The sequence below is a fragment of the Carassius carassius genome, chromosome 16, assembly GCF_963082965.1.
Source record: "Carassius carassius chromosome 16, fCarCar2.1, whole genome shotgun sequence".
In the NCBI taxonomy this organism is placed as follows: Eukaryota; Metazoa; Chordata; class Actinopteri; order Cypriniformes; family Cyprinidae; genus Carassius; species Carassius carassius.
This window is the reverse complement of record NC_081770.1, coordinates 32,111,182-32,171,404: the sequence shown is the minus strand read 5'-3', so window position 1 is coordinate 32,171,404 and position 60,223 is coordinate 32,111,182. Positions and strand designations below refer to the sequence as shown.

Sequence of the window (60,223 nt, the reverse complement as noted above, 5' to 3'; positions counted from 1 at the left end):
TCTTCGCCCAAACAAGAGACGCAAAGAGTGTGTTTGTCATCGGGTGTCAGATAACGCTGACACGGATGCACACACTGTCTAAACGCCTTGCTAGTGGAAGCCATGGTGATAACAATAATAGATCGCTCTTACCGTTTCTTAGATGCACGCTTCAAACAAAACAGTCAATGAAGACGAAGAAGATAAAGTGACGGGTCCTACAGGGGCGTATTCATAGTCGCGCCGGTAGCGACGTCAGACGCTGTCGCCGGCCAACACGTTTGGTGTTTTTCAAAGTATGCTTCAGACAAGGGTCACGACGAGGTGTTATAGTGTCCCCTCAGAGGACGCAGTTTGAAGTTCCCTTGATAGGGAACTATGTAGATCACTGGCCCTCCAGCATAAATTGAATGAGTTGTTGAGTTAATGAGTTATTGATAAATAAATCAATGCAGTTGTTATTGCTTTATCTCCACCTACTGTACAATATGGTAAATTCAAAAGGAATCAACAGTGTTCTTTGTGTGCAATGAGTAATCAATATGTGCATATTTAATTATTACATCCGTGTATACCATATAAAGTCTGCCCTCACTCCTTAACTGGACCCCTTCCAGGTTACATATCGGTCCAACCGCTTGACCGATGACGTCATCGCCACTGCCCTCCACTCAGCACTCACACATCTAGACAAAAAAAGATTTGTCAGAAAGCTGTTCATAGACTTCAGTTCAGCATTCAACACAATCATCCCAGCTCCTTTACAAACTGGTCCACCTGGGGCTCAACACTTCGCTGTTGGACTTTCTGACTGGAAGACCTCAGGTAGTACGGGTCAGCAGCAACACATCCAGCACCATCACACTGAACACTGGGGCCCCCCAAGGATTTGTGCTGAGCCCCCTCCACTTCCCTATGCTGACCAATGACTGCACTCCTTCACACAACTCCAACCTCTTTATTAAGTTTGCAGATGACACAACTAGTGGGTCTCATTAGCAACAGAGAGAGCAACAGACAAACTACAGGAACGAGGTGACCCACTAATGTACCCTGTTCCTCTTGTACTGTCACTGTTTTTCTTCTCAGGTACACACAATTGCACTTTATGTAGTCTTGTGAAGTCAGTGTTTAAATGTTAATTTTTTCTGATTGCCCCCCCCCCCCTAGGTCTAGTTTATCTTTTGTTTTAGTCTATTTAATATAATTAAAATTATGTACATTTTGATTTTGTGATCCTTGTTGTGTCCTGTATTATGCAGCACCATGTTTCACTGTGTAAAGGCAGCATAGAGCTGAATTGACATTTCAAGGATCAGGACACATTAGTAAAAGGATCTTCCCTGGTCAGAGGTTTAGTCACAAATACTACGATATCTATAACTCAGTGAAAATGTCATTTGTGCCATTTCATTTGCTACAAGCTCTGAGTAATATTATACAGTAAGAAAATGATTATCCTTAACCAGGAATTTAACGTTCTTAGAATTGACAGAGAGGTTAACACTGAGTTACAGAGGATCTTCTAAATATTTATAATTAATTATAACTAGTTATGAGTAATTATTCATATTCCCCATTTGAGCTGATTTGCTACAACAAAACAAAAGATTCTCCCCCTAGTCCTCCTCCTGGGGAAGGAGTGGCACTCTCACCATCTCCTGAAGGGCAGATCGCTCCATCTTTGGGTCGCCATCTTGCTGGAGTGCCTCATGTCAGCCAGACAGGGATCGTGACCACCCTCGTGCACGTCCTTCAGTGCCTGGGCCTGGTGCGCCTGCACTAACTCCATAGTGTGTAAGGCGGAAGCAGCTTCCCTGTAAGCTGTATAGGCTCTGCCAGTAGACTAGACAATAGACTAGACAAATGCCTACAGGCCCGGGAAGGAAGCAACGGGTCTCCCAGCCAAGAGGATGCAGACTTAGGACACAACTGCGAAAACCACCTTAGCATGTTTAATGCACAGACACATGAGGCAGCAATCATGACCATCACCCAGCGCCAGGTAACGACCGCATCCAGAAATGCACAGGTGCAACGGCACCCTTACAAGGAAAATCCATCGTCTTTAAAGACACACCCATGCACACACATACGTCTATATGAAGGACGTTTATTCATCTAAGATTAATCTTTATTTAAATTTTCCAGTTTTGTCATTTATATTCATTTGGTTTCAGTTTATAATAGCCACCCAAAACAAACAATATTCATAAATTTTTTTATTGTTAGGTTTGCATACGTTTACATGTACAACTCATCTTTATATACATTGTTACTGATTTGGAGTGCACATGAATTAGTTACTTTGTATCTGTTACTTACATTTGTTTCTATTTTGAGTTTGAGTTTACCAGTGACATGTGGCGATGATCTTTAGACATGGTCTGCTGCAGCCGCATCCTGTTGTGACGAAAATTAGAGTAGGAAAAGTTTGTTTTTCTTTATTTTTCTATTTGGTTTGATTTTGATTTATTTAATGTTATATCTTTAATGTGAAGTTTCATTGGTTTCCCTCTTAATTTGTAATGGGCCCACCTATCCTTTATATCCTATATATATATATATACAGACTGAAAGGGAACAGTTGGATACGTAACTACAGGAGGGTTTTTTACTATGTAAAAATGTGTATGCACACAATAAGTACACTCTATTAAATTATTAATTTAAAAGTAAGTACATACTAGATAAATACTTAATATAACATGGCTCACAACAGTAAATTCTGGGTAGATTCCTTACAAATTGCAGTCTGTTTCTAATTACAAATTACATTATGAAAATTGTAGTTAAAAATGTAATCTAGATTACTCATTTCAAGAAATGTATTGACTACTTTTTGATTACTTTTACATTCATTTTCACCAGGGACAACCGTGAATGTTGAATGCAAATGGATTTGACTGACTGGTTTGGTAATCTCTGCATCACATGAACAAACATTACTAAACATGAAAATAGCAATGACAAGGTAAAAGTCTTCCAGATTTTAAATAGTTTTGTCATTTATACAGGGTTCCCACGGGTCCTTGAAATCCTTGGAAGTTAGTAAATCTGAAAAAATAAAATGTCAAGGCCCTGGAATGTTTTTGAAAATAAACACACATTGATGCAGGTCCTTGAAAGTGCTTGAATTTATTTTGTGCAAGAAGTTTTCTGGAAAAACTTCTAAACTGTCAATGGGTTGATTTTTCCCTGTGGGTTAAAGGTTTGAAATGCTTAATTACATTTGACTAAAATGCTTGTATTGAAACATTTTGCATTCTGCCTGTGATACAACTGTGCTAGATGTTAAGTTTTTTAGCTGTGTTTATGATCAATATGCAAAACAGTGACTGTAAAATATGTATTTTAGGTATGAAAATTACATTTTCAGTTTTAATATTTGGGATATTGTCATTTCACTACTTTAACCACCAATCAACCACACCCCAGCCCCACGCCCTGCCCACACCCACTGTCCTCTTTTTTGGAAAACTAAAATATGTTCAACCTACATGACATTAATTCGTGCACAAAACTACTAGGACGGTACTGTTTCACAGAAACACCCAGAAATTAATGTTGAATTGCATTGCATGTTTAGATAATGTAAACCCATGAGGCAAGAAAAACATAAAAGCATATTCATATATCTTTAAACTTCTGGTTACATGAAATTTAAAAAAAATAAAAATAAAAATAATTTTTTTGCATAGGTGTGTTTGACATATGAGTCCTTGAATTTGAAATGGATCAAGGTATGGGAACCCTGTTTATACATAAGTAGCATTTAGTAAATTGCGTAACCATTTGTCTCAATTGTGGTATAATTGACTGAGAGGTGCTTTTGTCCCCAAATTCAGAAGCATAGCTCGCAAAGAAATTGACATTATATTTACATAGCCATTCTATACAGTGAATATTCAAAGCTAAATAATATGACAGTATATATTTTTGAAAGAATTTTTTTAAGGAAAAATAGGAAGAATCAACTGTATGAATAACTGATGTAATGCATAAAAAGTAACTGTAATCTGATTATACACATTTTAAAATGTAATCCAATTACAAGTACTTAATTTTTTGTTACACATTATTATAAGCTGTCCTTATTACTGTGTAATTATGAATTTAAGTACTGAGTAAGATTAATTAACTACATGTACTGACTATATGGTTAGTATAATGTCAGGATCCTGCCCTGACAGTCCTGTCCATCTTGTCTCTGTTCCATGTTTCTTTGTTTGTTTTGTGTCTAAGCACATGGTTCTGTCTTTGTTCGTGTCTGCCACGTGCTCCCTTTGTCCCACCTCCTTGTTACCCCTGGTCACGCCCCCTTGTTTAGCCCTTGTCTGCTTGATTGTTTTCACCTGATCCTCATGTGTACTGCTCTATATATCGGGTTCTCTTTCCTTGTGTCTCTGCTGGTTCGTTTTTGGTGTTTACCTGATTCTTGGGCCAGAATTTATCCTTTTGATATTGCTCAAGTTGTTTTTGATCTCTTGTCTAGTTATTCTATATCCTCGGTTCCTTTTTGGCCTTTTAGTTCTATCTAGTTCTTGTTTTTTGATTGTGCACATCCTATTCTAGTTTTTGTTTTTTTCTTTTTGATTTAGGGTTTCATTTACTCAGTTTGAGAGTGCAGTTCCTTTTTGGATTCTGGCTTTTTGTTTTTAAACTCTGATTTATTTCTTTGGATAATTTTGATTTATTTTGCCTTTTGTTCACTTTGTTTTTAATTATCTGTGTCATTTTGAGTCTAGTCTTGTTTTTGTGTATTGTCCTGTCTTGCCCCCACTCAGATTTCCTGGCCACTGAACCCCACTGCCTGGAAGCAGCTCACCTCTCTCACATGTCAAGTCTCGTGAGTCTCTACCTGGCGACTAGACTGGTGACATTTGAGTTTCACTTGAAGCTACGGGTTTCCTGTGTCTGCCTGGCCCTTCCTCTGGAGCTGCCTCCTCTGTGCTCGAGCCCGTGGTCATCTCGTACGATCTCTGTGGTCATCCCTCCTGCCCGTATTGTTGTCTGCCCTGCCCATCTGTTTGAACCATTTCACTGCAAATTCTCCCAGCTGTTCCAGTCTACGTTTTGTTAATAAAATACCCTTGTCTGCTCATTCTGCATTTGGGTCCCATTTCTTGCAGATCCCTGACATATAAAGGTTACCTGCATGTAATTATGCATAATTTAGTGTTACTACAATAGTAAGTATACATGATGTAACATGTTTAACAAGGACACCTTAAAATAAAGTTTTACCAATTTTTGTAATCTGATTTTGTAATACAGAATTTATGAAAACAGTTACTACCCAAAAAGTAAAGTTTAGCATGATTATAAAGTATTTGACTTTTGTTAATGTTATAACCCACCAAATATATCCTGTCCTGGATGCTGATTGGTCAATCCAAAACCAGATCAGATATTGGATCTACACTGGCCTCTAATTATTCAGTGTTATTTTACTTATAAAGTGACACTTTGTGAAGGACTGTGTTATCGATTTGACTGAAATTATATTGTCGGATGAGAAGAAAAACCTGAACTGAACTGAGCCGGATAATGACACTATTGTAGCGCAGCTGTAAAGAGTCTTTTTCAGAATTGATTACATACAGCTATATATGACTTGTCTATCTTTTGCTCTTAGAATTCCACTAAAATCTAATATTCACTAATATTTAGAATGTTTCTTCTTTTTCAAATGTTTGATAAATGATAGTGTGTTGGGAAAATCCTCACTTTGTTATTGCATAACATGCTGCATATTCAATTGCTTCATTTCTGTAATAAAGACCTACCTTAACGTTAGCAGCAGGATGCAGTCATGAGGGCCATCAATGGAAAATGAGACGCATGGTATCAGCTATGATAAATCCTTAACCAGCACTACGGTTTTGTTGACTAAAAGGAAACATTTCTCTATAAACTGAAAATAAGTGAAACTTACATGTGTAAATATAGGTCGGCCCACGGTTTTTTTTTTAATAGGCCATATCGCGTTTCTCATTAGATAGTCAGGACAAGCCTGTGTGGGTGCTGGAAACTCTTCACCATGCAACTTAGAGTCATGCTTCTTAGTGTCTGCATATTTTGCGGTTATAAATGTTAGGTTTTGATGCTCGCAGAAATTTCTGAGAGAAAGACGTTTTCATTTTCTCCAATTCTCGGTTTACAACACAGTATACATAACTCCATCAACACTCCTACTCACAACTGCCAACACAAGCAGCCACATATAATGTTATCTTTGTGGTTGTGCTCATATGAACCTTCACACATAAGTAAACAAAATAAAACACTCTCTGGCGTTTAGGAGTGTGTGTAAAGTGCATCTGCTGCTTTTAGTGTTAAATCAGGATGCTTGTGTTTAAAAATGAAAAGCTACGCCATATTTTTTTTTTTTTTTAACTCTGTTAATATTTTTCACAAATTGAATGAGACTTCATCTTGGCTATACATTCATATGTAATACAGAACTCATTCAATTACAATATTTACACACATAATCAGCAGACACAATTTACATAGCTGACTTACATTTTAAGATAAATAGTGTTAGGATACACAGAAGCATTTTAGTAGCACATAAGGAAATGATAACAAGAGAATGACAAAATCCAAACTTATCTCAACATTTTCTGAAGAAAACGTGAGTGGTGTCTGTGAATGCAAAACTCGCTGCCACACTCTCAAGTCTCTGGTCTGGAAATGACTCAGGTCCCTCCATGAATGCAAGTCCTGAGGGTTTTTGGCCAGTTTTACCAAATCATAAGTCTTATTTTTAAATAAATGTATTGGCACATAAACTCCTCATAAGGCCCACAGTTGGAGGTATTATTCTTGTGTATACCACAGATGGAGCAAATATGAGAAATAATATGCGTGTGGTTGCAACATGGGCTTACTGGAAAAAACGTGCCTCTATATTTTTGCAAAACTCCACAAACGTACCTATGCATACACCTCGATGCAGTTTCCAGTTGCAATGAACACCAGTGTCAGTAAAACACCAACAACAACTTTCATTCCTTTTCACACAAATTAAGATTAAAGGGTCAGATTATATTTTTCACACAGTTTTACTAGTGATTCTATGACCTCAAAATACTTTGACTATAGTGCATGAATTGTAATCTGTGATGCATTTAAATCACAAACTGTAATAGCTCCATGGTTATGGGGTATGCCTCATAGTAAATTTGCTCAGTAGCGCACCCGGTACAGCATTGCACTTGCTCGGATACAAGTCTCGTGGCCCACAAATCCCGATAAAAGACCTAGAAGATTTGTAGTAGCAACATAAAATAGCAGGCTTGCTTCATGCATTTTTACCTCGTGTTTGCTTTAATTAACGTTATTGTTCTGAATAGCGGAAAAGCTTTGCACTGAAAAGGCGTGAACACAGTCATTTTTGCGACTGACCTTATTGCATATGCATTTCTAGGAGTTTACCTTTCAGGAGATGAGAGTATTTAAATGAATCACGCAATATGATTTACTAAGCATTTGCATAATTATTTATATTCTGTGTACTTTAATACATGCATTGTCAATAAATCACCTGCAGAACTTTCCACTCCAATCTGCGCTTTTATGGGATTACGCTCTCATGCAAATTTGCCCAGTTTAGTAAATCTGGCCCTTTATTACGGAAAACGTGTAATGTAATGGATTATGTCACTATAGTTATAACTACAATTTTTTTTTTCATGCAATTTATAATCAGTTAATAATCTACCCAGCACTGCAAATGCTGTAGAGCTTTAACCTTTTAGTGCCACCCACCAGATTGCCGCGATACACATACAATAACCAACTCAATAAATCGTTGCCAAATTGACGTTAATCTGTTTTAGGTTGAATTGAACGTCCTTTTAGCACCACCATTTCAATTGGAAAGTGATGCAAAATGTGAAACAAAGCAACGTGTTATATTTTTGCAGACAAGACACGTTTTTTTCCAATGAGCCTGGGTTGTGTAATACTGTACAAATATATTGCCTCGGGGTTGCTTTATGGGGGCTTCTGTGGTTAGCACCTCACTATGACTCAGTGTTAAACTCAAAAGTGGCACGTTTACAGTATCAGTATGAACTCGTTAACAGTGAGAAGATTACTTACAGTATGTGGCAGATTGTGATCATGTGACTATTATCAAAAATCATGAAAGGTTTCTACACACTCTCTATAAAACTCCCAAATAGTATATATTAGGTTTACATGAGCAAATATTAAAACAGACTAACTTTAGTGGACATGGTTTTATGACTATCACTTAATAGCAGGTACTTGCTGTTTATTTCTCATCCGCCCACTCGGTGGCTGTTTTTGCTGAGGGAAAATGATGGCAGCATATTCCACTCCGTCCTGGTCCTTTGATGTCGCCTCGGCAGGTTTTACTTTGTCATTTCTTTCAGGTCTATTTTGAAAGTCTAACTCTCCATACTCCACACAGCTGACAAACACAGCACCGGATGTCCCACACTGCCCCTGCTAACAGCCCAGGATGATACACACAAAACGTGAAGAAAACAAAGCTGAAATGTAATAAGTTTAATTAATGTCATAAAGAGGCCATCACATACCGGTTGCGTCGATCTGTTGCTGTGAACTGGTGGGTTTTCTGCATCTGAGAAGCCGTACAGTTACAATCAGCATACTTTTTTTTATCAAACGCATAAAAAAACAAATTCTACATCTTTGTCATGAAGGTGTGTGGGGGACTTCTTGCTATTTTAGTGATCTGCACATTAACTTATTTTAACTGTAATATTTGTTTTTTCGTTTTCAGACATTTTGACTATATTTTCCCCTTTATATTAGATTTAATTTGTAACATAATGTTTTTTTTTTAATACTGTGTATTAAATGTGTCTTCTACCATATTTATTTTACCTTTTAAAAGCACTATCTATCTTAAACTGACTACTCCGAAAACCATTTTATCTTATGTTTTACAGTATCGAACGATTGTTAAATGTCAACCCTCTGGTTTTAGAAAGCTACTGGAAATAAGGAAAGTGGACATTTGTCGAAATCTAAAAAGCATATATTTTAACGCTTTTCAGCACAAGGCTTGTAAATATGAATCTGTAAATATTCAACCCTGTAACTTTTCTGAAAGCATAATTATATTCTACCACTCAAAAGTTTAAAAGCTCATAAGATTTTTAAGTGTTTTTAAAAAAAGAAGTCTCTTCTGCTCATCAAGGCTGCATTTATTTGATCAAAAACACAGTAAAAACAGTAATGTTGTGAAATATTATTGCAATTTAAAATAACTGCTTTCTCTGGGACTATATTTTAAGATGTTATTTATTCCTGTGACCAAAGCTGAATTTTTAATCTTCAGTGTCACATGATCCTTCAGAAATGACACTAATATGCAGCTCATGAAACATTTTAATTATTTGTTTTTCCTGCTTCGTATTTTTGTGGCAACTATTATAACTTTTATTTTCCGGACTCTGGTTTAAAATTGGTTTAAAAGAGCAGAAATTATTTGGAATAGTCAATTATGATCAACTGAATGCATCCTTTCTGAATAAAAGTACTGATTCCTTTCTAAAAACATCTCACTAATCCCAAACTTTTGAACAGTGGTGTATAATGATAAAAGTTCTGAATTTAGCATAAGGTGACACCGTACTGTAGAATTCAATACTCCTTAAATACATTACAAAATCTTACAAAAAAAAAAACCTCTGTAATATCAACCTATCAAACTTTAAAATCAAATAAAATATAAGAAATTGGATTCAAAACAATGCACAAATACATCATGACCTACCTGGTTTTCTTGGATGGGTCCTAAAAAGCCAGCACAATATGCCCACAAAAAGACCTAGAAATATTATGACTGCTGCACTGAAGAAAATTAAAAATGTTTTTTGTTCTGATAGCTCCAGTGTTGGTGAACTATTCACTACATTTTCACGCACAGCTCTGGTTGTAGTTTCTGAAAGAAAAATCAATTCGTTTTTAAAATGGTACGCAACACTTTTTAAATTGTATTAATATTACTATAAACAAAACATCCATTTTACTCATGCAAACCAACAATTACAGCACATTTGATACATTATTTGATATATTATGATTATTTCACTCCAATAAAAAAATTAAATAAAAAAACATTTTGTTTTCTGTATAACACTGAGGTTTAATGAGAAAACGTACCTGTTGTTGTGTAGCCTAATATGGCTTTAATATGAATGATATTGCTCTCAACAAGAGGGATAGCACCATCAAAATACACTACAACATGATATTTTCCTTCATCTTCCAGCGTCAGATTTGTGATGTGTAGTATAACAGTACTGTTTTCCACATGATGGAGTGCAAACTTTTCTTTACAAGGGCTGTTATGTTTGAAACTTCCTATCTTTATCCCGTCTTTGTACAGAGCAAGATTATCAATGATTTTGTTGATAACAGGGTCTTGTAAAGTGAATTTAACAGTGATGTTTTCTTCCAATGTGCCATTGACTTCATGCGCTGACTCCACTGAAATAAAAACAACACTTGGTCACTTCAACAGAAAGCTTGTAGGAGACAGTTTAATGGCAGGTTCATCAATGAACTCATCTTTTTAATTTTTGGCATTTTTGGTAGCCAAGATTTCAACCTTTGTGTCTATAAAGAGCATAAAAATTCTCCTTACATCATGAACACTGCAATCTCAAACAGTCTGTGTCATGATGTTTCTTTTTAACGTTAAATAAATCTACTCGCTGTCATCTCATTGATGGTATGACACAAGTATAAAGTCTTCAAAGGAAGAAAGGGCTGTTGTTTTGCAGATCTCGCTCACATTTTCCGTGAGTCAAAGGAAATTTCTTGGTACTTTAATTCTCTGTTGGCTTTTTTGTACAATATTACAAATCCTTTCAATAAAAGTGGCTCAAAAAAGTTTTGAACACTTAAAAACGCTTAAAAGCACAAGTGTAAAGTCATAATTATTCATCAGATTAATGGTTCAAAATGAAGACATTTGATATGCGATGCAATAAAATGCATTCATTTTTAAGCCTCTGCTCCAACTTGAGTGCACAAAAGCGTTCAGATTTGTTATTTCGTCCCTTCATTTTGAGAAACATTTGGCAAAGTTGAAGTGAAAATACCGTACAAATCAACAGCCAGGAACGAAAACTCAACAGAGAGTAAAGACAAAACCCCAAAACAATCGTGACCTCTTTTACTCACCCTTCAGAATCGAGAACAACATGAGTGAGAAAAGTAAAAGTTTGTTCTTGAGGTCACGCTTCATGCTGCAGAAGGAACGGAGCGAGTGAACGCAGGCAGCCACCGGAGATGCAAACGTCTTCCCGTTTCTGCTGATTTATGCTTTGCACTTACACGCTGTTTAGAAGAAAACCTACGACTTTCAGGGGGAGGTACAGACAGGAACTGAACCTCAATACACTTGAAGAAGCAGTTTTTTTCTCCATTTGTTCACTTTCATATCTCTAGAAACCAAAAAGTAGATATTAGTAGCCATTCCAAATAAATAAATGCAAATGATACAATAACAGAATCTAAAAAGATGTATTTTTATAACCTAATAAACTGCAGTTTTAAAAAAGGTGATCTGTAGCATATTTGTGATTTGACTGTGGATTATACATTATTTTGTTGTTGGTTGTCAAATCGTTTAATCTCTCAACACATGCTCACACAATCTCACCACAAGACCACCGACAGACCACCTCGAGTTTCACAATCCCACAAGAGGAAGTGTTTGGGTGGCTTTATAGCAGATGTGTGCATGTGGAAACCAATGGCATGAAATTATAAAGTTTAACACATCTTCAAACTAAATAAAAACTACCCAAACACAACATTTATGATAAATTCCCTCGCTCTAAGATATAACCGTTGAACTTTTCAGATAAAATGGGCCTATATCACCATAAAGGTTACTGTTTTACTAATTTATGTTCTCTAGACTCGATATTCATTTATTTAGGCTATTTCTACTTTGTATAAACGTGTTTTTACATCTGATTCAAGTGATAACCAAGTGTTAATTTACATCTGTTCTTGAGAACGCGCTGAGGACGTTTAAATCCGCTCCTCGTGATCTGAAGCGGACGCAGCCGTGACGCCATGACGTCAGACCGTTCCCCGGATGAAACTGAGTTGTTATGACAACCACGGTACAGCAGTAAAGCGAAAGTACCGTTGCGTGCATTAAACGTTTGAAGCGTTTCACTCATGGACGCGGGAGCGAACACGTACCTCATTAGACCGAATTATAAAGACAAGTAAGACGACCTTCTCCTTGTTCAAGCGTTTAACGAATAACTTAGCCGGCTGAAATAGCAGCAAGCTAAGCTTAAGGCTGGACTAGTGCTTCTAAACTGCGTTTGTGAAGAAGTGTTTAGGTGAACGTCTGCTGAACTTCATGTAAGTACCGTCTGCGTTCATCTTCCGCTGTAGGTTCAAGGCAGGAGCGGTGAGAGAGTGCGTCAGAGAGATCCTGAGGGAGCAGCTGTATGGAGTGCAGTACAATCCCGATGAGGTTCCCACATTAACCACATCTTTAGCGGACTCCATTAAAAACAAGCTGCGAGGTGAGAGGCGATCTCTATCTATCTATCTATCTATCTATCTATCTATCTATCTATCTATCTGTCTATCTGTCTATCTATGTCTGTCTGTCCATCTGTCTGTCTATCTCTCTGTCTGTCTCTATCTGTCTGTCTGTCTGTCTATCTATCTGTCGGAATATTTATCTGTCTGTCTGTCTATCTGTCTGTCTGTCTGTCTCTCTGTCTGTATCTGTTTGTCTGTCTCTATCTGTCTGTCTGTCTGTCTCTCTGTCCGTCCGTCCGTCTGTCTATCTGTCTATCTATCTAGTAAAAAAAATAAAGTAAAAAAATATTGTAGACTTTATGAATATTTGATATGTGAAATTATTTTAGATACAAAAGCAAGGTTTTGAAAGTGTTAAAAGTTATGAGAATTTATAAAGCCAGGAAATGATTCGATAAGTTCAATCAGCATGATTTTGGTTAACACCCTACAAGTGTATACAGTCAAACTAAAATTTATTCAGGCACCTTCAACATTTCTCATTATTATTCGACATTATTTTTATTCAGTTTATGGGCTACAGCCAAAGTCTGCTTTATTGTCAGTTCTTTCACATGTACAGCACATGCATACAGAGAATCAAGATCGTGTTACTCTCAGACCCTTGATGAATGCAGATAAAACTAAACACTAGCAGTAGACATAATACAGATAAATACAGTTTAATAACATATAAAATACAACCTATACCATATACAAATAAAGAAAAAAAAAGAAATAGAGAAAGTGGCATAAGGCACATAGAAATAGGTGATAAAATATGAGAAGAACTCAGAGTTAAACTGCAATGGAAATCATCATCAATCATCCCAAAATGATTCAGACAACTGTTAGTATGACAGTATTTAGACAACTGCCAATACTTTGTTTGGCCACCCTTCTGGCCCGTTCACACCAAGCACAATAACTATAAAGATACAGATCTAAAAACCGTTCTCAATATTAAAGAAAAGCAGAGTCCACACCACAACTGTAACGATTAAGGCACAGAGAAACCATATCACTGAATTCACTTTCAAAACTATTTTTTTTCCCAGTTGATAAATGATACAAACATTAACACCCAATCAGAATCCATCCTGCTACAACGAGCTGGAGAATATAAAGCAGCAGACGAGCGTGCGCTTACGGACGAAGCTAAGATCTCGTTCTTGGGCCTCAGTCACAGCCTGTAGTCTCCAGAGCATGCTGTCAACCAGCTTCATGCAAACCTGAGGTTCAGTGTTTACACTGCAGCAGTTCTCAGTTCACTCTCTAAAGTCCTTCACAATGGAAAAGACTATTCCTCTAGGCATATCTAATCGTTTTCTATATTTCTGATTGAATTGCCCTCCAGTGAAGTATTTGAATACCTTTCTTCTCAAATCAGTCGATATTTCACTGGTTTGGGCCATCCCTCTGACTGTCTCACAAATGAATTTGGTTGAATAGCTGTTAGATGTTAAATTTAAGCACACAATTAGATACTAAGTGGGATAAGCCAATTACCAAGCGATGCTCAATTTTGTTCAGTATGTGGTGCAAAAAGGTTGCATTAGCAATTAAAGAAAGAAAGAAAGTAAAAAAAAAACAAAAACACTTAAGCAAACATTGGTCAGGTCAAAGTGTCTGAATAATTCTTGCTCCCATTTTTTTTAAAATCAACTTTACTGGTAGTCCACTGTATGAAGAATGTTTGGGTATGATATGTCACAGTTCAATTTATTTTGCTATCCTCACTAGTAAAACAAACATGGTTTTGGTTTTGATTGATGCTCGAGTGACTGGTTGTTGTATTTTCAGACATGGGCTTTGACAGATACAAGCTCATCGTGCAGGTGGTGGTTGGAGAGCAGCGCGGAGAAGGAGTCAAGTAAGCGCAATACTTCTTAGGAAAATGAATGAATTGTGTAATCAGGATGGTTTCAAACAGACCCCTAGCACTCGTGCAGTAGAGCCATGTTCACGTGCAAGACATGTCCTCAGACGTGACCTTTGGGTTGTTTTTTACTGATCTTTCTAGAACACCCACATCTAGTAAGATACAGTCTGACTCAGGATGTGAAACCAATATTGCAGGGCATCTGATACCCAGAGCTGTTTATACTTGCAGATCTGACTTGTCAAAATATTGAGCCACCACCACCACAAAAAAAACAACAGCTGCAGTGTAACAAATTGTGTGGTTAGTTATGTACGACTCACCTTTAGACACTATTCTTAATTGCACATTACATATTAAACTGAATTATATTTGAATTATTTAGTATTAATTATTTATAATAGTTATTCTGTAAAATAAAATACTCCCTGAATATGTTTTCACAGGATGGCTGCGCGCTGCTTCTGGGATGCAGATACAGACAGCTATGCTCAAGAAATATTTATGAATGTAAGTCGGGAGTTATTTTTTTTACATGAATGTGATTTTCATCGCTTACTTTGTGGTTTTATGCTCTCTTTCTAACAGGACAGCTTGTTCTGTGTGGCCGCTGTGTTTGGTGTGTATTATTACTGAAGACACACACACACACACACACAGACACAGGAGATGTGCTGAGGACCAGACATTCGCAGATGTGATATTTAATACCATCACAATTATTTTGTATAAATCACATCCATGTTTGATTGTCTGAATACCTCGCTGTATGATTGTTCCTACAGTGCAGTATATTGTCAAAGTTGTTATTTTCCTCTTAATAAATCTTTATATAAAATACATTTTGGTCACTATCATTCTGTATTAGTTGGTCAAGCATTTTAAATATAATATTTTCACTTTTTACACATATTAATGATACGATTGACCATGGTATTGTTTTGTATTTTATAGTCAACATTTTTTTAATCATATTATTTAATATCAATTATATGTGACCCTGGACCACAAAACCAGTCATATGTGCCTATTTTAATATAAACAAGCTTAAATAAATAAGCTTTCCATTGATGTGTGGTTTGTTATGATAGGACGATCGAGAAAATCGCTTTTAAAAAGATTTCCAAATGTAGCTTTTAACAATGCATATTACTAATCAAAACTGAAGATTTGATATATTTACAGTACGAAATTTACAAAATATATTCATGGAACATGATCTTTACCTAATTTGTCCTAATGATTTTTGGCATAAAATAAAAATGGACAATTTTGACTCATACAATGGCTATTGCTACAAATATACCTGTGCTCCTTATGACCCCTTATGTGTGTGAAGATATCAACCAGAGATGAAAACAGATCATACTCTCCCAAACTAAACCTCAAGCACAGCAGACTTTCTCACAATATGTGATTTGCGCTTAGCATTTTCGCTTTTGAGAACTAGCTTTAGGCAGAGGTGGGTAGTAACGAGTTACATTTACTTCGTTACATTTACTTGAGTAATTTTTTGGGGTAACGAATACTTTTCGGAGTATATTTAAAGATGGGTACTTTATACTCTTACTTGAGTAAATTTTTGGGGGAAAATCTGTACTTTTACTTCGTTACTGTGGGCGACGCTCCTCTCGTTACTTCATCTTAATGCAATAAACTAGCTTTAGGGTGAAAAAGCTTTGTATTATCATTTAATCTGCAGAAGAAAATGCCAAAGAAATGATTTCTGTCTTCCTCTGTGCCAAATTACAACTTGTGGTTTAATTCTCAGCCCATTTTCACATCAATTAATGATTTTGCAGAAATTTATATTTTGTGACAAATCCTGATTTCAGCTTCCTTTGCATATTTGCCTATAACTTATTTCTGTCCATAAAACCAAAACCTTGAGATTTTATTTTTTTATTTTGACAAGTGCATTAAACCTGCATATTTATTTATATATATATATAAAAAAAAAAGAATAATAACTACATTGTTTTTATTGATATTTTTTTAATTCAGTAACCCAGAATTAGGTAGCATTGAGCCTTTTATTATTATTATGTAATTTTTTTAAAGATGCAGCTAATTGTCAAAGTCAGTAAGCCATCACTAGAAATAAAATAAAAAAGAGACGCAATCCATAAATAAAATAATTTTAATTATATAAAATTAAAGTTTTATAAAATGTATATTTATTTTAGCCTGTCAAAGCCAGTAAGTAAAACATAACTAGAATTAAAATTAGAAAAGAGAAGCAGCCAAAAAAGAAAGAAAAAGAACCTAACCAATATATATATATATATATATAATAAAGAAATATGTTTGCTGTTTACTTTTGAAGGCTAGAGCTATTAAGATACGGTAGTAAGAGAGGATCATACATTCAGTGAACACAAATCACGGCTACCAATTTATTAGTGTGTAGAAAACAAAATTATTTCTCCTACAATTTTGTCTTGCTGAGATGATTTATGATATCTTACCGTGGTGACCGTGATTTGTTTGCTCCTCATAGCTTCCATAAATAAAGATTGTATCTATGATGGGAAAAAATTGCATCAAAAGCTTTGATCAGAGATCATGCTTAGATTAAAGGGACCCAGGCTTGTAGGAGTACAGGATATTTCTTTGTGGCTTTTAGCATCTCTTCAGTAAATTTCTTAGGGATAAAATTACCTATATATATATGTCTAGACTCTTCTTAGTGAACTGTGTCTTCATCCATCTATCTTCCCTTTAGATCCTGACTTTCGCCAAGGCCACTTTCATGCATTTCATAAAGAAGGAAGCTGCCAGCATGTTATTATGCATGTGTTTGTGTTACTGTAGATATCAGCAAACTGTGGTTGGCAGAGCAATGTATTTTATTTACAAAGCTTGTCACAAGAAGAGATAGCTGTATGTAATTTCAGTTCAGTTTCACAGGCAGAAAATAATACAATATTGGACATTAGACATTAAAAATAAAACTTTTCTGGTATATTAACGTTCCACGTAAACCGAGAATTGCTGAATAGTCATTCTTTTTTATACTCTAACTTGAACTGGATCTTGTAAATGGTCTCTAGTATATGGCTGGTTGTGATTGTAAAGGAAACATTTTCATTCTTGGCAATAATGCGCACTCATAAATCACGGACAGTAAGAAGAGGAATGTGCTTTAAGAAAGTAAACAGGGCCACTTTTGACCGTTTTGACTCACAAAACATATGAAACATATGGAAGGATCTGTGCTTTGCGTCCACATTTTCTTTATGTCAGGTGTGCATGGTTCATGTCTGCAGTATATGCCCTTAGCCTTTAGCATGAATTAGCCTTCTGTCTAATTAAAATGTAAATTGTTCTCTGTGTCTAATGCCAAATATGATATATTTTAGGTCATGCAGCTTCACAGCAAATACTCTGTTAATTATTTCATTCTGACATTAGGCCAGGAGTAGGCCTAACCTAGAATAGTTAATCATGGTTTAAAAAAGGACTTTCTGAAACACAGATTGAGCACAGATTCCTAACTCCTGGACTGTGGAGCCCTGAACTAAAATAAACCTGATTAATTGAAAACCATCAACCAGCAAATCCAATGAAAACAATAGCAGCTTAAAAAAAGATGGCTATTGGCAGATTGTTGAGCTTTATAAAATATGAAGTCAAGAAAATAACAACAACAACAACAACAAAAATTGTCAACAAAAGAGCTAATTCCATTTCCATCATTAGGACAATAATTAAGGAGTTCCAATCAACAAGAAATGTTACAAATCTGCCTACAGTATATTGGCTGTGTCTAAATTGTCTTCATGCAATGTGAGGAGGATAGCTTGAGTGGCCAAAAACTCTCCAAGGATCACAGCTGAACTTGTCGTGACCGTCCCAGTTCCCTGACCTGAACCCTGTGGAAAACTGGAGAGTGAGGAGAGAGTACCAACATAGAGCTGGGAATCTGAAGGGTCTGGAGAGATTCTGGATAAAGGAAAGGTCTCTGATCTCTTGTCAGGTGTTCTCCAAACTCATGAGGAATTATAGGACAGACTCACTGCTGATAATTGGCTAAAGGAGTTTGCAAAAAGTATTGAATAAAAGGGTGCCATTAATTGTGGCCAATAAGTATTACAGAGAAAAACTACATTTTCACAGGCTTCTTTGTTCATATATACAAAGGGTACCAATAATTTTGATGTAGAACAACTGAAAACACATGTTAATCTGAAGTTAATCCTACCTCCTAGTCAGTAGTCTAAATTTAGTCACTCCAAAAGTCTGTTAATCTAGTTTAAAGGGCCATTTTAGTCTAGGACTAGGCTTAATCTCTGTCTGGGAAACTGCCCCATAATGTCTCTGACTGTATATAGAAATGTTCACCAGTAGGTGGAATCAAGTGACTGTCTTTTAAATGTTATTCTTTCATTTAAGTGATTTTTCCAAAGCGCTAATTCATTCTAGGACCAAAATAAGTGTATTTCTGTCTTGAAAACTCTTGGAGAGTTTCGCATAGAAATGCACATGGCAGTGTTAACATGTTTTGTCTGGGCGGAATAGATCTGCTCCACTTCTGCAGATTAAGTTCTGAGACCAATACATCCACAACATGCTGCTGTGAGCATGTAAGAAATACTACTGCTGCAGGTTTAACATATATGAAATAAACCCCATGTATAATACAGGAAATCACCCCGTAGCAGATCAATACAGGTGGAGCTGGGGATGTGGAGGTTTTCTGAAGCATGCTGCAACTGCTACAGCAAGAACTATTTGTATGTTGAGTATTTGAATGTTGAGGAGTAAGCTTATTTGGCTACTGATGCTACATTCCGTGTGAATTATGATGTGATTATATCAGATTGAGTTTGAACCTATTGGCCTGCGCCATCTAGAGTTTCATGTCAGAACTTACTTATGAATGATTCATTGAATTATTCACTCATCACTTTGTGTAAAAACACATATTCTTTCAGTAAGTTCTAGTTCAAGTGCTGCATTGTTTTGAACTATTTGCATTGTCATAGAAGATAACGTAGCTGACAATACAAATGGCTTAATATGAACTTTTTGCTTATTAAACCTTTTTATAAAATCAATATCACACTTACAATCAGGCTTTTTCTTGAAGCTCATATAATAACATATTGCTTTATTAATTTGGCTATATTCATAATACATTTATTAATTTAACTATATTTTTATAGTCAATTTTTTTTTGTATTAGGTAATGCAGGATTTAATGTAAACAGTTGTAGTGTCATGACACCAATTTGACAATTACAGATTTTTATATTTATGTAATTCAAGATAGACTATAATTTGGGGCTCAGTCTTAGACAGATGTAAGCGATGAACAATGTCTTGAAATTAATTTTAGATACTGGCAGTGCAAGAACCTGAGTGGTTTTATAATGAGACAATTTCCAGTGGGTAAAAACAAGCTGATCTGCATCACTTGTTATGCACTCCCTGGAAAATATGCTGTTAAACCAACAAAGAAAGAGTTATCGTTGGGAAAAAAATGGGAGCATCACAGATTCAAACTAGTTTTTAACCAAGTGTTTGTATACAATTATCATTTAAGTTTAAATTTATGGTTTTGGATTTGTTGATTTTCTAAAGTTCATTTCAAGCACAATAAAATACAATAAATGGAGCAATTCCAAGAGGGTCCTCGTGCCCTGATGCCCAGGCCCTAATGAATGACAAGTTCATTTCTTACAAGCTGGTCTTATTTTCCTGGCATTCTGCCCTATCATAATCTTCTCCTTCAATAGTAACGGTGCCATTGCAGGGTGGGACATCACTCAAGGTGCTGCCTACAGTAACCCTCGTCATGCTCAGAGAGCGTTTCCTTGGGACAGGATGCCATTTGTGGTGACACATCACCTCTTTAAACATCTCTCTGAAGCGAGTGGACATGAGATTGTAGAGAATTGGATTAATGGCTGAGCTTAGATAGAAGAAGACCCCAGAGATGACATGGACGTATTCATAGATCTGGAAAATCTTCATGTGCTCACTGCTCTTCTGGTCCAGGAAACTCCACATGAGTCGATCGGTGTGGAACGGAGCCCAACAGATGCCAAACATGACCACTAGTACAACTGAAGAGAAAATACTGTGTTACATATACAATTTGGTCTTAAATTCTGTTTAACCAAAAATATTAAGTCATACATTTTTTTTAGTATGCTTTCTTAACATTACCCTATTGAATATTATTCTGCGTGCTGACACATAACATTTTATGTTAATAACAGCCAAATTGTATCTTGAAGGAAGGTGATTATTCAGTGCACAAAACATTTGAGATAAAGGGAAATGGTGGTGGAAAAAAAATTGGGGTGGGTTGAATCGGTTGAAATATTTTTCAAATGTTTCGCAATTCTCTGGCAAATGTTGTGCATTCCCTCACAAAACTTTTATGTTATCTTGCAAAGATATTTATTTAAACAGTTTGTGAAAAACCTTACATTACATTACTTCACACAGTAAATATGCACTATATTACAAAATGAAATATATTTTTATGTAGTTATTTAATGTGTTAGATTAATAAATAAATCAGTTTTTATGACAAACTTCCTATATGTCAACAATTGTATAGTTATATCATTAGAATGCAGAAATTGCAGTCTATTCAATGCATAAAACTCAATATGTGTTTCTAAACGACTCGAAGGGATGGAGCAGGTCACATAAGTTAAGAATACGCTTGCAGTGTAATATGATCTAAACCAGCCAAGGCACTGTTATACATGAGAATTCAGTTATTGGCCAGCTGGCCTACTTACACAACATTTTAGTGACCTGCTGGCGACGTGTTTTCTGCTGCTGACTGCGCACATTAGAGGAGCTGTCTTGTCCCAGACTGGCTTTTGCCTCTAGCACGTGCAACATCTTTTCGCGTTTTAGCTGCATGCCGATGAGCAAATACAGCACGCTGATGGTCAACATGGGCAGGAGGAAAAACAGCAGGGTGGTGATTTGGATGATCAGATTGTACATCCAGCGTGGCTTGACCAGCATGCAGGTGGCAGAAGTGGACAAGGCCCCTACTCCTTTCCCTTTGGGAAAAGGGAGGGTGAAGATACCATGGAGGCTGGTGTTGGGAATGGCGCACAAAACAGACACGCTCCACACACTCAGGATGACCCGCTTGGCATGGGTGCGTGTCACTACATATTTGGCCCTGAGTGGATGGACGACAGCTATGTAGCGCTCCACACTCAGTGCTGTTACATTCAAGATGGAGGCGAAGCAAACAGTCTCAAAGAGGAAGGTCTTAAAGTAGCAGCCACCTTTGCCGAAAAGGAACGGATAGTTACTCCACATTTCGTAGAGCTCCAAAGGCATTCCCAGAAGAAGCACCAGCAGGTCTGACACCGCCAAACTGAACAGGTAGAAGTTGGTGGGCGTCCTCATGACCTTGTTACGAGCAATAACGAAGCACGTAAGAATGTTTCCAACCGCTCCCACCAAGAAGATGAGCAGGTAGGTGATGCACACAGGCAGAAACACCGGGGAACGTCTAGGCCCCAGATATTTCTCCAGATACTCGTCTTGGTTGAGGCAAAACTCTTCCATTTCTGCCTCACTGAGGTTCAACACAACACTGCTGTTGCAGAGCAGATCTTGGATGCATCTTAATGCAGAGGAATCCGTTGACGAACAGTTGGGTTTGGCAATCATTCTGGACCTAGTGATGAAACATGAAAGGGTTGGAGACATCAGATGAGGAACATATTTGCTTGATGATGTTGACAAATGGAAAATTGAGAACCTGGATGTTTTTAAAACGTTGAGGGTTAGGAAGAAGACACATTGAAGAAATAATAAAGGACTGTGTGAATTAGAATTTTTTTTTTTTTAGGTTAAAATTTAAAAACATTTTCAGGCAAATATTTGGGGTGGGGGGGGGGGGGGGTAAGTTGATTTATTTCAACTTGTAAGTTGATTTATAGCTGTAGAGGCCAGCTGGTCACTGTTATTATTGCAGAATTCATTCCCTGAGGTGAATCTGACGAGGTAAATAAAACACACTTTTATAAAGAAAAGAGGAGAGATTAAATATACTTAACAGAATATGGTATGATATATGGTCTAGTAAAGCATAAATTGAGGTAGATTTTTATTTTGAAAAAAGAGCAATTTGTTCAGTAAACCCCTGTTTAATAAAAATACTTTTAGGGGAAGTAGTAGAGATGGTTACTGTCTTTGGCGAGTTGAAGGAATGAAATAGCAGGAGATACATTAGGTTTCAGCTTGCATGATTATATTAGCATGCTCATTTCCAAGCCAAAGTGGCTGCTATACAACCACTTTAATATTTTTTATTTTATTTTTCAAAGAAAGATGATGTTGGGATCGGCACACACAGTATATACTCTTGTGATTGATTATTATGCTTGTGGAAATGAAGTTAAAATTCAGAACTGTTAAAATTTATAATTTACAATAATTTATTTTACTTGTGCCTTAGTATGGTAGACAGCATACAGCCAAACAGTCAAAATAATTGTACTTCTCTAAAGCACAACAAAAGATTATTAAAACATAATGACTTCGATGCACTTTAAAATAAATTACATTTGAAGTACACTGCAAGTGCACATTTCGTACAATTAAGCAAACAATGATAAACACACACACACACACACACACACACACACACACACACACACACACACACACACACACACACACACACACACACACACACAAGAAATAGATTCACACATTCAAAATTTAATCATGGCAACAGGCTATATATACGTATGCAACTACATACAAAAAATAGTATTTATTAATGTTCTGTCCAGTTTTTTTCCCTAAGCATGTGCATGTATCAGGAGAAAACAATGTATACTTCGTTTTTTTAGCATGATCATGAGAGATCAACAAGTGTGTCAGACATTTAAACACCACATATGATCAGAAATAGCCCTGATTTTACATAGTTACTGAGAACTGATCAATCAGTCTGAAACCTAATTTAGACACATATTCCCTGGAGCATTTCATTAAGGAAACCTCCTAAATCGATTTTCATTCCAATCATGCTATTAATATCAGCTATGAAGCGATTGTCACATACACCAGATACACTATATCAACATCAACAAGAATCTTACCTTATAGTTTGGCACAATGGACAATCCACTATGTTAAAACATCAGTGAGATGAAAATTAAAGCTGAAGGTTCAGAAAGTTCTCCTCAGAAGTCCTGAGCTGATGTAAAAAATGCTATTCTAGTTTAAAAGACTGATAATAAGCCCATCACACGTGTTATAATGGGAGTGTTTCCTTGGTTATACAAAGAGACACAGTTATGCTCTCTCTCTCTCTCTCTCTCTCTTCACCCCTATTGTATGTCATGGCAAGTCTCGTTTAACCCTATGCAAGCATGAGCATCCCGGTTTTGTCCCTTTTTATCTTTCATCATACTCTAACAGTGATTTAGCACATGGTAATCAGATTTCATTTGTGCTGTTGTACTGTCAGCAGATCTGTGTTTAATTAAGATGGATTGCCTTCATTTGAATGAGGACCTTCATCACAATGCAGCACACCTCTGATTTCCACGATGATAATGATTATCAAAGATAATGAGCATCTGTCATTGTTTCCTTCATTCTTGTCTGTCTGTGACGTTATCAGTTTCAATGGCATTGATCAAATTCAAGAAAAATATGTAGCGGAAATACGATACTTCTTAATTAAAATAATCATAGTCATTTCCATTCACATTACGAACGTCAATGATGTCCCTTTATGATTCATTTACAGTGTAACAATGGGCCGTTCACACAGAATGCATTTCTATATTGCACTAAGCTGCTTTTTCATTTATTTATTTATTTATTTTTAATTAAAATATATTCCATGCGGACATTTGACATTCTAAAAATTCAGTGCTCAAGTTAGTTGTTAAACATATAAAAAAAAATGCATCTTGTCTCTTCTATCCCTGTGTATCGCATTGTTAAACACAAAAACACATTCTGTATAAATGCCCTCATACATTATCCAGATATTTATTATCTTATATTAATACACTTTTAAAAATAAAAGTTCTTTATTGGCATTGATGGCTCAAATGTCAAGTCAAGTCACCTTGTCAATTATATAGCGCTTTAAACAAAAATTGTGTCAAAGCAACTGAACAACGTTCATTAGGAAAACAGTGTGTCAATGAAAAAAACAAACAAACAAAAAAACAATTCCAGAAAAAGTCGAAAAAGTTTCCACAAGGTTCTTTTTTTTTAAAAGTACATTTGTATCTTAAAATGTTCTTCAACTAGGTTAATTTAAGAACGGTTCACTTTAAGGTTGTTTGGGGAACCAAAAATAGTTATTCTATGGCATCATTGCAAAACACCCTTTTAGAGCCTTAATTTTTAACAGTGTATAGCAAGAAGCAAGAATAAATTAAAATTGGTACCAACAGAAAGAGACAAGTTGAAATGTAAATGTCTTGCTGGAAGGAACACGGACTCATGGATAATCAAAATAGTCTTTAATAAATCCAAAAACACAGCGTATATCCAAACTGGGAACTGGAGAAGACACACGAACACAACATAGTAGACCCGACAAACACTGGACACTGGAAGGGGACTGAACAGACTCAAACTTAACTACACAACTTTGGGAACAAGGAGACACACTTGGAATCAAATGAATATCCAAACACACAGGGAGCTGGGTCAGGGAAGGCATATGAAGGGGAAAAACACACAGGTACAGTACATGTTTATAACCCTGACATATCGCCCCCTCCCGGAGGTCACATCCTCACGCCATAGAAACAACAGAAGGGGGGCACAGATGGGAACTGGAAGGAGGCTCAGGAGGACGATGGACACCCGGGAGGGGGACAGCAGACAGAGTCCAGGGAGGTGACAATGGAGGGAGGAGCCAGGGAGACAACAGGAAGGGCTTAGATCAGGAGGAGCCAAGCAGGACCCAGGCCACAGCCATAATGGTGACCCACGGTAGAGGTGACGGAGGAGTCCAAAGCAGAGACTGAGACCCAATGAGCCTCTAGAGTGCCCAGCAGAGTAGATGTTGCTGGCAAGTGAGGCGGAGGGATCCAGAAGGCCGCGGTGGAGCTGGAGCGACAAAGGGGTCAGGTGGAGCCGAAGGGATGAAGGAGCAGCCAGAGGAGTGGAGTCCCGAGACGCAGGATGGTCGATGCCAGACCAAGGCGAAGCCAGAGGGACGAGGGAGTCCGGTGGAGCCAGTGGACTGATGGGTCACAGTGGAGAGGAGGAAACTAGGAGCCAACGTAATGTAATGTAATGTAAATAATTATATATATATTTAGATTTTCACCAAGTAATTTCACAAGTTTTGCAATTAAAGGTGAGATGCAGAGCACTCTATTTTTGAAACGTCAAACGTTGCAAAAGGGACAAGAGCGCAAACACGTTTATGTAACCTACTGTAGAACATATTTACATAGAAAAGCAGCACACTGGAACGCAAAAATGCATTCTTTGTGAGTGGCCCCTAGACAATTACAAAGTTCTCTTTCCTTTCACTTGGAGATAATGCAAAGGTGTGAGAATCTGAAAGTGCCCCTGATAGCCTCTATTACCCATTTAGAGTATTCAAGATAAAGCATTAGCTGTAATCCTCCTGAACTAAAATGATGTTTTATGATCTGCACTGCATATTCACATAATAGTTCTGCTTTTTCTTGGAAGTTTCAACAAGATTTGAGGCAGAGTTGACCTGCCCTCCACCCATGTCTCTGAAACAGGTCTATTGAAATGACAGGATGTTGAGTGCTGCCATCCTCCTCTGGTGACAAAGACATGAAATTAGTTATAGTTCCTGACAGAACACTAAAATAACTTTAAAACTCAAAACTCAAACTGCATTAGCTGTGATGAAGGACAAAGACTTGAACTGCTAGAAACCATTAAAGGGATCATATGATTCAATTTAAAAAAATGTCCTTTCTCTTTGGAGTGTTACAAGCTCTTGGTGCATGAAGAAGATCTGTAAAGTTGCAAAGACTAAAGTCTCAAATGAGAGATGTTCTTTATCAAAGTTAAGACTCTGCCACGCCCCCCCCCCCAAATATTTGTGTAATGCCGCCCAAATGTTCATGCAAATAAAGAAGGCGTGGTTCATTAACCGTAGTTTGTGTTGAAGCAGTCTTGTCAGGGAGATGCTGTGTGTACAGTATCTAGGCGAAAGCAAAAGCACTTTATTTGGTCTTCCGAAAGTAGATGAATTTAGGGATCTTTAAGATTACTTACAACAGAACAGCAACGCATTTTATGGACGACGAGAGACAGAGCGAGAGAGAAATGCACACAGTCACACAGTAGAGTCAGCTGTCTTAACCGTCCGTGTCTTGTGTACTGCAAACACATACGAGCTTCATCACTGTGTCTGTCACAAGACTCTGTTCCTCTTTCGAGCTTGAACTGATGGTAAAACTAAGGACATTATTAACTGTCTTTACATTTATTTTGAACGATAAAGCTCGCGATTATCGAAAAGGGTGTTACGTTTCCTACGAGTGCTTGCGGATTCGACCAATCAAAATGCACTGGATCAGTTGGCCAATCAGAGGGCTACACTGCGCTTGTCAGACGCAGGGTCTTTGTAGAAAACGATGCATTTGAGAGAGGCGGGGCATAGAGGACCTACAATAATGTATAGTATTTGAAAAATAATGTGTTTTTTTAACATTAAAGCATGTCAACATATTCAGCTACACGAAATACACTAAATAATGATCTTAAAAAAGCATCATATGACCCCTTTAAAGATTCACAAAGAATCAACGCTCTAAAAAATGAAGGTTCCTTATTCATTACTAAATGGTTCCTTGAAGAACATGGAATCAATGGAATCTTTCCATTGCACAAAAGGCTTTATAGTGGGAAATATTCTTTAGATTATTAAGGGAAATGTTTCTTACAAGAACCATTCACTGAAAGGTTCTTTGGGAATACAAAATGGTTCTTCAATGGCATTGCGGTGAAAACCACCCTTTTGAAACCTTTATTTTTAAGCGTTACGTAATATAAAGAATTTTTTTTTTCCTGGCAGCAGAATTGAGTCCATAAACCGTCATGATCAAAGATGGCAGATTCATATCAAGTTGCATATAATTTCAGGATTGTCTCTGAAGTATTTCTCATGCTTACAGCATAGTGTGACCAAACCGAAGGTGTAGAAAAGTATTCAATAATTAGAAACAGATATGCACGTTGTTATGGAAACCACTGACTTTCAGAGGACTATGTGTCCAATGCAGGGTGTGGATGTGGCATAAATGCTTGAATAATGTTCAAAGCGGCTTCCCTGTAGACCGGTAAATTGCATTTCTAATTGACTGTGACCAGTGATAATTTTGTCTACTTTCAAGCAAGCTTGCTGAGCAGTCTCTAAAGCAACCTGAGCAGAAACACCTCATCTATTGACACGAGTGTTCATTGCATATTCTACTAAATGTTTAAAGGGTTAGTTCTCCAAATTCAGCATTGTTTACGCTTAGGGTGAAGCGTGCATATGCATTGTGATATTCTCCGAAATGGTGGAAAACAGTAACTTGGGGTAGAAGAGTCATTGAATAAAGTTGTTATTTTAGTTTTTATTGCGCACAAAAAGTATTCTTGTATAGCACAAGTTGATCTACTGATGTCACATGGACATTTTTACTGATGTCCTTACTATGGTTCCGGACCTAGAGACATTATAATTGCATTGCTGTCTACAGAGGGTGAGAAAGCTCTCAGATTTCATAAAAAAATATCTTAATTTGTGTTCCAAATATGAATGAAGGTCTTATGGGTTTGGAACGACATGAGGGTACGTAACTAATGACAGAATTGTCATTTTGGGGTGAACTAACCCTTTAAAACTATCTAACAAAAAATTCACATTTTGTGAATCCTTGGTACAGTGTCTTTTTGACATGTGGCTCTTTGAATGAGTGTTAGCAGTTGGGTTATCCTCTAGTCTGTCATATGTGATGGCAGTTTTTAGGTTAGTCCCAGTTTTAAAAATGCCTTTTGCCTGATAAATGGAGAGGCTTATTATTACCTTGTTTTTTTTTAGTCATGGGTCCGCAAGTAGCTGTAATCCTGCATGGTGAACGACCGTGTATTGCAGCACTGTACCATTACCCGTATTTAAAACTGGGACTAACCTAAAAACTGCCCAACAGCCAGCACACATGACAGACTGGAGAATAACCTAACTGTTAACACTCATTCAAAGAGCCACATGTCAAAAAGGGGCAGGTGATTCTGCAAACTAACAAATAATTGGCTATTCACAATTATAAGAATATAACTTATTATTATTATTATTTTATTTTATTTATTTTTAATAACAGGCTATTGTTTGTTTATATTCTCTAATTAATATACAGTGTTTGTGCAATGGTACTGATAATGAAGCAAAGTTAAAGGTAAATAATGAACAAAAGGCTGAATACCAGTAGAGGTTAAGTTATTAATATGAGGCATAAAGGTTATGCATGCGGCACTCTGAAAGCTATTTGCTGTTAATTACCATTTATTATAATATGCAAACAGTTCCTTTGGTTTGAAGGGTTGTACTGTATAATGTCTGCAAAGCTAACTTTCAAAAAGCATGTGGCAATGGATTTAGCAGTTTAGCATTGATTAAAATTAAGCTTAGTTTATGTGATTTCCAGCAGTGACGTATACATGTTACATGTAAAAATGTTTGTCCCCAGATTATTGTTCACTGGTGAGTCACTGTGGCCATAACAGATGGAAATACATAATTAATAGACATTGGTTTAATGCATAAATGAATCTGTGTCAGTTTTCCTGTCATGACACCTACAGAGATTTACACAATCCAATGAATTATGAATACAGAAAAAAACTTATTGCTTTAACCTAAACAGCAACCAAAAGGTGTGTCAGAAGCATGCATTTTAGTAAAAATACTGTTATTAGCTAAGTAACACAGGGTTGCATATCAGTAATTAAAGCAAGAAAGACATGCATAAATGCAAATAAAAATGCTAACTATATTATTGTAAATAGTTCATGGCATATACTATTTGCATATATTTTGCCAGGAAGGCTGTAGGAAAGCATTTTGTTAGACTTTAACACATTCTGATAATGTAATGGGGAACAAAAACGGTTGCAGTCACCAATCTCGAAAAGCATACACCCTCGACTACCCTATTCATTTTTTTCTTGTTGAAGGTCTCGAGAGCTGCTTTGGTGGAAACAAAACATTTAAATGTGCATTTTCCATTCCTTGCAGAAGGGGTTTTGCTAGGAAAAAGGGCATTGTACACATACCATTTACATCAACTTCAGCATGTTGAAAGCCCTCATGCAAACTAAAAAGCTTCTACTTTTAGATACGCAAGCTGCTAATACTGATTCAATATGTATAGAGAATTCCATGAATAGGAGAAAAAAAAGTCTAAAATTATTTTTTCTATTTGCGTGTCTTTATGTCGAGAGCTCTTTGAGTTCTACAGATCAATGCTTTAAAAAACATCAAGAGGAATAAAATGCATTCAATCAGTAAATGCAAGTGACTTATATAAGGAACACAACATGAAATTTGTAATAATAGTGCACAAAACAGTATCACTCAATGCCTAGTTTAAAATAGGAGCCATTAATATACAGAGGTGGGGCAAGCGTCGCAAGCTTTTAATTATAGCAGTAAGATAGCATAGCAACTGTTTTATTTGATGGCAACATGGTGGAGGAGGCATTCTGCTCTGTACTTTTTCAAAAACCATTCCTGCTCACTGTGTCTCATGTTTAGACATGAAGACTGTTTTTTTTTCTTTCCAGTATGCTACTTTTTCATTACTTTTTTAACATGCACTAGACGGACATGTAGGATCGTTACGCTTGCATCTTTTGAGCAATCTAGCCAATCACAAACATATCTACCAGTGGCGGTTTCTCCATTGGGCCGATTGGACGACGCACCAACATGCTTTCGTCATTGTGCGTAACCTTAACTTGTGCAACGACTGGTGGGAACAGTGACATCCAATAATACCTCTCACCAAAAGAGTTTTAACGTATAAAGCCAGTGATGCAATAAAGGCTTTTTAATTTTTCACTATACAATTCGAGTGCCTTGGAGTTCTAGTTCTTAAATATATACTATCCCATACAACCAAAGAGCACCGAGATTTCATACCCCATGCAGCACTCCGTGATGCATTCAGTGCTTTGAAAAAATATTTAAAAACTATTTTGAATTTTAACAACAAGAAAAAAAATTAAAAACTACTTGTCACCGAAATGCATCATCTCTCGGAGAAGTGAAAAAAACACAAAAGAGCAAAGATGCCCTATGGATAGTAGGGAGCAGTGTAATGTAAGTGAGGAATGTGATATAAATGAGCAGTGTAATATAAGTTAGTTGTGTAAACAGTGATTTATGTGACTTCAATTATTTCTTATTAAACTGAAATTGATTGCCTGCGAGCTTCTCCTCCTGTCTGTACGGTAATTTCTCTACTGTGCGACAGAGAGTCGAGTGGTTATGACGCAATCGTTAGCCTATTTTTACAAAAACTGTTTCTACGGGGCCATAATGTAACATAGAAGGTAATGGAGCCCTTTATACATTGTCGTGTATCTTTAGAAATAAATAATGGACAAATGGAGTCTTTAAACACCTCAGATGTAAAGTTATTCGCTGTCAAAGTGACGCCAAAATGAATGGGAGTCAATGGGATGCTAACACAAGTGAAGTTCTGCTACAAGATGGCGGCACGCGGCCGACTTCAACTTCCGGTCGACTTACTTCCCGCCTGATTAAAGAGCGTCAGTGGATGAATGTCACAGTTTTAAAATGGTAATTGTGCATTAACAGCTGTCAACCATGTCGGTACGCAAATGCACTGCCAGAACATATTTATATTACGCATTTTTTATTTTGGTCGCGCATGCGGACCTGCGGACCACTTATGTGCACCTCTGGGTATAGTAGTGGTGTCCCATTTCTTTGGGGAATATTGTCACCCCTACCCCTAGACACTCTGTTTAAAGGGACAAGGGGGAGAGTGTCCACAAAAACTCACCAAATAGATCTTCACAAATTCAACACCCATGAAAGAGCTTTATTTGGTAAAAGTTTAATTATAGACACCAATGTTAAAATGCAAAAAAATATGGTGTCATGATCATGAAACCTGGAAAACTTCTATGAAGATGAACTTCATAGAAGCTGTATTAAATGCTAGGGATGGTAAAACACCTTAATAAAGGACTATTGCATATATACATGAATTATATTTTTTATAGTATAATATTTGAAATATCACACTGTACACCTATATGTCTATATAACTTGCATGAAGAAAAACAAATCATGCAGTATTCATTTCACCATTTACTGCGAGTAATATCTGAGCATGTGAGCCTTGCAGGCTGTATCTGCACAATCACAGGATGCTGAGCCTCATGAGCGCTTCTGAAGACTATAACGTTTCCCTTTTGACATACAGAGCTGCTGTTTTGCTTGTGGCGCTGCTTGCACGCCACTGTTAACTCTTCCTCTGTTCAGAAGTCATGTGTGCCTGCCGCCAACTCATTTCCCTTCTCGAACCTGTAAGACCCACTTTGGCCTACTCAACTGAACATGCTGGAGAGAGAAAAAAGAAAATCATTTTTGTTATAAAAGAAAAATCTTTTATGAGTATGGGTCTCCATACTTGGCTGAATGTCACGTAGCTCACTATGCCCTCCCTTTCTGAAATGCATTGATTTTTACAAAGCTCATCCTTCTGAAAAGCCAGGTGTATGCTGATTGGCCAGCTATCCAGTTAGTTGTGACTGGTTGAATGCCTCAAGCGTGTGACAGAAATGTTACGCCCCTTAACTTTGTGATGCTGTCTCCTGGCACATCTAGACAAAAACAATAAAACTGAGGCATTTGTTGCATCCAGTGGAGACATAATTACTGATTATAATGACTTATACTGTCTTTTTACGTGTTGCGTTATGTATAGTGCCAAGTAAACATAAAATCATGTCTGCATTTGTGATCGGAGAAACGACAAACAACAAACGCTGCTCTACACTGCTCAACACTCACATTTGAATCATCACTGGCAAATTATTTAAATATGTAAATGTACTTACAGACTGAGAGTCAGAAGCGCCGGACTGTCCTTGCAAAGTTGGAGCTGTTTATAGAAACAGCCGTTGTGCACAGAAGAATTGTAGGCTACTGGTTCAGGAAACAGTCCTTGTCCTCTGTAAAATGTGCTGCACACATCTGAATATTTGGGTTGAACTGTTCTGGAACAGTGTTTTAAAAACAGCTTAACCACTGATTTCTAGTTGTGTGCTCTTTTGGAAGACCAAACAAAGTATTTTCTCTTTCACAACAAAACACAGCGTCTTCATAACATGGCAGCATACAAGTTACGCCTTCTTTCTTTGTGTGAACATTTGTGCGGTGTTATGCAAATCTTCCCACACAGTGATGTAGACATGTGGGGGCGTGTTAGAACGAGCCATTTCAGGAGGCTGTGGTTGACTTTGATAAAGAATATCTCTTTGAATTTGAGGCTTTAGTCTTTGCACATTTACAGATCTCATTTATTCACCAAGAGCTTGTAACACTCCAAAAAGAAAATAACAATTGAAATCGCATCAAATGACCCCTTTAACACATTAAACTTTGCTACAGATCATGTTGCCTCCTGTGTGTTTTTCTTGTATAACAACCCTCTTATGTTCTGACTAAGAGGGAACAAAAAAAAACCTGTTCTCGTTGCGGTAAAACCATAACCCCGTACCCTCAATACTGAGCCTCAAAACCACAACATTATGCACAGTCAGTGGATATAAGAAAGCTAAAGGAAATTGTTTGATCAGCACTGCTGTCACTGCCTTTTAGATTATATAGTTTTTTGCATTAAATATAAAATGTACAGCTCAGAGAATCTGACTAAAATGACCACACATTTACAAAATAATGCCATCGAACAACAATGTTGCTGACAGTTTAGGAGGTCTACAGAGAACTATATAGCTTTCTCATTCATCTTGTTCGGCCGGTGTAGCCACATTCATAAAAATTAATCATGGTTTTACTACTAATAAATCCAACAAACCATGGCTACTAGTTAAGCCATGGTAACCACAAATAAACCATGGTTTTGCTACACTCACCATAGTTTAACCATGGTATTGTAGTAAAACTGTGGTTACAAATGGTAATCAATAAGCCAAAAAAAAAAAAAAAAAACACTGTTACAACCCTTTTACTGTAATAAAACCATGATTAATTTTTGTAAAGGTCCATTGGTTGTCTTTGCTCATGGCATCCGAGAGGTTTGGCTGGTAATTAGCATGACTATGTTAGCCCCTGCTGGTAGATTCAGCAACTACATCAAAAAACGAGTCACAGAAAGAATCTTTCAGACACGCAAAACTTATCTAAGCAGGCCATTTCTAAGTTTAAGAGATTACAAAATGACTTTTCAAATAAAAAGACTTGCTTGTACAGGAAAATTCAAAATGCAAGACAAAAACAAAAGTCTGGTTATGGATGATGGAAATATACTCTGTTTCTTTATATTGTTTAAATCACCATGTCGTCTTTCGAGGACTCAACTCTAGGGTATATTATACTACAATACACTACAGTTCACTGTAAAAAAAAAATACTACAGTAATTATTACAGTTTATCAGTTTCTTATTCTTAATACTAGTTTAATTAATAAGATTAACAAAGTGTTGTAAACACTATTATATATACATATATTACACTTTACTATAGTATAGTTCAAAAACACTACTATAAATTATAGTATTGTGTGTCTTTATTAAAGTTTATAGCAGAAAAATTACAAAATGGTATAAAATGACTTAACGAGCCACCGATTCGTTTTTAAACGATTCTTTGAACTGAATCCTTCAAAAGAACCGATTAGCGCAAACGAGTCACATTTCTATGAGCTAACTGAATTACCAGCGTAATGAACGCGGCCTCGTTTTCTGTTTTGTGACGTAATGACGTTCCTCACGATGGTGGCGGAGCGTCAGCCTCGTGGGTTGGACGCGGGACGACTTTTTCGGGTTGGCATAAACTGGTTTGTGACTGGATTGAGATGAATTTTGAGAAAGTTAATGAAGAAAATATGGAGTTTGATGATTGGAATTTAGTAGGGAGTGGGAAAAGTCAAGAAAACAGGAAAAAAGGACGAAATGAAGGGAATCTGGTAGCAAGGCAATCCAGTAAACGGGGATTTGAAGGAAACAGTTCAGATGAGGATAATAGGGCTGTTCGCAAAAAGATTGTAAAAGAGGAATTTAAAATAATTCTTAAATAATAGAAAGGAAGATGAGCATGTTAATCTTAGTCCAATGGCGTTGTCTAAAGAGTTGAAGAAAAAGTTAGGAGAAGTGGATGCGGCTAAGATTTTGAGAGATGGAAGTCTGCTGATAATTTGTAAAACAGAAGAACAAAAAAACAAAGCGTTAAAAATGTACAATATGTGCAAGAAAATAGTGAATGAAAGAAAGATTTTGGGTGAGAGAAAAATGAAACCGGGATTCCAATCGAAGAAGATCTAGAAAAACTCAGTCGAAGTATTTCTGGAGGGGAAGTGAGTAGAATAAAAAGGTTGCACAAAACAATGAACGGGGAAAGGATTGATAGTTCGTCAGTTCTTTTGGAGTTTCAGGATTCAGTGCTTCCGGAAAGAGTTAAAATAGGATATATGAGTTTGGCAGTGAGGCCATATATTCCTTCCCTTATTCCGCTGTTCTAGATGTCAGAGATATGGACATATAGCAGCGGTGTGCAAAGGAAAACAACCATGTCCCGAGTGTGGAGGTGAGCATAGAATTGAAAACTGTGGAGAGGGTGTACAGGATAATTGCTGTAATTGTGGTGGGCAACACAGGGTAACATACAGTGGATGTGATGTAAAGAAAGAGAGCAGTGGAAACTGAAAAAGTGAAAGCGGTAAACAACATAAGTTACTCAGAGGCAGTGAAGAAGGTTCAAGAGCAAAGGAGAAGTGATGATACTGTTAAATATATCATGAGACATGAGGTTGGTCAAGAAGAGGAAAGCAGCACAGCACTGACAGTGGATACGTTGAGTTTGTTCATTGCTTATGTAATTAATTGTACAGATCAAGTTAAACAAAAAACTGAGAAAATGAAAATAAATGTGAAAGGAGCTGAAAGGTTTTTGGGTATAGATAATATATCTTGGGAAAATATAAAAAAAAGACTGGAAGATGGTGGAAAGACAGGAGGCGCAGGTGATAAGTCGACTTGAATATTGTAGAATGGAATGCAAGAAGTTTGTTAGCTAATGGTCAGGAGTTTAAAGGATTTATAAAAGGGCTTAGAAAGAAACCAGAAATCATATGTATCCAGGAAACATGGCTTAAGCCAGTATTAGATTTTAGTATTAAAGGGTGTGATGTAGACGCAGAGATAGAGAGATAGAGAGGAGGATATTGGGGGAGGGTGTATAATATTTGTTAAAAATGGAATACAATATAGCGTTATTGAGAAAGGTAATGAGTGGGAATTTATAGTATTAGAAGTTTTGAGTAAAGAAGGAAATGTTAAAGTTATTAATTTTTATAATCCATGTAAAAGATTATGACTAGAGTTAATGGATGAACTTACTGTACATTTAGAAGGAAAAATGATATGCTGTGGAGATTTTAATGCCCATAGCACTTTATGGGATGATTGCAATGATGGGAATGGAGCCGTGTTTGAAGAGACCTAGAATGTTTAAATGATGGAAGGGGTACAATTCATGTCAGAACGGCCACAGAATCAGCTATTGATCTTACACTGGTATCAAATTCACTTGCGGGGGGATGATTATGGGATGTAAATAGAGAAATGACTATAGGAAGTTAATTTACGTACAGAAGAAGGTAATACAGGAGGAGTGGACAGATGGTTTTTAGGTATATTAGTGAGCAAGAAATGAAAAAACCTGATATTAAAGAAAGTGTTGTTAATGTTAATAATTCTATTTGTAATGCGATATTTTTAGCGGCAAGTCAGACAATACCGAAGAAAGGGGGAATAAAAAAGAAGAAGATTGTACCATGGTGGACAAATGAATGTGATAAAGCAATTAAATCTAGAAATAAAGCTTTTAAAATGCTAAAAAAGTTTTATTGAATATAAAAGGAGTCAAGCAAATGTAAGGAGAATCATAAAAAATACAAAGAAGGATTTTTGGAGGAAATTTTGTAACACAGTGGGAAGGGAAACAGAAACTGGTAAAGTATGGGGAAGGATACAAAGAATGAATGGGATAAGAAGAGAATTTGGGAATCCAATATTAAGGGATGGAGAAACAACAGCAATAAGAGATGAGGAGAAAGCAGAAATGCTGGTTAAAAATTTTGTTAAAATTCATAACTCAAACAATATTAGTGAAGAGGGAAAAAGAGGAAGGGAAAGTACATTGGAGGAGTATAAAAACTATTACAGAATGAGGAATACAATAATGACCAATTAAAATGTTCTTTACAAAGACCGAATTAAATCGTGCTCTCAGAAAAACCAAGAAATCAGCTCCAGGCATGGATCAGATTTGCTTTATAATGATAAACCAGCTAAGGGAATCATCCAAAGATGTTTTATTAAAAATGTGCAATAAAATATGGGAGGAAGGAAAATTACCACAAAGTTGGAAGGAGGCGGTGATTGTTCCAATAAACAAACCAGGGAAAGATTGCACAAATCCAGAAAATTACAGACCAATAGCTTAGACATCTAATGTCTGTAAAATAATGGAAAAAATGATAAATGAAAGGTTAATGTATTATGTGGAAAATAGATATTTATCCAAATATCAGAGTGCTTTTAGGAGAGGGAGAAAGCTGTATGTTTAGAACATGAAATAAGAAAAGCACAAATAAATAGAGAGAGTTTTCTTTGTTCTAGAGAAAGCATTTGACATGATGTGGAGAGAAGGGCTGTTAATCAAATTAGGGAAGTTAGGTATTAAAGGTCAAATGTATTGATGCATTAAGGATTTTTTATTAGGGAGAGCATGTTTCCTATTCAAAAGTTAGAATAGGAAACAGTTATTCAGAGAAATTTAGGATAGAAAATGGAACTCCTCAAGGAAGTATAGTTAGTCCTTTATTATTTTCGATAATGATAAATGATGTGTTTGAGGATCTGGAAAATGGATTGGGGTTTTCGCTTTTCGCTGATGATGGGGCAATCTGGAAAAGGGGAAGGAACATTGATTTTATTGATAAAAAAGTACAGGAGGCCATTAAGTTGAAGAATGGTCATATAGGTGGGGTTTTACATTTTCAGTAGACAAGAGAAAGATCATGTTTTTTACAAGGAAAAAAGTTGGAGGTGAGGTAAATCTAAAATTATGTAATCAAGTACTGGAAAGAGTGAAAAGTTTTACGTTTTTTTAGGGTTGTGGTTTGACGAAAGAGTTACATGGGCGATGCATATCCAGCAAATATTGGACAAATGTAAGAAAGTGTTAAATATAATGAGGTGTTTAGTAGGAAGTGAATGGGGGCTGATAGGAAGGCATTAAAGCCATATATAGTGGGCTGATTAGATCTGTATTTGATTATGGTTGTGTGGTGTATGGATCAGCAGCAGATACATCACTTAGAAAGTTAGACAGTCTTCAGCATCAGGTATTGAGATTATGTACACAGTAAATTCTGCAGTGTTGCATTAACTCTTTAAGAGTACATTTTAACACCATTTCTGAGCATATATGGTCCCATTCAATTTAGTGTTAAAATTACTCCATTAACAGTGTTGAATGTGTAGTGTTATTTTTACACTGAAAAGTGTAAGAAAATTACACTACTAGTGTAAACAATTGCACTCTATATTGTTGATTTTATTTAACACTACTGCTATTTAACACTATTTTTGCCATTTTTAACTCTCCTAAGTGTAACACATTAAATGCTCTTACCAGTGTTGGTTTGGTTTGTGCACATGCTTACAGCAATTTAATGCCCACTATATTCTTCTTTATTCTAATACAATGCAATTCTTTGATTAAATAAGAAATTAATACACACACATACACATAAGTAGATGTCTTTCATTGTTTATTTATCAAATCATACACAATATGGTACAACAAATAGCTGATGATCAGTTTTATCATAACTCATCTGAATATCAAAAGCTCTATAATAGATCAAATCACAAACTTCAACAACCTGTAACTTACAGGGTTTCGTCATAGTAGCAACCTTGAATGCATTAAAATGGCTGTCAAAACAAACTGTCTCCATGTTTTGCCCAAGAAAAAACACTCTTTCATTTTGAACAATAATATCTTTGATCTGGTAAAACAAAGGTAAATCAGTATCAACTTTGACACAAACAAGAAAGTCTAAACGGTACTCAATGCCCTGGTGCTTGACCCATTTCACAGAGAGGACATTTGTATTCTCAAAATCTATTAAATTCAGTTTGGCAGCAATGTCGGAGCCTTCTGCAAAGTCATCTAATGTTATCATCCTTCCTGGACCCATGGTTAAATTGGAAGAGCTTATCGATTCCCAACTATATGCCATAAACCTTTGGTGTTTTTTAGCTAGAGTCTTTGTGATATTTTTGAAACTTTTAAGTTGTCTTTTAAAATAGTTATGTTTCCCTTCGTAACGCATGCACCACATATGAATGACAGGCCCAATGTGTCTAATAGATCGAGGGTAATGTGTTAACAAATGGTGTTTTGGCAACAGAGACCTTTCTGGGAACAAAAGCTTGAATAGTCTATGATGCTCACCTATCAAATATTTCAGGTAGACTGTTAGGCCTTCAGTTAACACAGGGGAAAATACAATATTCACTATCTGTATCAACAATAAAAGAAGGGACCAATGTTCATTTCCGTCTGGGACAATGTCACCAAACATGAGTGGCAGATTGCGAAGTAAACACCAACATTGAATAGCATTTATACCCAAATCATTACGATCATCATCCAATTTAATAACAGGTGGGCGGTTTTCCTTTCTGTGTAACCATAGTTGAAATGCTGTACTCTCAACCCGATTTCTCTGGAAGTAACAAAGTTTGCCTTCAAATACTGCAAAACAAGCTTAATCTCAAGCTGACCTATTCCCTCCAAAATGCATAACATCGACAGAGAAATTTTCAGAGGTATTAAAGTACTGTAAAGTATTCAGTAAACAATGCCGCTTTACACCACAGACATGAGATAACATAGGATTTGATTGTGCTGAATTACAATGTTGTAAATGTTCGTCTTTTGTCCTGAACTTAACTGACGAGTCATCATCATAAAACACTCTTTGAAATTCTTGTTTTTCTAAAAGGCAGAAACGGCAGCAATAGGCGCAACTAAACGATTCAACCAATCCAAATAAACAGTTTAAGCCAAGGTTATCACCCACAACCTGAACAATGCTACCACGCACACGGCGAGATAGAGTGGGAATCTCAATACCCTCAGTCTCAAGCATCTTCAAATCTTGAACGAGTGGTTCAAGGATGGCATTAAATCCATATGTCTTAATGTCTTGTGAGTGGAAGAGTGCACATAAGTGAATGCTTGTTAAGGAAGAGTTAAATTTTGGTGGAAAGTTTTGTAATGTAAAATATATTGCCCCTAATTTGTAAATACCCTTCTTCGACCCTAATGGATTAGCCGTTTCAAAATCATCGTAAAATAACTGAATTTGAAGTGCATGTTTGTCAGTGGAAAAAAGAGGGTGGTTCTTAATGTACAATCCATCATCTAAATCTGAATAAACACCATCTTTGGAGACATGGCCTGATTTCAGTAGAGAGAACACATGTGGATTACTGAAAATAGACTTTAGTGTTTCTAAAATGGGGACGAAGGAAAATTTATCAGTGACCACAACCTGATCATATGTTAAAAAGCTGTGTTTTAGAGAGACCACTGACGTCACTTCCTGTTTGTTGTTGGCGGCTGTACTACGTTTGAGCTCCGTCACTATATTCTTTTCATTGACTATTTTTAACCCAAAAATCAATTTTATACATCATCGTTTCCGTTTATATAACGTGTGAATATATCCTCTATTGTATTCTACAACAAAAACAATCAGAGCGCCTCGCTATCACTAGTTTTATTTTGATCTCCCGGGTCCGCTATTAGCTTTTAGCCCGTTAGCATCAGCGGCGTGGTTGCGCTAACATTGCTAATACTCTATTCACACACATTACCACTGCTGTACTCACTGTTACTTGCTTTAATGGCGGATGAATGTCTCCACTCTGTGCAGCTCGAGCTCGAGGCCGTGGGAAAGCAGATTCGCGACCTGGAGGTGAGGCAGGCCCAGCTGAGAGAGCGGAGAACCGCGCTGGAATCATCCCGGGCTGACGCTCACAAGTCCGGGGTAAGTATACAGCGATCTGTTAACAGTCCCACCACGTCTACTCCGTGTGTTTCTCTGCACAGGCCCGGTGCACCCAGGACGCGATCTTCCCAGATGTCCTTCACTGCGACGCCAGGACACCACGGACCCTGGGTGCATCCACAGCGGAGGACGCGAGCCGGGTCCCGGGCGACGACTTCTCCCCCTCCTGCCTTCGACATCTCCATCCGGAACCGCTTCGCTCCCCTCCGCCAGACAGGACGCGACGCTGTGATCATCGGAGACTCCATCGTCCGACACGTAAGTGCTACGTTAGCCGAAGGTAAAGTGCACACTCATTGTTTGCCTGGTGCTCGTGTTCTCGATGTTTCTGCGCAGATACCCGCGATCCTGAAGGTCGACGAGAGCCCCAGAGCAGTCGTGCTTCACGCCGGGGTTAACGACACCACGCTGCGGCAGACGGAGACGCTGAAGAGGGACTTCAGCAGCCTGATCGAGACGGTTCGCAGCACGACGCCCGCGGCGACGATCGTCGTGTCAGGACCACTGCCCACGTATCGACGAGGACACGAAAGGTTCAGTAGACTTTTTGCTTTAAATGAATGGCTGTTGTCATGGTGTAAAGAACAGAAACTGCTATTTGTTAATAACTGGAATCTTTTCTGGGAGCGTCCTAGGCTGTTTCGCGCTGATGGATTACACCCCAGCAGAATCGGAGCGGAGCTGCTCTCTGACAACATCTCCAGGACACTTCGCTCCATGTGACTAGTAAGACAATTCTCTAATAACTATTATGATGAGTTTTGTTCCACCCGCTTAAATGATAAAAGTACTTGTGCTGTAAAAACTATTAAGACTGTGTCTGTTCCCCGAATAGTGAGGTCAAAATATAATGTAGGATCTAGAAAAAATCTCATCGTAATTAAACCAGAAAAATGAAAAGTAAATGAACAAAAACAATTTTTAAAGTTTGGGCTCATAAATATTAGATCACTCACACCCAAAGCAGTTATTGTAAATGAAATGATCACAGAAAATAGTTTTGATGTACTCTGCTTGACTGAAACCTGGCTAAAACCAAATGATTATTTTGGTCTAAATGAGTCTACTCCACCAAACTACTGAGCATGAGCCCCGTCAGACTGGTCGTGGAGGAGGTGTTGCAACAATATATAGTGATATTCTCAATGTTACCCAGAAAACAGGATACAGGTTTAACTCTTTTGAAATACTTCTGCTAAATGTTACACTGTCAGACATGCAAAAGAAGTCTAATGTATCTCTTGCTCTGGCTACTGTGTATAGACCACCAGGGCCGTATACAGAATTCCTAAAAGAATTTGCAGATTTCCTCTCAGACCTTCTAGTTACAGTTGATAAGGCGCTAATCATGGGAGATTTTAATATTCACGTTGATAATGCAAATGATACATTAGGACTTGCGTTTACTGACCTAATAAACTCCTTTGGAGTCAAGCAAAATGTCACCGGGCCCACTCATCGTTTTAATCATACACTAGATCTAATTATATCGCATGGAATCGATCTTACTGCTATAGATATTGTACCCGAATGTGATGATATTACATACCATTTCCTTGTATCGTGCATGCTGCGTATAACTGATATTAACTATATGTCACAGCGTTACCGTCTGGGCAGAACTATTGTTCCAGCCACCAAAGACAGATTCGCAAATAACCTGCCTGATCTATCTCAACTGCTATTTGTACCCAAAAATACACATGAATTAGACGAAATTACTGACAACATGGGCACTATTTTCTCTAATACATTAGAAGCTGTTGCCCCCATCAAATTGAAAAAGGTTAGAGAAAAACGTACTGTGCCATGGTATAACAGTAATACTCACTCTCTCAAGAAAGTAACTCGTAGTCTTGAACGCAAATGGAGAAAAACTAACTTGGAAGTTTTTAAAATTGCATGGAAAAACAGTATGTCCAGGTATAGACAGGCTCTAAAAACTGCTAGGGCAGAGCATATCCACAAACTCATTGAAAATAACCAAAACAATCCAAGGTTTTTATTTAGCACAGTGGCTAAATTAACAAATTACCAGACGCCACCTGATTCAAATATTCCACCAACGTTAAATAGTAATGACTTTATGAATTTCTTCACTGATAAAATAGATAACATTAGAAATACAATAGCAAATGTAGATTCTACAGCGTCTAACACTTCAGTTTCATCCATCGCACCCAAAGATAAACTGCAGTGCTTTACAAATATAGGACAGGAAGAGCTAAATAAACGTATCACTGTATCTAAACCAACAACATGTTTATTAGATCCTGTACCCACTAAATTACTAAAAGAGCTGTTACCTGTAGCCGAAGAACCGCTTCTCAATATCATTAACTCGTCGTTATCTTTAGGTCACGTCCCAAAACCATTCAAGCTGGCGGTTATCAAGCCTCTTATTAAGAAACCAAAACTAGATCCTAGTGTACTGGCAAATTATAGGCCTATTTCAAATCTTCCATTTATGTCTAAAATTTTAGAAAAAGTTGTGTCTGCTCAATTGAGCACCTTCCTGCATAAAAATGATCTGTATGAAAAATTTCAGTCAGGTTTTAGGCCCCACCATAGCACAGAAACTGCACTTGTTAAAATTACAAATGACCTGCTTCTTGCGTCAGATCAAGGCTGCATCTCATTTCTAGTCTTACTTGATCTTAGTGCTGCGTTCGACACCATAGATCATGACATACTCATAGATCGATTACAAAACTATACAGGTATTCAAGGGCAGGCTCTAAGATGGTTTAGATCCTACCTGTCCGATCGCTACCATTTTGTTTACTTAAATGGGGTGTCATCTCATTTATCATCAGTAAAATATGGAGTGCCACAAGGATCCGTCCTAGGTCCCCTTCTATTTTCAATATACATGTTGCCCCTTGGTAATATTATTAGAAAATACGGAATTAGCTTCCACTGTTATGCTGATGATACTCAGCTATATATTTCAACGAGACCAGATGAAACTTCCCAATTATCTAAGCTAACAGAGTGTGTTAAAAATGTAAAAGATTGGATGACAAATAATTTTCTCCAATTAAATTCGGATAAGACAGAGATATTAATTATTGGACCAAAAAACACCACACAGAATCTTGTAGATTACAATCTGCAACTAGACGGATGTACTGTTACTTCCTCTACAGTCAGAAATCTGGGTGTTATATTGGACAGCAATTTGTCTTTTGAAAATCATATTTCCAATGTTACAAAAACCGCATTCTTCCATCTTAGAAACATTGCCAAGCTACGAAACATGTTATCTGTTTCTGATGCAGAAAAGCTAGTTCATGCTTTCATGACCTCTAGACTGGACTATTGTAATGGACTTCTAGGTGGTTGTCCTGCTTCGTCAATAAACAAGCTACAGGTCGTCCAAAATGCAGCAGCTAGAGTCCTTACCAGGTCAAGAAAATATGATCATATTACCCCTATTTTACAGTCTCTGCACTGGCTACCTATTAAGTTCCGTATCAGTTACAAATTATCATTACTTACCTATAAGGTCCTAAATGGTTTAGCTCCTGCGTACCTAACTAGCCTTCTACCACGCTACAACCCATCACGCACCCTAAGGTCACAAAACGCTGGACTTTTGGTAGTTCCTAGGATAGCAAAGTCCACTAAAGGAGGTAGAGCTTTTTCACATTTGGCTCCCAAACTCTGGAATAGCCTTCCTGATAATGTTCGGGGTTCAGACACACTCTCTCTGTTTAAATCTAGATTAAAAACGCATCTCTTTCGCCAAGCATTCGAATAATGTATCTCTTAAATTGTGAGTGTAGTTGCATCTGCATTTTTATTCTTTAGCTTGGGTTAAACTAATTTTACTTTGTTGGATCAGCAGCTATGCTAATGATGTCTCTATTTTGTTTCTATGTTTTGCCACGGGATTTACATCCCGTGGTAACTAGGATTTACACAAGCTCCAGTCTGGATCCAGAACACCTGAGAAGAGATGATGCTGACCCTCAGAGGACCCCAGATGATGCTAACCTTGAATCAACAAACAGAACTAACAATTATTGCTACATGTGTGACTGCATCCTATAAATTACTATTAATTAATAATATTGATAGTTCATCATCTAGCTGACTACGTCTTGTATTATTATTATTATTATTTTTATTTTTCTAAAATCCTGTCAAACGTGCACAAACTACTAGCTACTACTAAATATTGTAGAAACATAATTTTCTGTAAAGTTGCTTTGTAACGATTTGTATTGTAAAAAGCGCTATACAAATAAACTTGAATTGAATTGAATTGAATGTCCCTGTACTCCCATTTTTCCTATTTTCAAACCTGGTACCTAGCACTTTATCCACAGGGTCAACAATACTCCATTTCTTTTTAAAGTACAAATCTCTTCTGGAAACTGAATTAAGTGAGGAGAAAGGGTTTTCGATTTCATTAAAGGACTGTTTAAGTTTTGAAACAGTTTCTGTATCATCAGAAGAAAGACATTTAAAAGCAACCTCCATTACTTGTGCTTGAATTTCATGGACAGCTTCTTCCATTGTATTGACAAATGAATTTACAACACATTGACCCACACCTGCCGTCTGTAACTGAGCTACAGCCGACCCACATAAATCAAAAGCTGACTTGTTTGTAATTGGTAAGTCACAGGAACTTGTACTAGGGCATGTAGCCAAATCAGTTGGCTGATCATCATCATCAGAATATTGCTGTCTACTAACAGCACAAACAACTGTCTGCACATTATTTGGAATTTCACCGTGTACTCTGTTTAAATGTTTTCTGTACCCTGAAAAAGACCCAAATTCAAGGATACAGTCTGATTGACCACAACGAATACGTAAATTTCTGTCAGAGCACAAACCATGGGCCAATTTAAGGTGCCTAATCAGGAGATTTGAGTTGTCAAAAGTAGAGCCACAAACATAGCACAACATCTTTTTTGTATTGTTCCTCAATTGAGTAACCTTGCTCTTAGTTCTGCTACCCTAGGTGTTTCCTTGACCTGGCCGACGTCTATTTCGTAGATTGTTGTTTGGATAAAGGTGTACATATTGTGAAGTACTTTGTTGTAGGACGTACCGAACACAAAATGAATCGTGAACAGTTCATCAAAGGAGCCAACTGCACTTGCTGACATGCATGGGATGGTGTACTTGTCGAGAACAATGTAGTATGCATGGATGGTGTTCTTCTTGGGTCCAGCTGCAAGGAGGTATGGCTGCTTGCTCTCCTGTATGGCATCCAGATGTTCTTGTACACTGTTTCCAGTCTGTAAATGAATTGTTTCACATTAATGCAGGGCTTAAAGTGCCATATCAGATGATGAAAAAGACATTCAGAACATGTTCCATTGACAGTTGAGGTTATTATCCAATGTTTCTATGACAATATCAATAGTATGGTTCAAGAGTGTTGATGAGTGTAGCCTACTGTAAATCTGGATACAAGTGTAAATCTGGACAATGTAGTGTGATTTCAGAATGTTAAAAGTTGCATAAACTCTATTAGGAGGTGTATAAACTTAACTAGCTTAAACGAGTAAAAAATTATGAGCCGTCAGTACTTTGAGAACATCTCAATACAAGCACCATGCACTGGTAGGCAAGTGGAGAAAATATTTTGACCAACACCGATTTTGGTTAAATTTCATTGTTTGAATGCTAGAAAGAAGCAGTGCAACAGAAGGCAACACTTTGACATGGGCCTAATCTAAAAGGCGGCACATAGGGCTGGGCGATATATATCGCATGCGATTGTTATGCGCATCTTGTCAGTATCGCCTGCGATAATTAATGCGATATGGCTCAGCTTGTCAGTTAACTACGGCACTGTGTTGTAAATGCCGCTCCATCTGAAAGCAGGTGATGGCGATTTACTACTAATCAAGGAACTGGCTTTACTGACGAGATGCGCATAACAATCGCATGCGATATATATCGCCCAGCCCTAGCGGCACATATGCATAACTGATGGCGACAAGAATCATCCACCAACCTTTAAGAACATGACAACATGTTTCTCTGCCATGGATGCAGACATCTTCCCGGGTCTTTTGCGGCCTTGTGCAACCGGTGGAATGAGGTGGAGTAAGAGAAGTATCCCTGCAAGTTCATGATCCCATGCTATATGAAAAAGAGGCACAAAGATATGATTAGCAGCTTAGTCAAACTTCAACATTTCAACTGAGAGAAAATCTTTCAATTGTTTTTAAGTATCTGACCTGTGTCATTTTCTTCATCATCATTCCCCACACTCTCTGCTGCATCAATCAGCTCCTGAAGATCTCGTGACGGATGCAAGCCCTTGCTCTGGGCTATGGTCTTGTGCTTGAACGCAGTTGGCCACTTCTCCAAAAACTTGGCAGATACAACCCCGCCAAACAGCCGAGTAAAGTCTTGTTCAATCTTGCAACACAACAAACACAATTTTTTTCCTTGAGCACAATGTTTGACATAATGAACACTTTAAATTTTGCGCTATTGACTGCATTACAGTTCTGTTTACTTGTATGAAATAGTAAGGTATAGATAAACATTGTTCAACTTCAACAACTTACAAGTCCTTTCATGTCTTTGAAACGTGGGAACTCCAACAGAACATCTCCATATTTGTTTGGGTCTTCAATCAAACGACGCCGGTACTGAAAAGTAGCTTGCATCTTCTGCTTGACTGTAGTCTCATCAGAGCAATGCTTCATGAAAGAGATGGCGTCTTTACACTCTTCTTCAGAAAGGTCATCAGAAATGTTGGATGCTCTTCTTTCAGCTGTTGGCCCTCCACAAAATGACTGGCTTGATCGACCCCGTTTCTGTGAGCAGTTTCTCTGGATATTCTTTATTTTCCAAGACAGATACCCTTCTCCACTTTGCGGATCAAAGTAATGCTCCTTCAGAAAGAGAAACGAGTAAGTTGTAGGCCACATTTCAACTGCCTGCACTAGAGAATAATAATACACCAGGGAAAGGTATGCGTTGTTCAATTACAATAGTAACAATATAAAGTCCTCAAAATGATAGTTTATCACTTAACTATGTAAGTTGTTTAACAATACTTTGGAAAACATGTACCATCTTCATGACTTCATGACCGTACTTACATATCCTTTTTTGGAGAACGGGTCTCTCAAGCAGGGAAACAGGGCAATGATTCCTTCTGCATATCTCTCCCTGATATGCCTTGGTGGGGACGTCCTTAAAGAGATATCAAGAAGATTACAGTCGTCTTCAGAATTTCCCTGCAGTGCGTACATGTTTACATTAATCTGAATGCTCTTTCTTCTAATAGGTTGTTCTGTTTGCTTGTTAAATTTACCCATGCCTCTCCGTCATGTCTGCAACAAGAATTGTTATCATTTTCCTCCTTGTGCTGTCTGTCAAATATTTTGTTTTCCGGTATTCTTTGGAGATAATGTCTCCCCCTGGCTTTTTCTCCAATATGCTTTCGACCAACTGTGGAAAATGTTTTAATGTAATGCTCATGTATGAAGTTAACGCTAGACCACTATTAGTGGAGGAACTAACAGTTGACTAGTACAATTCAAATGATAAATCTTCTTTTACATAATACATTTAACTTTTCAGATTAGCTGTATCAACAGCAAGCATTTGACAGTGACTTACAGCTTTGGCATCCTCTCCAGGATGTTGTCTAGAGCATGGTGGACTTTCTATGACAATAGAGTCAGATGATCTATTGAAACTGCTGTGAGATGGTTCTTTGCTTTCAAATTCTAGGACAAAAGTACAGTAATTTGGTCTTTAGTGTGCACTTAATCTAATCAGTAGTTAAATACAGGGTTCCCACTCTAAACCAAATGTCAAATTCCCTGACTTTTTCCTGACTTTCACTGACTAAAAAGATGAATTTCCATGACCTATAATGAACGGCAAAACACGCTGCTGTTTTGCGGAGCACCGAGCTGTTTTGTATTGTAGAAAGCCTTTCTTTAAAGTGAATTTCATTTTGTATAAATTGTATCTTAATTTTAATAATTTTTTCATCAGCCAATTGCCTGTATTTAATAAATGAGAAGCAAATATATAGCAGACAATATAATCATGGAGGCGCCGGCGCGGTCACTTGCATTGCACGTGAACTGGAGTGCATCTCATCATAAATTAACCGAAACTCTGTGTATGCCTCACATATAGGGCTGTAGTCAACCAAAGAAATGCTTAGTCGACCAAAGTCCTGTCCTACACAACGATTAGTCGACTAAAAAAAAAAAAAAAACGCTATGTTTTGCATTTTTGACTGAACATTTATTAAACAATTGTCATAGAGCATTTATAAAACAACAACCAAAAAACTTTTTTTTTTATTGACACCTGGGATCCCCCGTGAAACGGTTCTCATTCGCCCTTGAATAAGGCCGGCGACACACTGGCTGCTGGCGTGAGAGTCTCAGCTGCGTTGGGTGTCTGTTTTTATTTCGGCTCCCATGTTAACAGGTTGGAGTTTGCACACTGCCTGCTTGAGACACGCGTCTCAGGCGCGGCTTGAGCCACGCGGAAAACGCGTGCATGCTAGAAATAGAACCGAGGCCTGAGTGTTCCAGCAACGGGAGTGTTCTCTGGCTAGAACAGCGGAGTTTGTATGGACCAAAGTGCATGTCTGAGCTTGTATTGCTGCTGTTGCTTTGACATTGTGGAAAATAGAATAATAAAAACAAAATGTATTAAGACTTTTTACCTGTTATTATCAATCTAAATTAATTTCGTTTTTCTTTATTTAAATTTCGTTTTTTCTTTATTTAAATTTCGTTTTTTCTTTATTTAAATTTCGTTTTTCTTTAGGCCTATTTAAATTTCGTTTTTCTTTATTTAAATTTCGTTTTTCTTTATTTAAATTTCGTTTTTCTTTATTTAAATATACCCTTTACTGTGTCAGTAATTTGTTAGTCAGAAAAATATTAGACTACCTTAAAAGTATTGCTTAAGTTAACAGACTGTGTGCGTTTTGTATCACTAGTGCAGTGTCCGTTCTCGGAGAATATAAGCCCTGCTCGCGTGAGGTGCGCCGCTTCCCGCCGTTCTGTAGTTTACTATTAATTCTGAGCGTGTCGCGTCTCGCGTGTCTGTCTATATTGCACCAAATGCGACACTGCACTTGTGAAGTCAATTGGATGAACGGTTCTCGAAATAATCAAAATGCAAACGGACAGAAAGACACATAGAGATTACTACCTATATTCCTTACTGAGCGCGAAGCAGCAGTGCAGCCAGCCACAGGTGCGGTTCCCGAGTGTTCTAGCCTACGTGGTGCGCTAAACTGTGGCACTGTTACAAAATAGCCTAAATTAAAGCATTTGAAGTTGGGGATAAATATAGGCTAATTATATTTAGAATACAGTAATATATAACTGCATATAAAGGAATAAATATCAAGGAGTAAATCAATGAAAATTTCTTTATTGGTGAAAAAAAAAAAAATTATGCGACTGGTCGACCAATGATAATGTCAGTCGACCAAGACGGCATCGACCGATTAGTCGACTAAACGACTAAAGTTGACAGCCCAACTCACATACATGAGAAATAAATCTGAAGATAGCTTGGAATGTCTTTAAACGAAACAATTCAAAACGAAAAGAAATAGGCTACTCTCTGATTATGTAATCCATGATGTGGGACTTGATATTCATTTATGTGATATTCATATTTTTTTTCTTACAGTAAAGCACAGTCCATAAACAACCTACCTATAACAAGACAAATCTCTGGAGGCATGCTCCAAGCACACTCTCATCTCATCCCTTTTCCCACATTTGTAGTAATGACACTATAACCAAACCGGAAATTGTAACGCGTGCGCACGCGAAACTTTCTCGTGAGCACGCAATAGTTTTGCATGCGCACGTGAAAGTCCGTATTATTATTTTTTTGCAAAGGTCCCTTCAGGGGCTCCTTAGAAAGATGTGTGAAACAGCACGATAAAAAAAGCGGTATAGAAAAATTACATTTTGATAAATGGAAACTAAAATTTAAAGCAACAAACTAAATTCCCTGATATACCATGACTTGGACAAAAAAAAATATAAAATTCCCTGACTTTCAATGCCTGGAATAGACCTTTTAAAATTCCATGACATTCCAGAAATTCCATGACCCGTGGGAACCCTGTAAATAATATTACACAGAGCCACATTTACCTTGTCCATCATCATCCAACTTCAGTAAGAGGACACCAACATCTGTTTGCTTCAGTACCTCCTCAAACACATCTTCATCCAATTCTGTGCCTGTTTGGTCGACCAATTTTGCCATATGGCAAGGAGCGTCATTAATTCCAAACTTCAGGAAAGCTGAAACCAAAAGGAAATGCAAGAATCATTATTGCAACAAGAAGACACACATACAGAAATCACTCACGAGTAATATAAATCAGCTCAATCATTTAATTCTACATGTCAGTCTGCAACCTTAAGTGCTAATTACGAACTGGGTAAAATGTTAAACTTGTCCATTTAGCTTTCCATCTACCCTACAAGGAGCGTTATATGTTGATGCTTCTTGCGAATTTCGTCCATTGTCGTCTAATTGACCCTTCGCAAAGACGAAGACCCTTCGCCCACCTTAGTTACTGTCGCTATGTCCGACAAGCTACGCTGCTCGAGTCTCACGCCACACCATGTTCTCACGCAGTGAAAAATACATAGCGGAGCAGAGAGGAGACTGACAACACGCTAACAGACAGGACAGACCAGGTTACTTTTCAGTTACTTTTGATATTAAACATATTAAACAAAGTCTCACCTTTCAAATTTGGTATTTTTTAAAAGAAATTGAAACGATACATACCGATTTGTGGCTCTTAAATGTGTCTGACAGATCGCAGTAGTGTAGAGCATCAGTTAAAGCTGCTCGTCAAACGATTATCTCTTCCTTCTAGTTCATTTATAGCATCAAATAAACATGAATGAACATAATGAATGTTTTAAACCGCGGAAAGGCGTCAGTACACTGCGTTTTTCAAGTTAAAATCCTCACAAATAAAAATAAATAAAATAAAAATACACACATCATTAAGTATGCGCATCAAGGATTTATAGTTAAACACATACCATCATTCAGAAAAATTCTAAGCTTCGGCTCTGTAACACGAACAAACTTTTGTTCAGTCTTGAATCTGACTTTTATCAGCATCCTCTTGGGTTAGTCCTGTAGAGCAGATCAAATGATACACAATTAGGCAATGTGTTTGTAAGCCTATGCCTCACCTTGTCCTTAACGTTACGTGACATCTTGCAACCATGATTGGTTTAAAAATGGTTTACTTTAACGTTATCGACGGACATCTCTTATTATTTCGGCAGCCCGTTTGCTTTCGAAATAAGTTCCGTCTTACTAAAAAGTTAATGACGTTTGCTAACATTCGTGCCTAAAGTAGGTGCTAGTTAACGTTATCATGGACTAGCCAAGCTATTGCTAGCTAACTATTTTAAGCGCGAACAAAGCCTAAGAACTAAATTATTAACAACGTAATCCAACCATTTTTTAAAATAAATCATGCCTTGTGGTCAATTTTCCAAACAACAATTGGCTTACACAAAATATTTTCATCAAACTCACCGTAAATCCCGTGCGACTGTAACTCCGTGGCAGACAGAAAATCCAACAGGAAAATTTGAAAGCAGTAGACTCGCGCGCAGAGCCGTTGGCCGTTTTTGGAGGCGTGGTTACCAACATACTTTCTTCAGAGCAAAGTGGCTGGTACACTGATGATCTACTCTTACTCTTTGGGTTATTTTACACTTGCATGATTAAAAGAAACTCTTTAAGTGCATATGTCATTTTACACTCCAAATTTTACACTGCTGATTTTACTGTGTACAGGAACTATAAAAACTAATAGAAATACAGCAAACATTATACAGAATACAAATGATGGGACTTACAGTGAATTTTTTATGGGTACCTGCACATATTGGTATCCAAGGAAATAAAATGGCAGCAAAGGAAGCCATTAAAAATAATGAAATTAACTTAAGTGTTAGTATAAGTAAGAATGAAATCAAGAGTATTATTAAGGAAAGGTTGAAGGTAAGGTGGCAAAAACAATGGGATATGGAGAAGAAAGGTCGATGGTTTTACAGAATTCAAAGGAAAGTGGAGGAAAAAACAGGAGAGATGAGAAAGTAATATCAAGGATGAGATTTGGACATACAAGATTAAACGGTACACTTTATAAAATGGGTAAACATGATACGGGAAGGTGTACATTTTGTGGGCAAGAAGAAACTGTGGAACATGTTATGATATACTGTCAGAAATACGAGTTTGAAAGAAGGATTTTAATAGAAAAATTAAGAAAAATAAAAATGCGATTTATACTAGGGGATATTTTACTAAATAAATCTGGAAATGAATGTTATAGTTTTATTTTTCAGTATCTTAGAATAAATCATTTGTATGAGAGGATATAAAATGTCATTTTGATCCACACTCCATACCAGTTGGTGGCGGTAATACACCATTTTGTTGCTTGTCATCCGCCAAAAAAACCTGAAGAAGAAGAAGACGTCAGCGAGCGACAGCAGCTTCGAGGCTCCGTTACACAGAGCGGTCCAGCAACAATACTCCGCAGGTAAATTACTTTTGTGTTTTGAGCTTTATTCTCAATCCGTTATCCGGTTTATGATTTGTTATTATAAATCTCTTTGCATGCAACTGCCGTTGCACTCGTGTGGTTTTGAATGAGCTATATTGAGACCAGAAACCAAGTGTGCACACGAAGCGAGACTTTACATGAATTTCATGCACGAAAATATAATTAATGCTTAAAAGTGTAATTTGATCATTTACACGATAGAAATTCAAAGTTATTGTTTATTCGTAACGTTAATAGTTTTAAAATAGTTTTGTTGATTCATTTACTCACTGGTTCAAAAGTACATTTTGAGAAGACACATAGTGTTTATTTATTTTTTTATATATTATTTTCTTGTGCACACAATATTTGTTAAAGGAATAGTTCACCTGCACATAACAATTCTGTCATTTACTTGATGGGTGTACTATTATTATTTTAACCTCTTTTAGTAATAAAGATATAGTATTTTCTGATAAGTGTATTGCTCCTGTTATGAATTGATACACTTTTCCATCCTCAGCCATGATAACAAAAGAGTCAAAGCCAAACCTCAGCCATTCTCAGGTTACTGAGATTATCAAGCGACTCTATGGCTTGACCGTGTCCGTCATGCGACCGTTGCCCAGTTATGATGATCAGAACTTTTACGTGGCCCCCAGTGAGGGCGGAGAATATGTGTTGAAGGTTATGAACTCTGCAGACAGTCAAAACATCCCAGTTATTGAGCTGCAGACCCACGCCATGAACTTCTTACACCAAAGAGACCTTCCTGCCCAGACCGCTTTGCCCACTCTGACCGGCCAACTCATGAGCCTGGAAGAATTTGGTATGAAATTGTCAATTATTAATTTAATTTAATATGAAATCCTCAAATGCAGCAAGAGTTGATGGTTAGTGGTTTGAAATGCCTGTTAAAGGTGAGTAAACAATGACTGATTTCTCAGAAGGGTGTGTGGAGGACACTGAATGGATTTATATTAACTAAAACGCTTTTCTTTTTCTTTTGTGCTTTCACAGATTGTGGTTTTGGCCAGCAGAAATATTTAGTGCGTTTACTTACCTACCTTCCTGGCACTACCGTAGCCAAAATCACCTGCAGTCCTCAGATTTTGTATGATGTTGGGAAAATTGCCGCTACTTTGGATACAGTTTTACTGCAAGTAAAAGCTCTGATTCCATTTATAAAGGAAGACTTAAACCCCAAAACACACCAAGAATAAACAACTATGGCTATAATAACTACTCCATACCAATACCATATCTATTTTTCCCAAAATCATTGTAGGCCAAAGTAGATCAGTCAGTGTGAATTATCTTAGAAATACATGTTGTTGTTGTTTTTTATTAGTGTTCTAATAATTTAATGTTCTTGCAGCTTGCGTTTTAAAGCTAACAAAAAAAGTAGTTGTGAAAAGGATTCGAACTGCTGTTTCTACACGTCTTTATAGTTACGATGTAGACGGTTTTTAAAACTTTAGTTATAGTTAAGGTTGTGCAGTATTTACGAATCACTGACTCACTCTGTTTGGAACAATTTTCGTTGGCCAAACAGAAAAACAGGCAATAATGTGTCTAAAATGTTAGCTTAATATTTGTTAAACTGTTGTATAAAGTTAACAGCACATTCGCCATCGCGCTCACACACTAATATTTAGGAAAATGGCACTGATGCTTGTTTGATATTACTAAAATATATAATATCTTATAAAAAAACAAACAGTGACCGACACAGTGACACATTTTTATTTCTTTACTTGAATTGCAAACTGCTTTCTTCTAGGCTTCATTACGCTGTAAATGCTTTTGGACTGTCAAGATGTTATTTTGACATTGTCAGCTCGCATATTGTTAAAACCACCACTACGATATTATCGCAAACGCCAAATATCGCCCAGTCCTAGTTACATGAATAGTTCTTGGTGTGAACATGCCGTAAACATTTTTTCCCCCCAAATGTTTCCCATTTTATTGCTTGTATTTAGGCATTTGCTTGTTTTTGTTGCTTTTTCTCATAAAGATGGAGCATCCAAACATCAGCATCCTTCAGAGAGAAGATTTTATATGGAATCTCTCCAGCGTTCCTCTCTTAAAAGAGTATATTCATGTGATGGATGGGGATCCTGTACAAAAAGTTGTTAATGCCATTCTGGAGCAGTACCAGATCCAAGTCGTGCCAAAACTACCATTGTTTCGCAAGTGTAAGATGTTATTTTCCTTTCGGTGTCAAGCCTTCCATGTCACCGTGTTCTTTTTTTAAACATTTTTATTGAATTGCAGGCATTAACCATGGAGACCTTAATGACCACAATCTTTTGGTGGAACCCAATGGACCTACAAAGTACAAGATCTCAGGGATCCTTGATTTTGGAGACATGAGCCATGGTTATTTCATATTTGAGCTGGCCATCAGCATCATGTATATGATGATTGAGAATCCCAATCCGGTAGATGTTGGAGGCCCAGTGTTGGCGGGATGGGAAAGTGTTTTTCCTCTCAACGAGGCAGAAAGAGACTCGCTCTATTTGCTGGTTCTCTGTCGGTTCTGCCAGTCCCTGGTTCTGGCCCGACATACAGTGAACCAGCAGCCAGAGAATGAGGAGTACTTGATGATCACTACCAGAAAAGGGGTGCACCATCTCTGTCGTCTTTGGGAGATGGGTAAAGAGGAAGTGGAAAGAATATGGTTCCAGAGTGCTGCACAGTCTGACCTTGACTTGAGCAACTGCATGCTCAAAAAGTATATGCAACAAGCGGGGATGCATTGAAGATATAGTTCACCTGAAAATTTTAATTTTAAAAACTTGAAATAATCAAAGTCAATGGTGACTATGTCCAAAGAGCATCATAAAAGTGGTCCAAAAGTACTTTGATTTTAAAATCATATGATAGTAAGTTGGCATGTCTTAAGCCACACGACTTTTGACATTAATTTTAAATCTTTGGTTAACAATAAGTTAAATACACTCTATTTTGTTTTGTTCCTCACAAATCTCTTTGATGGCTCCAGAAGATGAATACGAATACCTTTACTGTCATTTGTCCAACAGTGCAAAACGAAAATAATTTTAGTCTCTCATTCCAGAAAAAGTACTCGCACCCAGTTTCAAAAATTGCACAATATTGATGTGCACATGTGAAATGGATCGCTTTTATGATATTTTCGTAGTGATTTCGGATCTTGAAAGACCCAATAAACTACTACATAATAGAAAAGAAAAAATCCTATTTTGTCGCACAGAAGATATAAATTTGGAGTAAAATAACACCAGTATTATTGCAACATCTACTTTGATGTCAAAAAACAAGTATTAAGAATAAGTATTACATTACTTTAGAATTAATGTGTAAATGGGCATGAGTTGCAATGGCTACCATATAGTAAACCCCAAAAACTAATGTAGTATTATACTTGAAGTTGCTCAAAAGTAATTTCTAATACCAATATCGAGAATGCTATACTTTCCTTAAAGCAGCAGAGGTTTGTTATTAGAGGAAAGTTCATTCAGGAGGTCTTTAATCTTAAAACCAATTTTTATCAAATTTAATTTTGTGTCTTTAATCTTAATTGGTTCTTATATTCCATCCAAGAACAATGATTTTAAACATGCACAATTTATAGACTATGATGTATCGCTATGTGTTGTATATCATAGAGATGGAATGTGATGAAAGGTCACATAAGCTTTTATGGGCTGGGTATGTCATAAATAACTGCTGACTGCAGCGTTTTATCTGGTTTGTCAAAGGTCTATTTTATTGAGAGGTCATAGTTTAGTTCATACTGAAAAGTGCACTTTTCATGCAGAACATTAAGCAAAAAGCAGCGACGACAAAACGTTTGGAATCAGCAACGAAATTACTAAAACCTAAACTACTTGTGATCAAGACTCTTTAATACAGAACTTATGAAAAAAAAATACTTAAAGCCTTCAAAGCCATTTGAATGGGTTACCAGGGAACACATAAACTGAATCATACTTAAAGTTATTTTGGATAAAAAGTGTCTGTCTGCCAAATCTATGTAAATGGAATTAAATACACAGACCAATCAAACACAAAAAAAGTGCTATGCCAAACAAATAACAGATGTTAATGTCCAGATGTCGGTCTATTTTAAAAACCACTCTTGTCTCTGCATAGGTCTCTTGTGGAGGGGTCAAGTAGTTTTGTTTAATATCATGTAACTAAATGTTGAACCAATTACATTAGAAACTTTCAGGCCAAGTGCTTTAAAGCCATTTCATGCTGATCAGAACCCAAGAAGAACTTCAAAAGCAACAGTCCTTCAGTAAAAGCAAACATGTGGGTTAGAGTATGCAGTATTATTTCAACAATGCAATTCATTCTTACATTCTGTTGCCTCTATTTGTGCAGTATTTGTGATAAAGTGCACCTATTGTCACGCAGTCACTTTATATTGTGCCAAAGAACCTGGTGCCTCAGTGTTCTCCTGTTGTTTGCTTGCCTTTGAACTGAAAAGTGAGCAGATGGCGTGGAGGAAACATACACTGCCATATCACATAACAGATCATATACATGTGAATGGATGAATCTAATATCTAAACTAGAGGTGTGAAATACTGTATGCATTATGCATCTGATAAACGTGTTACAGTTTAGACAAGGGTTACTTCAGAATGTAAAACTGCACTGGACTGTTTCTCGTTTGTTATACAAGCAAATGTCCAGACGAGCTTACGTTTTGGTAACAGTTCAGTTAAGATGCAAAAAAAAGCTATGCGCACACTAATGGAAAACCTGATACCTGAATAAAGCTTCAGAAGGGATGCAGTATGTGTGTCCTACCACTAGATAGTGCCGCTAACACACGGAAAATAGAATTGATCCAAAACAGTTTCACAAAAATTGGGAAGGATCATCTCTACTCTTATCATCTCTGTTGGCTTGCTGTGATTTTCATGTGGTTAACAGATACTGCAGTAGACCGTCTTATCTATTCTGGTAATTTGGTGAATTATGTGATGTATAATAAAACAGGACACTTAAAAACCGTTTCTAGGGCTGTCTAGCAATCAATTTTCTTCTCTTTTATAAGGTAAAAACTCATATCAGACAGCTGGTTCAAAATATTCATACTGAACGGACACATTTCAAACATGCTGATATTCACACATTACAATGGTTTTATAAAACGTTTAAACAATTTGATATTGAGCAGATTTTAGATGCAACAGATAGGCCTACTTCGTCTGTATCTGCTCAACCAGCCTAATTAGTTCTAAACGAAGCCAATGAAGAATCAATCACACTCTCCAAACAAAGCAAAAAGTGCTTAGATTGTTCCACGATAAATCTGTATTTTTTTAACAAATCTGAGTAGTACTTTTAAACTATACTATTTTAACTGTTTTTTCATTTCCCACTTTTAATGGAGATATCCGACAAAAGGCCAAAATTTGGTGCTTGTTTCTTGTGTGTGAAACTTCAAACACGTGATCTGAGAGAAGGAGATGCCCGATATTTAATAGGTTAAATAACCTTTTCTAGTTAATACCTACAAGACCTGTGTGCAAATATATTTTTGGACAGCAATAGTATAGGATTAATAATATGTATTATAGTGTGAAATATGTTTGGGTGTAACTGACCCTGGGGTGCGTTTCCCAAAAACAACTATGGTCGCAAGTGCCGTCATTACCAAGCGGCACCCTCCCACTCTCTCTTGTGAAACCAACACGGAAGTGACTTAAACTTTAATTAATTCATCGGCTGGCTCTGAAAGGGAGTCAGTCCCATAGACTGCCCCATGTTAAAATGTCCAAATTTACAGCTGGATAAAAACTAAATGTGTTTACAGCCTGGTTCAAAAAGAGGTTTTGGTCTATATAGGTAATTTTGCCTGTATTTTTTTTTTATATCTCGATCATTTAAATTATATTAAGCCTCAAAGTTCTGTATAATTAAAAGCGTGGCCAATTGAGTGATAGGTGGATTGCCACTGCTGTCATCGTCTTCGAGCTAGGTGGGCGTGGCTTCAGAAACCAGCTCCCGCCTCTTTGCCCATTTTCAATTAGCTGGGAGTGATGCATGATGATGCGCTGCCAAGATGGTGATGGCTGGCTCCGCCCACTTTAGGCTTCAAAAGCACTCTTTAGAAACCTAAGGGTCATGGACACTACATCCATGTTTTTATACAGTTTATGGTCGTTACCAATAGAGTTCAGTGGAACTAACGACTATAGTTGGCTGAACGACTCAATTCTCAAGTTTTTTCACGGCAGTTCTTGGTTTTTCACTCAGGGGTAAAAACTGCAGAAAGGCTCACTAAAATCCCCTCTGTAAAGGGACACACTGACAGTTTTCCTGGAATGCACCAAAACAGATGAGAGGGCGGGAAGATGTTGGAACAGCACTCAGCAAATCAAATTTGAGAATATTTCTCCTTTCAGAAGAGGTTTGTAAAACAGTAGACAACCTGATTAACTATGTCTTAATTTAAAGACAGGAAACAAAACTTTGTACCACCTGCATTGTACATCTGTTTTTGTCTTCTGAGAATACAGAAAGGTTCTAATCACGCTGCTGCAATACTGATGGTTGAATTAATAATTCAGAATCATAAAGTCTTTGATCCGCAACAGCTCAGTAATCGTCTCTGGAACTCTCAGAAGTGAGAACGCTCAAGAGATATGGAAAGTCTTGATACATAAACCCTCTCCTGTCTAATAAATCCTACTGGCATTTGAAAATGTGACACCATCAGCAATCATGCTGTGGAATGGAAGAATGCGTTTGCTGTCAGCATTGTGTTATGATTAAATTATTAATGCAGTTTTGTGAGCTAGAAATCCAACATGCATCCATTTTTGGAGAAA

General features: G+C 37.1%; 4 protein-coding genes across 5 annotated transcripts; 2 read left to right on the top strand and 2 right to left on the bottom strand.

Annotated features, from left to right (window-relative positions):
* Positions 1 to 6,401: 6,401 nt before the first annotated feature.
* LOC132160134 (uncharacterized) lies at positions 6,402 to 12,527 on the bottom strand. Of its 2 annotated transcripts, none has more exons than XM_059569855.1 (6): positions 12,387 to 12,527; positions 11,176 to 11,438; positions 10,150 to 10,476; positions 9,761 to 9,928; positions 8,556 to 8,599; positions 6,402 to 8,463 (listed from the first exon to the last, which is right to left on the bottom strand). In XM_059569855.1, the coding sequence occupies exons 2-6, from the start codon at positions 11,237 to 11,239 to the stop codon at positions 8,242 to 8,244; spliced, it is 825 nt and encodes a 274-aa protein (XP_059425838.1). In that variant the 5' UTR covers positions 11,240 to 11,438; positions 12,387 to 12,527; the 3' UTR covers positions 6,402 to 8,241. The 2 variants fall into 2 exon arrangements, with proteins under 2 accessions (XP_059425838.1, XP_059425839.1); XM_059569856.1 differs by having other exon boundaries at positions 6,402 to 8,460.
* Positions 12,079 to 15,268, top strand: dynlt2b (dynein light chain Tctex-type 2B). The gene is made up of 5 exons (XM_059569857.1): positions 12,079 to 12,236; positions 12,412 to 12,545; positions 14,350 to 14,419; positions 14,875 to 14,938; positions 15,017 to 15,268. The coding sequence occupies exons 1-5, from the start codon at positions 12,187 to 12,189 to the stop codon at positions 15,062 to 15,064; spliced, it is 366 nt and encodes a 121-aa protein (XP_059425840.1). The 5' UTR covers positions 12,079 to 12,186; the 3' UTR covers positions 15,065 to 15,268.
* A 4,529-nt stretch (positions 15,269 to 19,797) lies between these two features.
* Positions 19,798 to 23,708, bottom strand: nmur1a (neuromedin U receptor 1a). Its single transcript, XM_059568759.1, has 3 exons — positions 23,530 to 23,708; positions 21,190 to 22,094; positions 19,798 to 20,499 (listed from the first exon to the last, which is right to left on the bottom strand). The coding sequence occupies exons 2-3, from the start codon at positions 22,085 to 22,087 to the stop codon at positions 20,111 to 20,113; spliced, it is 1,287 nt and encodes a 428-aa protein (XP_059424742.1). The 5' UTR covers positions 22,088 to 22,094; positions 23,530 to 23,708; the 3' UTR covers positions 19,798 to 20,110.
* Positions 23,709 to 34,404: 10,696 nt separating this feature from the next.
* Positions 34,405 to 56,254, top strand: hykk.2 (hydroxylysine kinase, tandem duplicate 2). Its single transcript, XM_059568758.1, has 6 exons — positions 34,405 to 34,443; positions 53,335 to 53,381; positions 53,908 to 54,213; positions 54,405 to 54,547; positions 55,405 to 55,585; positions 55,665 to 56,254. The coding sequence occupies exons 3-6, from the start codon at positions 53,910 to 53,912 to the stop codon at positions 56,150 to 56,152; spliced, it is 1,116 nt and encodes a 371-aa protein (XP_059424741.1). The 5' UTR covers positions 34,405 to 34,443; positions 53,335 to 53,381; positions 53,908 to 53,909; the 3' UTR covers positions 56,153 to 56,254.
* The last annotated feature ends 3,969 nt before the right edge of the window (positions 56,255 to 60,223 follow it).

What these genes read in the sequence shown, in the direction of transcription:
- dynlt2b (XM_059569857.1), top strand. Translation starts at nt 12,187, where the DNA reads ATGGACGCGGGAGCGAACACGTACCTCATTAGACCGAATTATAAAGAC. An exon ending in CATTAAAAACAAGCTGCGAG is followed by an intron (nt 12,546 to 14,349) that starts GTGAGAGGCGAT and finishes TTGTATTTTCAG; the next exon opens with ACATGGGCTTTGACAGATAC. An exon ending in CAGCGCGGAGAAGGAGTCAA is followed by an intron (nt 14,420 to 14,874) that starts GTAAGCGCAATA and finishes ATGTTTTCACAG; the next exon opens with GATGGCTGCGCGCTGCTTCT.
- LOC132160134 (XM_059569855.1), bottom strand. Translation starts at nt 11,239, where the DNA reads ATGAAGCGTGACCTCAAGAACAAACTTTTACTTTTCTCACTCATGTTG. An exon ending in GTTGTTCTCGATTCTGAAGG is followed by an intron (nt 10,477 to 11,175) that starts GTGAGTAAAAGA and finishes TTTTTATTTCAG; the next exon opens with TGGAGTCAGCGCATGAAGTC. An exon ending in GCAACAGATCGACGCAACCG is followed by an intron (nt 8,464 to 8,555) that starts GTATGTGATGGC and finishes CTGGGCTGTTAG; the next exon opens with CAGGGGCAGTGTGGGACATC.
- nmur1a (XM_059568759.1), bottom strand. Translation starts at nt 22,087, where the DNA reads ATGATTGCCAAACCCAACTGTTCGTCAACGGATTCCTCTGCATTAAGA. An exon ending in GCAGGTCACTAAAATGTTGT is followed by an intron (nt 20,500 to 21,189) that starts GTAAGTAGGCCA and finishes TTTTCTCTTCAG; the next exon opens with TTGTACTAGTGGTCATGTTT.
- hykk.2 (XM_059568758.1), top strand. Translation starts at nt 53,910, where the DNA reads ATGATAACAAAAGAGTCAAAGCCAAACCTCAGCCATTCTCAGGTTACT. An exon ending in CATGAGCCTGGAAGAATTTG is followed by an intron (nt 54,214 to 54,404) that starts GTATGAAATTGT and finishes GTGCTTTCACAG; the next exon opens with ATTGTGGTTTTGGCCAGCAG. An exon ending in ACTACCATTGTTTCGCAAGT is followed by an intron (nt 55,586 to 55,664) that starts GTAAGATGTTAT and finishes ATTGAATTGCAG; the next exon opens with GCATTAACCATGGAGACCTT.